Source organism: Hemibagrus wyckioides, linkage group LG05 (assembly GCF_019097595.1).
Source record: "Hemibagrus wyckioides isolate EC202008001 linkage group LG05, SWU_Hwy_1.0, whole genome shotgun sequence".
Lineage (NCBI taxonomy): Eukaryota > Metazoa > Chordata > Actinopteri > Siluriformes > Bagridae > Hemibagrus > Hemibagrus wyckioides.
Genome location: NC_080714.1, coordinates 17,653,988 through 17,726,076, shown reverse-complemented (window position 1 = coordinate 17,726,076; position 72,089 = coordinate 17,653,988). Strand labels below are relative to the sequence as shown.

General features: G+C 37.2%; 4 protein-coding genes across 8 annotated transcripts in view; 1 reads left to right on the top strand and 3 right to left on the bottom strand.

Annotated features, from left to right (window-relative positions):
- Positions 1–2,543: 2,543 nt before the first annotated feature.
- ampd2b (adenosine monophosphate deaminase 2b) lies at positions 2,544–26,190 on the bottom strand. Of its 5 annotated transcripts, XM_058390484.1 has the most exons (19): positions 25,944–26,181; positions 24,220–24,258; positions 12,929–13,050; positions 11,590–11,720; positions 11,252–11,320; positions 11,060–11,168; positions 10,397–10,583; positions 10,130–10,262; positions 9,885–9,974; positions 9,512–9,641; positions 9,152–9,346; positions 8,900–9,031; positions 8,341–8,504; positions 8,055–8,181; positions 7,797–7,960; positions 6,358–6,478; positions 5,338–5,511; positions 5,098–5,208; positions 2,544–3,517 (listed from the first exon to the last, which is right to left on the bottom strand). In XM_058390484.1, exons 3-19 carry the CDS (start codon positions 12,956–12,958, stop codon positions 3,305–3,307), a joined length of 2,280 nt encoding a protein of 759 aa, XP_058246467.1. In that variant the 5' UTR covers positions 12,959–13,050; positions 24,220–24,258; positions 25,944–26,181; the 3' UTR covers positions 2,544–3,304. The 5 variants fall into 5 exon arrangements, with proteins under 5 accessions (XP_058246467.1, XP_058246463.1, XP_058246465.1 ...); XM_058390480.1 differs by lacking the exon at positions 24,220–24,258 and having other exon boundaries at positions 25,944–26,190; XM_058390482.1 differs by lacking the exons at positions 24,220–24,258; positions 25,944–26,181 and adding an exon at positions 24,041–24,157.
- A 7,768-nt stretch (positions 26,191–33,958) lies between these two features.
- On the top strand, positions 33,959–39,511 carry gnat2 (guanine nucleotide binding protein (G protein), alpha transducing activity polypeptide 2). The gene is made up of 8 exons (XM_058389981.1): positions 33,959–34,224; positions 36,224–36,266; positions 36,427–36,568; positions 36,773–36,930; positions 37,489–37,617; positions 37,739–37,868; positions 38,987–39,140; positions 39,321–39,511. Exons 1-8 carry the CDS (start codon positions 34,107–34,109, stop codon positions 39,509–39,511), a joined length of 1,065 nt encoding a protein of 354 aa, XP_058245964.1. The 5' UTR covers positions 33,959–34,106.
- Positions 39,512–40,830: 1,319 nt separating this feature from the next.
- On the bottom strand, positions 40,831–64,426 carry gnai3 (guanine nucleotide binding protein (G protein), alpha inhibiting activity polypeptide 3). The gene is made up of 9 exons (XM_058389809.1): positions 63,745–64,426; positions 52,879–52,921; positions 51,498–51,639; positions 51,256–51,413; positions 46,228–46,356; positions 45,966–46,095; positions 45,150–45,303; positions 43,396–43,605; positions 40,831–42,440 (listed from the first exon to the last, which is right to left on the bottom strand). Exons 1-8 carry the CDS (start codon positions 63,860–63,862, stop codon positions 43,415–43,417), a joined length of 1,065 nt encoding a protein of 354 aa, XP_058245792.1. The 5' UTR covers positions 63,863–64,426; the 3' UTR covers positions 40,831–42,440; positions 43,396–43,414.
- Positions 64,427–71,093: 6,667 nt separating this feature from the next.
- gpr61 (G protein-coupled receptor 61) overlaps positions 71,094–72,089 on the bottom strand; it is a 7,907-nt gene continuing 6,911 nt past the window's right edge. Inside the window, exon 3 of the mRNA XM_058388979.1 lies at positions 71,094–72,089. This exon is cut by the window's right edge and continues 1,888 nt beyond it. The gene's annotated coding sequence lies outside the window, so the exon portion shown is untranslated.

The window sequence follows — 72,089 nt, the reverse complement described above, 5'->3', positions numbered from 1 at the left end:
GAAATGTAGAGAATAGACTATTGGGAATAATTTAATACACACAAAATATATTAAATACATTAAAATGCAAGTCAGTGATTCAGATTACTGATGTTTAGGCCAGCAGAGAAGGCCTTGCTGGCCTTGCTGGCCCTGACGGCCCACCACTGCTTTTACCCTGATATTCACCAGATGTGAACCTCACTTTGCCTCAGGCACACACACACACACACTTCAAACTGATCCAATGCATGCATTTTGGTCACAAATGCACAGTATGTTGAATTGGCAGTAAATAACTGAACACTGCACAATGTTTAGCAAAACACTGAAAATATCTATTTCGGCTCAACAGAAATGCGAGTACTACCAAGTCACTTTGCTAGACAGATTGCTAGATATTTCTTAGCGGGCGTCTATTTGCTCCTATACGGAGGTGGGTAGTAACTAATTACATTTACTTGAGTAAATTTTTGGGGGGTAACTTTTACTTTTAGAGTATATTTAAAGATGTGTACTTTTACTCTTACTCAAGTACATTTTTAGTGAAAAAAAAGGTTACTTTTACTTTTACTTTTACATTTGGTGGCGTTCCTCCGTTACTGGCAAATGGTATTAAACATGAGATTTTTAAAATAATTAGTTTATATGTCTTGTTCACAAGTATCGCAAGACGTTGGAGAGGCTGCTTCATGAGAGGCTGCCTCATATCTCTTGCTCGATGATGGTCGGAGGCAGGTCACCCATGACCTCAAGTTCAGTCTATGTTTTCACTCCATGATGTCAAAAAGAATAGTTTCATAATGCGATGCATGCTGTGTTCACCAAAACGAACTGATATTGCTCCAACCTGAAAAAACACGGAGCAGTAAGTGTCAAAGTTATGCCTATTTGAACCCTATTAATGGCCATTTGGTAACTATGGGCACATTGACCTTATTTTAATACCACATTTCACACACTGTCCGAATGTTTTCCTCATATACGCTCTCCTGCAAGCAATGACAAATATTCTAAATTCTACAGCTGTTGATAGCATTCTAAATTCTACAGCTTGTTAGAAGTATTCCAAATTCTAAATTCTACAGCTGTTAGAAGCATTCTAAAGTCTACAGCTGTTCATAGCATTTTGATTTCTAAATTCTATAGCTGTTAATAGCATTCTAAATTCTGCAGCTGTTAATGGCATTCTGAATTCTTAATTCTTTCTTAATATCACCTTATTTATTCAATCATCAACCACCTCTTCTCTGTTCTTCATTTTAATTCAATTTTAATTTTTATGTATTATTATTATTGTTGTTGTTATTATTATTATTATTATTATTATTATTATTATTATTATTATTATTATTATTATTATTATTCTCCTTTATGCTTCCTCATATACAGGCAACCTGATAACAAATGGTTTCTATGTAGCCCCACTGTGCTGCACAGTATTTGATCATTCATTTTAACAAATATTGTATATTTTGATGAAAGTTGTCATTATTTATTGCAAAAATACTATATATACTCAGTAGAAGTAGTTCTATTTGCTAAATAGTGTTGTTTTTTGTAATAGTTTCAACAACTGTTATATTATTTAATTAATTTGTCAAATTAAATTGATTTAAGATTTGCATGATAAGGGGAGTTATAATTCTCATTTAACAGATTACATAATGTATAGAATACTAATAGTTGAATCATAAATAATCTACATTGATGGACAATAATACCTATCCACAGTTTATTTAACTATTTTACTTAATATCTTACAAAGGTAGTGTCATAGCATAGTATTAATCATTCATTATTAATAACTTATATCTTTCCTGCTTATAATACAGTGTCATTATTAGTAGGTGAATTTTGCAGGTATATGGTTACTGATTGTAGAATATCTGTCAGCCCTTTTTAACTTTCTGTAGTAGAAAGGGATCACCGTGTTGACTCATTGCAGTGAGACTCTAGTGTGTGTGGTGCTGAGTGCCAGCAAAACTGTGTGTATTAGTTAGCGCATTTTAGTAGACACGCCTACTCTTTGGTTCACCTTGGAGGTGATATCATATCTTATTCTACATACAATCTGTGTCCTCTTCATGCAAGCTTTGACATTCTGCAAAATGATAAATTGACAATTTTTTAACTACAAAAATGTACCTAGATGGTAGATCTAGATGATAAAAGGCAGATGAATGGACTACAGAGTAGAAATACATAGATATACGTAGATATTTAAATTTAAGTCAGTGGAGCATATGTATAACCATTGTAAGACATAAATATATGAACTGTGTGTGTTCGTGTGTCTTTCAGCTGACTGCACCATCCACAATGACATTCCTGACATGCGGTCTTTCTACAGCAAAAATCTAAATTCTGTTTGTTTTAGAATCATGAACAGGAAGCATGATCATATTTTCAAGTTTCTTTGCATACAGCATAATAATTAATAATGAGATATATTATTGATGTATTATTATTCAGGTGTACAAAACTTTTTTATTGTTTTATACTTTATAATGAATGATGAAATATCAGAATTGACAACAACTAATTATTACATAGGGAACACAGAAGAGGAAAATAAAGTTTACTTCATTTTTCAATTGCAATAAATAATTCAATACAATTATTCAGGTACACACATGTATAAAAGAAAATGTGTTTCCAATGGGCACTAATAAACCACAATATAACATAGGTACCAGGTACAAGTCAACATGATCCAAATATGTGTGACAAAAAAGAAAATAGTATGAGATGTTCATTCAAAATCAAACACTGTGTGGAATAGCAGCTCTGACACAAATCCATTGTTCATGGCATTGATTTCTAATGAAAACTATCCTTAATACACCAGTTTCGGTGTCCACCAACAAATTAAGCCCAGTCAGATGTCATAGGAAATGCCAGGCCAGATTTTGATAATGCTATAAATAAGGCCTTGAACAATAACACCACCACCACAAAAGTACACCAACACATAGTAGCACACTGGTTTGTCATGCTTGCTGGGGCCATGGCATATTTTTGTTTTTTGGTAATATCTGATGGGCGCTGTGACCATTGGTGCAAACTACTGGCTGTTGACAATGTGAGGTGCATAACGTTCAGGAATGATGTTTCTGCAGGCAATACTGAAGACAGATTCAGTAATCTAGTTTACATTCAAAAGGGCATGCACGACTTTGAAATGTTCACTTTCTTTTATTGTGTTATGCAGTATGTCTAACATCAGTTTAACACACTATGCATCACCTCATATATGACTGACTACCAGTTTCCTCAAACAGCCTCATTCAGATTCTCTGCTCGGTGCTACTGTTCCCTGTTCTTACTGTGCACTGTGCACTGCGCTCATGCATGGAGCCTCCTCTTCAATGGTCTCTAGCTCCTCACTCCTCACTGCCTGGGTGATCAGATTCAGCTCTTCACACAGCGTCTCAAATCGGTATGCCACACGAATGTCAGGGACATTGGTCCGGCGGATGTCGTTGGTTTCTGGACCTTCTCTGATGTAGTTGGGGCCGAGCCAGTAACTCTTCGCCTAAACAATCATAATGCATAAAACATGCACTCACCATCCATTTTTATTAGGAACACCTGTAAATTCATGCAGTTATTTAACCAACCAATCATTTGGGAGCAGCACAGTGTGAAAAAACATGCAGATGCTGGTCATGGCATTGCGGCATGTTTGTCGGTGCCAGATGGCTGTTTATGATCTCCAGGGATTTTCACATACAACAGTTTTTATTGTTTATAAGAGAATGGTGTAAAAAAAAAAAAAAAATCCCCTGAGTGGAGGGTCTGCAGGCTAAAACACCTTGTTGAGGAGAGAATTAGAAGTCTACAGTAACTTAAATACAACACTGATGAGCATCTCAGAACACACAACACATCAGATCTTGAGATGGATGGGATAGGTTCCACTCCTGTTAGGAATCTAAGGCTAGCATAAGAACATACTCACTCAAACTGGACAGTTTAAGATTAGGGAAAAGAAATCACCTTTTTCCGGTCTTCATCAATTCAATTTCTTTGACTCTGTGCCCTTGATAACTGCACATTCTTGGTCTTGGCTGATAGGAGTGAAATTTGATGTGGTCTTCTGCTAATGTAGCCTATATACCTCAAGGTTTGATGTGTTCTGAGATGCTTTTCTGCTCGCCCCTATTATAAAGAGTACTTATTTGAATTACTGTAGACTTTCTATTCTCTCTCATCAACAAAGTTTTCAAAGCCTGCAGACCTTATACTCACAAGGATGTTTTTTGTGTCCTGCATCATTCAGTAATATACATCAATCTGTATCTGAAAATCCAAGCAGCATATCGAATACACAGGCCATCCCATCAGTTACCAACAACAACCATGCCACTATTAATGCTGCAGAGGTCACACATTCTGGTGTTTAATGTGAACATTAACTGAAGCTCTTGAACAGTATCTGCATGATATAATCCATTATGCTGTGGCCAGGTGTACATGCTCCTAATAAAGTAACTGGAGATTAAACTCATATATTCAAATCTATAACTACTGGAAAAATATATCTATATATGTGTATGTATATATATCAGTGATTACAACAAGAGAAGTTCAAGTTTAAGATCAATAAAACCTATCCACAGTTTATAGTGTAGTATTAATCATTCATTAGTAGTATATCTTTCCTGCTAATAATACGATGTCTGTGAACTTTGTAGCTACATAGTTACTAATTGTAGAATATCTGACAGCCTTATTTAACTTCCTATCAGTAAAAAGGGATCACCATGTTGACTTACTTACAGTGAGACTGTAATGTAGTAGACACGCCTACTCTTTGGTCCACCTTGGAGGTGATATCATATCTTATTTTCCATACAGCCTGTGACCTCTAGCCTTTTGTGCAAGTTGTGGCATTGTGCATAGTCATAATCTGGCTACAGTTAGTCATTTTAGAACTTCAAAATTTAACCTAGATGGTAGATCTAGATGATACAACGAGCAGATGAATAGACTACAAAACAGATATACAAGGTAGATTTAAGTCAACATATGTATAGTCAGTGCATGACATAAATGTATGCTGTGAGTGTGAGTGTGGGTGTGTGTCTTTGCTGTTGCAGAATGATTTAGCACCTTGTGGGAGAAGCCGCTCATAAGTACACTGTTTCTTGCCAGCTCACACATATCACACGAGCTCAACTTCCACACCTGAGCAGCTATACTGTACTCCTCCATTAATGGCTCCTGAAACACACATACAGCTTTGTGTACTTCTCAGTTAAACATATAGCCCATGACTAACTCTCCACAAATATTTTAGCCTGTATTTTCAGATGAACATCTCTCTAAGTAAATTTTACTTGTTGAACAGACCTTTGTGAAGTGAAATTGCAGAGGGTCATCAGTAGATAAGGAGACCATTAGGCCTCTGGACAGATATTCAGGCAGCGGGTTGCGATGGTAGCTAAGGAACAAGCTGTTGTTGCTGAGAGGAGACATGGCGATGCCGATCTGAGCCAGATAATACAGATACTGCAGCACAGGAGCCTGGAGGTAACATCACACATACACAAACACACCTGTGTCTCTTCCCAGCCGCTATGAATGCAATCCTGTCTACTAATCATTAATCATAGCTGCTTTGAGATATCTGCTTTGTAGAGGCAAGAAAATCTTTTTCCAAGCAGAAAAAATAAACAATGACATTGATATTCTAAATGCAGTGACTGCATTAAATGTAACTTTGTGTTATTATCTATGTACAATAACATTACACAATGATAGCTGTTAAAGGAAAATAATTGACCCTGAAGTTAACAGTAATGTTCTCAATTCTGTATATTCTTATATCATAGCTATTTGCCATTTTAATTTATTAATAGACAAAATATTACTTTATATATTCATATAATATTAATAATTTATTAATGTCACACATTTTGTCCACTCATACTATTCGTTTATTCCTCTGAAACATCCATAAAACAAGTTAGTTACTGTTATAACAGCCAAATTCTTAACATCTGCTATTTTTCCATCTCCTGTAATTAATAAGTAATTAAGAAATGTGGAAAGAAGTCCTAAAACTATTCCTAAGACCCTCCTCTCATAGAATCTAAAAAGGTTGTTGCTTTAACTCAGACTGCTACAAAGTGCAGCAAATTTATTAACCAGTTTAACAAGTCCCTGACAACATATTAGATCAAGCAAATTATTATAAATCCATGTATCGCCTTGAAATATAAAAACATTATGACCCGTTAATATCCAGAATTTAACAGTGTTATGCTAGAAAAAAAATAAGAGGCAATCATTATTAGTTCTTAACCTTAATAATGAAAGGAGTCACAGAAAAAAAAAATCTTGAATCCTACTGGTAAAGTCGTATTTTACCTTCCTGAGCAGCAGGCCATGGGAAATGTTCTCTGAGAGCATGAAGCCAGACACCAGGTGGTGAATTGGCCCTGCTTCACCACAGTGTGGCCTCAGCACAAAGGTATTGAAGTTCCTGCTCCTGTAGGAAACAGTACTGGGTGTTATGTATACTCGTTAAGAAGTCATAGCCTTACTAACATTATACATACAATATATCCAATATACTAATGTACAGTACAATACTATGCATTCAGAGAAACAGCAAAGATCCCTCAGGTCTCGGGTACAGTTTGTGCAGTTTTATAAGAACATTAGCCAGTAAGTTTGCTTGAGCATCTTGGAGATTGGAGACACTAACTTGAGCATCTTGGAGATTGGAGACACTAACTTGAGCATCTTGGAGGTTCCTCTGGAGACACTAACTTTCACACATGCTTCTTTTTTTGCATGCAAATCTCAAGAGCGTCCATTATGTTTTTGTCTGAAAAAATGGCCTGTTATGTAATATGTTGCTTTCTTTACTGACATGACAGATATTTTTCTGTAAGATTTCATTTTTGTTGGAAAATATAAAATGGAAATATCCAAAATTTATGTACTGACTGAATACAGAAGTCATAAAATAAACACATAATACAAAATGTCCTTCTGATGACTCTTCTATGCAGATCATGATTGTATGAGCAATCGTTTTACTTTGGCTTTCTGCACAGCATACAGGCAGTTCTATCTAGAAGTTTTCTTGCGCTTGCCTTGACCTCCACAGCTATTTCTTTATTGCATTTCACATAGTGGAAAAGGCGAGATAGAAGGGTTTTAATACCTATAGTAAGCTTTCCCCTGCTTTGTAAGCAGCGTTTGAATTTATTATAAGATCATCAGTCAGCTGCATAAACTAGCCCATGACTGTTGAGTGTTAAGTTTGTAGAGTTATTCCTAATCCCAGCTGGAAGGATGTCCAACTTTTGAATCAAACATAAATAGACTGTTTATTAACAGCTGCAGAAAATATATTTCACTCCAAAGCTTGTGTTTACTCCGTGTCATGTCAAAAATCAAGAAAAAGATTTGCTTTTACATACAACTTTTGCATACAATGTTACCGTACATATATATTACAATACTACCTGAACTCATATATAAATGACATGTAAAACACATACTTTTTTTTTATCATTACCTTAGAATGTGACTAGTATTATCTTAATTTGTTCCCAGTTTATAGTAAACCTTGTAATTCCTTTGATTGCTGCTCATCAAAGGATGTGAATAAGTTCTCTACAGAGTAAGACCTTAACAGTTATTCCTTAACTGTGCACTGTATTTAATGTAGGAACCAGTGTTTCTAAAAGATAAAATTCAAAAATACAGTGTCTCATGTATTGGGACAGTGATGTATGAAGAGAAACTCAAACATCTGTCAATAATTCTATTATCAGACATTGTATGAGAAATACCTGCGCAGGTGGTTTAGCACAGTCATATTGGCAAACGTGTAATAGAGATAGTAAGAATAAGGTGGATTGTCCTCCTCAATCCAGTTGGCAGGTAGAGGACTGTCCAGGTTAAAGATGTGGTGCTCTGGTTTAGACTCGTCATCCACACTGTCGAACCCAACCACCTGATGGACACAGCAGCATTTTGTTACCCAACATTTCAAAAGAAACCAAACCACAGACCTCTAAATACTTTGATATTGTCAGCTAAATGCTCACATGTTGCAGGAAGACATGCAGCTCTGGGTGGCTGCTTGGTTGGATGGTGACTTCAAACAGAGGCATGAAGATGTTCTCCAACATCTCCTGGAAATTACTCAGCTGTTTCTTAGTGTGATAGACATCGCTGTAGAGAAGAACCTCCTTTATTAACAGGTTACTTTCACATTCTTACTAAACAGATAGCACCAAAGTCTAAAAATATTTTGCTGTATAACTTGACTTACTAATATGCAATAAAATAGTAATTAATGTGATGGAAACATGAAGGCAGACATTCACTCACAACAGACGAGGCACTTGGACGAGCCAGCGCACGTTATCAGAGTAGACTCTGTGTTTGACGGCCCACCGTGCCAGTTTATCCCACTCATCCCTGGAACGGCCATAGATGGACAAACGCAGCTCGACATTCTGATATTTACTTTCCTCAAGATCCTCCATCACCTCCTGAAATGCAAAGTAGGGAATGAGGAAATAGTTTATACAGTTTACAAGGTAACAATCTCTAACTCTATCCCTATTCCCAAATTCTGCCTGGTTGTAAAAAAATATCTATAACTTATATATAACTATATAAGCAAGTGATAATATCTTGAATTAACTCAATTTCATCGTCTATTTCATATTATAAAATTTCAATAAAACATTTTTTCAGTGCTCACCCAACAGCGATATAAATCAACACATAGATCATGGATGTACATAAATCACCTAACATAGATGCAAACTATATCTCATATTGGGAGGATTATATTGAAATTCATGAGCTGAAACACTAAGTCAAAATAACAAAAATACTTATGTGATACTTATAGGCTACACCGTAAATCAGCAAGTGATACCTTGATAATGTGTCCAAAATATTTCCCTTCAATATGGTTGTCTGTTTTAATAAATATCTCCCGGAGAATGGACTCTCCAATTGGGTTGTACTTAGAGTTGAACTTGTCAAAGCGATGGAAAGTATTTCGGTCCTAAGCCAACAGGAAGAAGGAAATGAAACAACAGCAGTAGTAGAATGGTGTATTCCTTACTTATGATGAGTTACGTATTATGTCCTGCTTTTCAGCATGCCTCAAAACAGACTTTCTTACCGCATGCATGTCCAGAGTGTCCACGCTCAGGTCAAAAGCTGTCAGATTCATACTCTCAAAGACCTCCATAAGTGTCTGTTCCCGGCCTTTCTCCACATGGACAATCTCCTTAGGGTACTTCTTCATGGCTCTCTTAATGAAGCGTAGTAGGTGCTTCTGATTCATGCAGGATGAAGCGTGGATATGTGTGTCCACCTGAGACAAGAGAGAAAACACAGGAGGCATCATAGTACTAGTATTAATAAAGTGTCTAAAAAGTGTTTCTATAAACATACAGGTGCTGTTTTATTTTAAAGTCCTATAAACTCGTTTATGGGCAAGCAGTAATGGTTTTCAGACTGAAAAGATCCAGAAATTGACCTTGCGTATGTTGTAGAAATCCCGATGAGGAACTTTCTTCTGAGCTGCCAGCTCCTTCATTTCATTCAAAAGTATGTGCATCTGAAACTTGGAGCTCAGATACTGCAGCCGCCGATAGCAAAACGATTTTCTGTTGATAAGCCCAACAGCTGAGAATGAAATAATCCTCAAAACTACACAGGACAAATGTTACAGAGCAACAAATGGTCCATGTCCTAATATTATGCTGTAACCTATTAGGAAAAAACTTAAGGCACTAAACAACTTATATATTTAGCTGTTTGTATGACAATTAGTCACTATTACACCTTCAGTACAACATAGACAACACACATTGATCGCAGATTATACTTAAGGGCTGTGCGTCACTTACACTGGTCCGTTAATGATGAGGGCCATCATGACATTCATGTCAGCTATATACTCTTGCAGATCAGGGTAGGGAAGATCCAGCTCTGTGGCTCTGTTGGAAAATGAAAAAAAGTTTCAAACAGTAAATACAGTATAAAAGCTATAGAGCGCTCTTTTGAAGACCACTACTCAAGGACATTTTAACAGTTCAGGCTGACTGACACTTCAATAAAGAAATTGTAAATAACAGTAAAAAGAAATTCTCACTTTTCCATATTGCTCTTATGAGTAAACACATGAACGACACCATTGATCATCTTGCAGCTGTAGCCCATGTCCAGTGGAAAGCTAGTTGGATCTAAGCCTTCATAAGGGTGTGTTTCCGAGACCGGTGGGTGGACTGGGGCATATGGGGAAAATATTCAATAAGACATACATATGCAAGATAACAATGTGGTCCCTTATTATCAAATATCTCCAAACGATACAGCATGTCACTTTCTCACATTATACAGTTTTATGCACAAAACCTGCCTGAAGTTATGGAGGTCTCAAGCATCTCCTGGTATGCACTGAGGTCCAGAGGTTTGTCCCCAAGCTCTGTCAAGTATCGAGCAGTGGTCCTGCAAAAGCTCTGCATGGACAGAGCCATGTACTTCTCTCTGATAAACAGAGCCTTCACCACACACTTAGCAGCATCCAACAGGTCTGTGAAGGGAACCTGGGGGAAAGGGTTAGACATAACATTCTCATTTAACAATTTAACAGTTTTTTTTACCTAAAACTCCAACTTCACAATGCAGCAGGAAGAAAATAAACACATGCTAGAAAAACTTCCAACACCACAAATTATTTCTAGTTTTGAGATCTCTTTATACTAGAACAGATTCATACGTCTCTGAATACTTTATAAACTATGCTTTACAAACTATGTTCCAAGATCATATATTGCTAGAGGTCACCATATTTCACATATGCAACACACAATCTGTGTGAGGCAGAGGGTGTTTTTATAAGCCAAAGATCTATATAGATTATCAATAAACATTTGTTACTGATTAAAAACATACATTGACTAATCTGAACTTTAACTGGCATGTAATGGTACTGTAAAGCTCCTGGAACAGCATTTAAAATGTAAATTGTAATGCTATATTCTTTTTTAGTTCTCAAATGAAAACGTATTTTCTTTCTTACACCACATTTTTCTTCTCCAGAGATGGAGACTCTTTGGTACTCCCTCTCTGGTATGAGCTCATGCTCTGGGTATAGATCCAGCTGTGCTTCACTCTGCTCCTTCAGATACCTGCATAAAAGCAAGAAGATAGTAGATTTTAAGACATCATGGGCTCTCCAGAGTCGATTGTCAAGAAGAGATTTCGAACTCACTCAAGGTCAGTGGCACTGTCTGTCTTCAAAAAGTCCTGCTTGGCTCGGAGAAGAATGTCAGGCTCATATCTGTGCATCAGTGGCAGAGAAAATACTTATTAATGCACACTAAAGAGCATAAATGATAAAGGGACCAAGCCACTTTGGCAGGTTAGAAGATTAAATGATGTTTAACTTTGCCACACTGAAGTCAGAAGGTGTAAAACATCTCAACACTGATCGTAACATTTGCTTTCAGATGGCCTACAGTAATAAAATTCATATTAGTGTAAGCAGCACTCTGTTATCTGCCATGATTAAAAGTACTTGTCTGAAAGCAAGGAGACGGATCGTCTTACTTAACATCCTGGCTGATCTGTCTCTCGAGTCTTTGCCTCCTCTCCTCCAGCTGCTCGATGGGACTATCCTCCGGAAACTCGTACGGAGCACTGCGCATCTCGCTCTCAGCCAGACTGCGTGACAATAGCTCCTAACACAAGATACACACAAAAACACAGATATACATATATGCATACTATACAATCAATCAAATGTTTGAAAGGACTATGTGAGTCGCACCTCAATAAGATATTTCAATTTTTCTACGAGAATAAAATTTCATAAGTGACACATTTGACATAACCAAACATTTAACATTTAATAGGATGGGTTTCCTAGTGGACTTTAGGTAGGTTATTTGTTGTTTGGAGCATGTCATCTAAAAACAGCATCAGCCCACACTTAATTTGCATCTGTTCCATCATCAGTTCTTTTAGACTTATCGCCAATAACAGAACACTCTAGGTTTGGATGGTCTAACTGTAACACAGGACACTGATTTTGGAAATCAGATGTAAGGATCTATTATAACTGAGGCAGCAGTACAGCTTAATAAAATGGTCTGCCAGACACATTCTTTATTTTTCCAGCATTAAGGGCTGATGTGGTTTTATCAGTGTTTTCTGGGTGCCTTTCCTACACAGAAAAGTAGGTAATTTTGAAGAAAAAACAACAGCATTTAAATTAATCACATCAATAGTTGTGTATTATTTTGTAACTGTTAAGCCTGTTAAAGTACATGGGAGTTACGGTATTATTAGGTCTGGTCAAACAGTCACATGTCCTGGACATTGAGTACACTTACAATACAATTTCATTAGGGAAATCCTCAAGGGGGAGATTCTAATCTGCAACAGCAAAAGATATAGTTGCACCACAGCACTGTGCTGTACATTATTTTGAAAATCTGTTTAACAGTAAGTTCTGGTTTCCAGATGCAATCTAATGGCTGAGTTAATCAAATAAAAATGATTAGTCATTAGTCTTCTCTTTGTTCCTGTTGCTTTAAACACTAAACCGATTTTTAAGACTGGTTTGTTGAGGTGCTGTTAGCTTGGTTTCCAGTGTTTATGTTATGGCCAAAAGATAAATACACACTGCGGTCAAAAGTCAACAGATATTAGCATGTCAGGGCTATTTTTGCCAAAATTTTCCACTTGTAATGTAATATTGCACACCGCAGCTCAGTCCCACCACCACGTTGACAAATCACACATTTGCAAAACAAACAAACACAAAAACACTAAATAAAACATGTCATCATTACATTACAATATTTCAAACAGCATCTGATATTAAGTGTTTCATAAATGATTCAGTCTCAACTATGCAAAACAAGTGAATGTTTGTAGTAATCACCTCAGCAATTTCTTTGTATTTGCCATCCATGGAGGTCCGCAGGTCTATCGGTCCGTGCTTTGCTACTGGGATGCCTGGCAAGGAATACTGGAAAGTCAAGAGATGACGTGCACCACGCAGGTCTACCAGAGAGAGAGAGAGAGAGAGAGAGAGAGAGAGAGGGAGGAAGGGAGGGAGCTTGAGATCTATTATGAAAACTTAACTAAGTCTTATTCATTAGCAGCATCCACATACGTTTCCCTGTTTTTGTGACTGTTCCTGTTGTTCAACAGCAGGACGAAGAATAGGAGAATGTGTTGAACACTGCAGGCTAGAGATCAACAGATGGCTGTGTCTCCAACACAATGGAGCTTTTCGGGGACAGAACATAATTGTGAGTGTTTGTGTATGTGAGTATGTGTGTGTGTGTGTACAGGTTTGGTAAGTATTATGTTAACAGATTGAATTGCATTCCTGGGTCATTTCATTTTTCAAGTCAACGTTAAGAAACTACTAAATATCTTGCTTAGACTTTGTTGAAAATTACTGTAGGACACCAAGCTGCATTTGAGAACTAGAGTCTGCTATCTCACTCACAATGGTTTTTTCCATTGACCTCCTAAAATATTTTCATCAGACTCCTTCCACTAAACTGGGTTTGAACTTTTTGCCACCCTTTCTGAACTCTTCAGTGTGTGATGTAACCAGTAATCAAAAATTCATAAAGTTCATGCATATTTAAAGAGTGCAGGCTTGCCCCTGTTCTGCAGAGACACTGGAGCTCTTGCCCACAGACACACACACACTTCTCTTACTACACTCTTACTAGTATAATTCTATTGGTAATTCATGTTATGTGACACCTAAATTTAACCCAAACCTTAAGCTCATTAACCAAAAGGAAACCTTTTGTCTTTTAATTTTTTTTTTAGATAAAAGCTCAAATTTTGTGAAAAGCTGCAGCCTCTTATGAGGACATTGCTCTGGTTTCTAAAAGGAAAACTGCTTTGGTTTCAACACATACACACACACACACACACACACACCAAAAATTCCTATTTCAGCCTAGACCATAATTACTAACTCTCACTGCATCATTAAACAGCTACACTGCACAGGTCCAGAGGCAGCTTGAGCTAGGCTACTGAATATTTTAGTTCAGTAATTTCAGTCATTTCGTAATTTCACATGCACTCATATTTGATACTAAGTATTGTTATGCATCAATACCAGTTTAAGTAGATTTTTAAAAAGCTTGATTCTTCATTTAATAATTTCTTTACACAGATTTACTAAATATTCACAAAATATTTTGTTAAATAAGAAAGCAAAAAAATATGTATATACCTAAAAGAATACGAACTGAGCCAGTATTTGGTTGAGATGGTATTTAGAATGACACAATTTAGAATGACATTTTCAATGCTAATGCTAATTTTATTTCAGTATTTTAATTGCATGACTAATAACAGGCTCACATTGAGATCGGTTTGTAAGTTGTACATGTGGGTTGATGCTATGGAGCAGATGGAGAGGATAATTACGCTAGTCGCTGCTCGTTACCAAAGACCATTATCAAAGAGATAGGGGCAGCAAGTAAACACACAGATTAGTTCTCTTACTCTGTGCATTTCTCTTGTTTCTCTCATCTTGCTTTTTCCGTCACTTCCCTACTCCCTTCTACAGGCTATCCATGTAATTATAACAAAAGCCTATTATTACATCCCATGCATACTCTCACATACGGTTATGAAACACTCATCAGGTTTATAACAAGACGAAGTGTTGTGGGAGAACAGCATATGTGTGTTAGTATGGCTGTAAGTGGAGGTCCAGGACCACAGACACACAGGCGAGCATGCTGCCTATTGTCTAATCTCTTAATGAAGGTTATATTTGGTGCTGCAGGCATGGTTATGTAATGCCAATCCTCTTCACTCCACAATAGTCAAAAACCAATTTCACTCATTTCATTCTCACAAGATGACTGTAGACTACAAGAAATGGATTTCCAATTCAGCACCATAGCACAAGCCACATTAATGTTTAGGGTTTTTCCACCATTCAGATTGAAAAATACAAATAACTTTTAACCAGCATACAATTGGACACTTTAAGTCCATCCATCCATTCTCTACATCGCATATCCTAATGGGTCAGAAGAAACCTTGAGCCTACACCAAGAGACTCATGGCACAAGGTAGGTACAACCTGCATAGGATGCCTGCCTATTGCTGGGCACATTCTCACACACACAAACTTCAGACAATTTTCAGACGCCATTCAGCCTATATCTCTTTGTACTGGGAGAGGAAAATGGAGTACACAGAGGCACAGGCTCTCTCCATATGCAAACCCCACACATATTGTAGTGGTGGGAATCAAACCCCCAACCCTGAGGAAAACTTGCTAACCACCAAGCCACTCTGCCCCAACACTTTTAGCATGGCATAATTTCAATGTTCCAAGTCAAAACACAAAGAGCTTCTAGTAATACTTTTAACCTTATTGTTCAATAAACGAGCTTCAACTACCATGGTCTGACTTGCCAGTAAACCTGAAGGATAGAGTCTTACACCAGTATGTAGTTTCAAAATAACTCCCTGCCTCCAGCCCCAGATTACTAAACAATGTTGTTAGTGTTGGAGCAGTTCATACTCATTCAGTCACTCACATTCAATAACCGCTTTATCCTGGTCAGGATCATGGTAGATCTTGAGCTTACCATAGTATACTGTCTGCATCACAAGGAAATATCCTGAATGGGAAGCCAGTTTATTGAAAGTATCAAGCATTCCCACATTCACACAATTTATCCTCCCTAATCCATTTGCCAGCATGTTTCCTGAGGGCGGAGGAAACCTGAGATCCCAATGGAAACCCACATGCACATGAGGAGAATATGGAGAGAGAACCAGGACAGACTGTTAGCCAAGCTCAGGCTAAGACTAGGGCTTCTGGAGCTGTCAGGTGGCAACACTACCCACTGAGCCACCGTGCCGCCCACAGTTCAAACAGAAATGACACAACTGTGTGGGCACAAATGTTTGTTTACAACTGTGCAAGCAACCCAACTGTTAAAACAGAGTGAGGTCATATGTCAGACTCATTGCATCTTAATAACAATATTCTTTTTCAAACAGCACAGTAAAGATAGGTCTATTCCAAACTAAAGGATTTGTGAAACAGTCTGAATGAGAACTACACAGTTCCTGTACAAGCAAGGTCAATGCCAGGAAACATTTATGTAAAATAATACCTTGAACATGAAGAAGGTTGGCCCTGTGGTGATTTACTGCATTTCCTTTCTTACTCAAATATGATATTAACAAACTTTTTCAGTGTGACACTGAAAGCAATGTGACACTAGAGGCAAGCCCAAAATAGCCTTTACACACTATACTTTTACATCATTGCTTGTTAGCTAAAGACAGGTTTTTAAATAGCAGATGACAGTCAGACATTTCATGAAGCTTGCATAAGAAATGTTTAGTAAAGCGAGTTACGCTTTAAGAGTTTCTGGCCCAACACTCTACCTACTGTGAAGCTGGACATGAAAAAGCAGTCCAGGAATTAAAATCAGCCCTGGTCCTTCCAGGATTGTAAGTTACTGAGTTTCTAAAAAAGTTCCAGAAATACTGGAAAGGTTCCCTCAGTGGAAATACACTTAAAATTCCAAAGTTCCTTAAAGGAATTCCAGTTTTGGAAATATGATTTCTGTTTCTGTTTCTGAAAAGGGTCCTGTAATGAAAAGACACCCAAGGTTTTCTGAATTCCTGAAAATAATTTTAACTACAGGAATTACTGACAAAGTTTATGAAGAGGTTATGCACTCAGTTCCTTAAAATAATTCCTGCTATAATTCCTACTTAAAACTATGACTCACACTCAGGAGTCTTCTTTCAGTTTGAAGTAGCAATAAAGGAAATAAGAAGAATGAAAATCTCAAGCAGGATTATCCCTCTGTAAATTTATTTGAGCCACAAAACCCTAGCCTGGGATAGTTAACACACTATAAATCCATTAGGCAAAAAAACCCTATTAACTTAACCATCCAGAAGGTAAGAGATAGGAGTAGATTATTATCACTTTGAATAAATGTAATCACTCTTAATAGCATTGGTTGTATAATCATTTCAGAGTATGAGTGAATTCTCCAACAGTGGAAAAAGTTACAGTACTGGCCCTTGAGCTTATTTTATGCATGGATGGAGAAAGCACTAATATTATTATATTATGTCCATGATTACCCAAATAATAGAACAATGTAAACAATTATAGCTGTGTTTACTTTCAGCAACAATAAGCCATTAAGTTTTGTTAGGTTTACAAAAAACGTAGGTTGTCTGACCTCAGGATTGCAGCTGACTTTGGCTGCAAAAAGCAGTGTATTGATTCACTCTGTATCAGTTTAACAAGGATAAATAGATGACATTTGGCTCTTGTGTCTGTCCATGAAGTGCAAATCTCTCAACGCAGAGAGCAGAGAAATCTGGGTCAAATATGGTTAGGTGTAGGCTTATGCACTTATGGGCTGAAAGTGGCCTAGCTGTAAACTTGCAATGCCTTCAAGATTGAATTATGGCTGGATTCTGGCAGGCAGAATCAGTTTATTCACAACATTATATAGGCCAGATGAATTGTTGATATTATCATGGGGGAAAAGTGGTATTGCTGCCTCAGCAATCTTCACCTGCTGCATATGTTAGCTTTGGCACGAATGCATGCATCATGAAAGGAATGTGTAGACCGATTTGCATATAAAGAGACTAAAACAAAACCATTTATTCCTAAGAATAGTAAATAGGAATAATGAGGTGTATTAGCATCATACCAGAAAGACTAATTAAAAAAGCATCAAATCTACAGCACAGGCTATGTTTACATATGATTTGGATGATCCACAGACTCTAAATGAATTATCTGTCAGTAAACAATCTCCTTTTAAACACATTATTTGTAAGTTATGCAAATGCAAGAGGTGGGGTTTAGTGTCAAGGTTGCCATAACAACAAGGAGAGTGTGAGTGTAGTCAGTGCTTTCAGCCCCTTGTATTTAAGAAGCATTTTAAATGATTTGTGTCTCAGTAAAACATGGTCCAAATGTTATTATTACAGGGAAAAGCAAGACTTTATGACCTGCAGTCAAACTGCTCAGCATAGCATTTGATATTTATGCCACACTCAGCAGCAAGGAGGTTGCTGGGGGAAAAATGCACACATTAGCTGTATTGCCTTCCTTGTTTTGCAGTGTTTCCAACATTAAAAGACACTGTCTGGACACTACACTATCAGTGTTAACAGTGCAACCTTAATAACTGCATAGTATAGCAATAGTATAAAACATAACAAGATGCAATAAAGAATAACACTGTAATGAAGTGTAACAGGAACAGTGTTTACGCACTTTTTCCAGTCAAAAGCTAATTGTGATCCATGGTGTAAGTGAACAAAACGTAAGGCCTATTTTAACTGAGGCGTACACATGAATGCTTTTATTCTGACTGAGCTATCAATTAATGGATTATTTGGATGCAGCTATGTGAGAGCAGCTAGCTACTGTCAGTCCAGAAAATCCAGGTTATTTTTAGGTCAGGCATTGTTGGCTGATTGTCTTGTTATTTAGTAGTACCAGCATTATACAGTGAAATTAACAGAAAACGTGTGTAGGGATTGACCCACCGGCTGCTGGAGTTTAAAGAGTTAAGCCGCTAGACATCTGGCACCGTCTTTCCTTATCTCTCTCACACACACACACACACACACACACACGAATGCAATGTTTTAGAAGTGCAATGAGAGTATTAGAGCTGATTTAGTTTTCACAAATAACTGTTTCTAAGTGACATCTGACGTTGCATTACATGAAAAAAGCATTGAAAATAATACTGTTAATTTGTACGGCAATATACTGGGAATGTTTGGTTGTTTGTTTTTTACAATGCATTCAATTAAATGTGATTGATTTGGCGTTTCATACGTCAAATGATTGCAGATGACATGAATATGAAAGATGCAAACAGCGATCAAAATATTTACTTTCTGCACAGCTTTGTTATCAAGCTCCAGGTTAAAACTTCCGACTGCTTATCTAGTGCTACACTGCAGACTCAGGACTGTTTCTCTTCGCGGTGTTGAACTGAATGATGCACGATTTGAAGGGAAAACAACTAACATACCAGCTATTAAATAATTATTGTTAATTTGCGCTATTAGCAAACAACGACAAGGTAAATAGCGTTTTTCATAACAGGCCATAATTACTTGCTGGATATTTCAGTGCACCTCATCGGGCTGCTTCACTCCTGCGTTAAATCCGGCGTGAAGAAAACTGCCGAAACAATTTTATATTTTACTTGAATTGTGTTTTTATGATCCTGTTTTTAAGTTATTGAGTGCATCGTCATTAAAATGCATGGTTGTTTTTACTCTGTTATTAGCTCGTGCGTATTTGCTCTGTTTATTCCAGCACACTGATACTTTTCAGAATGATGCACTGAATGAACTGTGGCACGGTTCCTTTACATTTACACAGCCCATGCTGATGTGGCATTAGGGCTATATGTTAGCCTGTAATTAACGTTATCTCTCTCTCTTGTTTTGCCGCTGTTTGGAAAATGCATGAAAATTGGGGAAAAAAATAAACTAAACAAACTCTGCACGCACGCGCACACAGCACTCTCTCTGTTTTAGGCCCTTTCCTTTCAATGTGGGCACTCTATACTGAAGAGCAGAGCTAGAGACACTCAATAAACATCCCTGAAATAGCTGCTTTTTGCGCGCTCTCTCTCTCTCTCCCTCTCTCTCTCTCGTTCATACGCACGCGAGCACGCAAACAAACACCCACACATAAGCACAGACACATACACACTGATGTAGTGTTTCCCAGGGGGAAAGCGTGAACTGACAGCAAAACAGCTGAGGGATTAAGATGGAAGAAAAGAGAAATAGGGGAGAGATATAAAAAACAATAAATAAAAATAAACAGGGGTTAAGAGAGACTATTAGAGAACCGGCGTCTCCTTAAGAACTGGATGATCCAGCTGAGGAGAGATATGGAGATGGTCTACCGGTTTAGGGATGAGTGTTGTTTCTCTATAACTACACACAGGGAGAGGGAGAGACAGAGAGACAGTAGGAGAGAGAGAGAGTGGAGGGGGTTGGGGGGGTAGCCAGACCACACAGGCACTCTGCAGCAACACAAATCTACAGCATTAGATCCTATTCACTCACTCAACCGCATGCTTGTTGCTGTTTCTCTAACTCAACCATACATACAGTAAACTCAGCCGATGGGACGGATGGATCCACTCCCCCCTCTCTCTCCTCTTCCTGGTTTGGGCCAGCTGTCTGAGGCAGCCTCTGTCGTTCCCCTGCTCATTTAAATATCTCTGACACGCAACCGGACTGTACCACCTGCGTGCAGGGCCGGGGGTAGGGAAGACTTAGCAGCATCCCTGCTGCCTCTGTGGATAACAGGGCCTCTGCTTCATCCCCCCTTTAGTACACCTCGGTGACGCAGTGTGAGCACCGCATTGCATGTAAAGATTCTGCGGGGTGGGTGTTTCACGCACGCAAAAGCAGAGGGGGCGACATCTGTGTGTGTGTGTGTATGTGTTCGCCCTACTGTCTAGTGTGCAGAAAAAACGATGTTCGGTTGTCAACAAACAGATTTTGCATAGGAACATTACTGTACAGTTAATAATGTAAAAAAGTGATGTAAGAAAAATTGTAAAATTTATATTGTACAATTGATCTGCAATATATAGTGATCTTATATATATATATATATATATATATATATATATATATATATATATATATATATATATATATATATATATATATATACAGAAAATGAAATATAAAATGAAGAAGACACATTGAGTGTGTGTGTTCACAGGATGAAAATTACAGAAAACGGTGGGATACAATTTTTATACACTTAATATAAAATAATAATTAATAAAATCTAAAATTAAATTAAATGGCATCAATTGAGATGCACTATATTAAGCTTACATTAAATACATTTTATTTTATAAATATAATGTATAAAGAATAAAGTATCTTTATAAATATAATGTATAAAGAATATGCTATTTATTATTATCAACCTTCTTGATGATCTTGATTCTTGTGTTCTTTTGCTTTTATTATTCATATTATATTCACCCTTTTCCCCCAGTCAAATACAACTGTTTTGAAGCCTATAGGACCCATTTCTCTTCACATTTATGCCATTTGGCAGATGCCCTTCTCCAAAGCGTTCTGCGGACGACACCTTGAACTGAACTATTTTTGAGAGCTACATACTATTCCACAAGCTTCTAACTGTTTGGATTGTCATTTGCTCTGTCCAAGGACAAGGCTATGAGGCTAGAAATGAAGGACCCGTTGGGAAAATTTACTCGGGGCCCCTGATCACTATTTTGTCAGTCTCTTCCATAAGCTTTGTCATGCTCTGGGTCCCCTGAATGCTTCAGACTGATTCCTGCCACCCATTAACCCAACTCTCATTTGCACATCCCTACACCACTCTGATCACTGAAAGACCTGCAGGATAAAGATTATAAATTATACCTAATTTTTGTATATGCTATAAAACAGAATATGGAGAGTTTCAGACATTATGCTGTACTAAGATGTGTGACTTATTACTTGTTTAAAAAAATGATGCCATTGAAAATATGAAACCAGGTGAGGCATGTCTCTGTATTTGCATGGCTTTACTGAAGTGCACAGGGTCCAGGAAAGGTGACATGGTAACCTGCCTCAATGTAGTAGTTCTACTTTAGTGATATTACCTCCACACAAATATATAATACAAGGCATACAGATAACTGAAACATGATAGACTTGTGTGTATGTCTCATTAGAACAGCTGTTCCATAACTGATTCATTCACATCCACTGAGAATGTTTTCAAGAAAGATATCGCCCTTTTTAAAAAGAGAATGAATGAATGATACATTTTTGTTGACAGAGATTAAGGTTATTGACAAAATGATTTCATGCCATGTGTTTGTATCATCTAAAAATGGTGTTAAAACTTTTTTTTAAATTATTTTACACCTGCACAAAGGAAAATCATTTAATCAGAGGGAACAATACGCATTGTATCTTACATATCTTAAAAGGAAACAGGCAGAGATACAAATGGACTGTGGAATCATTTTGATGAAGTTGCCAGTGTATCCTTAAAGAGCCAACAATTTAATCTGCACTAGCTAACCTGTAACTAATACATGAAATCTTCAAAATGTTAAAGACAAAACAGGGACAAAATGGCATGTTATAAAAATGTCAAAAACATTTTTTAAAGAAAATTAGGAAAAATAAAAATACATTATATTAACCAGGTTGCATAAGTGGACACGTCCTTTTAAAATTGTGGATGTTGCTGTTTTCAGAATGAACTAATCTCATTCAATCTGATGTTGAAATGTAATTATCATACAGCTGTCGTCATTGAAATGAGTCTAACTAACCTCAAATAAAGATCGACTGTTTCTGTAGGATTTTCTTCACATCATCTTGGTTTCATTCTGCTGTTGAAGCCATGCTCCACAAAGAGTTAACAAACATGCATGGTGTCTCACTTTGTCTAACTCTGCAAGTTATTCATCAGGAGAGGGGTATAAATGTCCAAAACATTAGCTGTACCATGGAACACTACAAAGACCATCAGCAACAAATAATGAAAATGGTGCACTATGGTGTTATCATTAAGAAAAAACAAGACTTCCCTCAATAATTTATTAAATGACAAGACAAAAACTTACCAGGGAGGCTTCCAAAAGGCCTACAGCAACATTAAAGGAGCTGCAGGAATACCTGACAAGTACTGATTACTCTCTGCATGTGATCTCTCATATTCTGGGCTGAGGGGTAGGGTGATTAGACAAAAGCTTTTTCTCACTAAAAGATCCAAGCTCACCCTAAATCATGGCGAAAAATGTGTCATGGTCTAGATTAGACTGTATTTCCAAAAGGTTTGGGATTTTTGGTGCAAAAAAGAGCACATCCCCAAAAGAACGGGATGGCCATAGTGCAGCATAGTGGTGGCACCATGCTTTAGTGCTGCTTTTATTCAGATAGAGCTGAGGCTTTTATTTAGGTTGCGGAAATCACGAACAGCTGCAAATATCTGTTCATTTTAATACTAAACTTTCAGGTGTCTGATAGTAAGCAGAAGATAAAAAGGAATTTTACTTTTCAGCACAACAATGACCCACAGCATACATCCAAATCCACAAAGGAATAGCCTAACCAAAAGAAGATCAATGTTTTTAAATGATCTAGCCAAAGCCCAGACCTGAATCCAACTAAAAATCTGTAGGATGACCTGTCCATTCAAGATGTGCCATGCTGATAGACTCTTACCCAAAAGGCAAAAAGAGCTATATAAGAAAACTAAAAGGCCATTCTAACAAAGTATAAGTTAAGGGGTGTGCACACTTATGCAACTAGGTTATTTATTTTTATTTTTTCCTTTTTCCCCTGAAAACTTTTAATTTATTATTTTTTTATTTCATTTTTATGCAGTGAAATGATTTATCTTGGTTTCATTTATTTGCATCACCAAAACAAAAAAAAACTGGCATTTTAAAAATTCATGTGTAGACTTTTAACATCTGTTGTATGTATTTGTAAATATAGGCTTTATCCTGTCTATTGATTAAAACAACTCACCTTAGGGCACTTCAAATCAAAATTAGAGATCATTGTTTCCCTGCACTATGTGTGTTAATTGTTTTCTAGCCCTTCATTAGTATTAGTGTATGACCGCAGGGCTGCTGTTGGCTGGATATTTTTGGTCTTGACTGCTGTGCTAAATTTTCCCCCACCCAAATAATGTCAAATAAGGTCAATAGTGAGTCTGTGTTGATCTATCCACCCACTGATTTTTCACAAAAGCTGAGAAATGATAAAATGGCAACTCAGTGCTGTGCTTTCAGCTCCACCATGTGGATATTACTAAGTATAGAGATAACACAACCACTATGATCAATTTATTCACACATAATAGGTTTGATTATAATAATAAATGCACCTAAGATTTTTAAGGCTTTCATGATATATGAAGAAATGTAACATGAAAATAATTAACATCCATTTTGTCCCTTCCTACCTTGTCTGGACACTCCAGAGGTTTCTTTAGATGTGATAGACATGGAGTATGTAGATTAGATGAGAGATGAGAGAATTTCAATGCAGAAGTGATCTGTAAGCTGGTGGAAGGTTGTGAAAGACAGTAAAGTAATTCCAGTCATACAGTAACACAGACGAGCCAATGGTGATAAGACCTACCCAGTCACTCCCTCAGGGGTCCAAGTCCAAAGGTCATCACTGAATATAAAGGCAGGAAGATATAGCTTAATAGACAAATTTACCCTCGTTGGTGGTGTTATGATTAACTAATGATCGTGGTTTAGCAAATGAAAGGCTAATAGTCATAGTCATAATGACTGTAAATAATTAAGAATCCATAACAGAGAATCAAGACAGAAACCATATAATGTGGTTTGAATTCACATTAAACATTCACTGTAAACATTTCACTCACTGTCATTAATACTACCCTTGAGATCTTTACAAATTTGCTAAAATGATATTAACAACAGTAACCAAGGTGCTTTACTGTTCTGCATTTATAGAGCAACCTGAAAGATCCATTTGTGCAACCAGTCAGTGTCTAATTAAAACCTCCATTTTGTGCAGTTTCTTCCTTGTGGTGGTGTGTGTTCTACTTAGCTTTCTTTTGTATTTATAAGGTAATGGGGCCATTAAACCATCAGGTTCGCCATGCTGTGATCAGACAATGGTGAGGATCCACCCACACACTAAACACTGCCTCATTATTGTGGAGTGGGAGCTGTGGGCCTGAGTGCATTTCAAAACAATTACTAGAGAAATATATTTGGGGGGAAACGTTTATGCAATCTTTTAGCTTGTTTCTCTTGTTCTCTGTAAGAATCACACCGACACAAGCACAGACTGCATTGTGAGATTTAAAGTCACATTCATCTGCTCAGTATTTTTTTTTTTCCATTCTCAATTCTCAAATCAGTATAAATAATATGTAAGTGTCATTATTAATTAAGATGTTTCAGCTCTTAGATCAGATGTAATCTCCTGTGGAGTGAAAAACACAAGCCACCTGTTATGTTTTATTACTTAGATAATTATTCCACCTCTTTAGCAGCTCTGCAGCATGGTCACAAAATTCACACCTGGAGCTGATCAAATTCCACTCACGTATATGAACATGTCGGAGAAATCTGATGCTGAGTTTTATGCTTATTTAAAGCTCTTTTCTGACACTGCCTGTGGATACAACCATATGTTGCAGGTTTATTATTTATTTATTTTTTTTAAAGAAAGTCATCAGTAACTAGAAGAGGTGGTTGTTATGAAACTCAAGTCTTGGGTAAATGTTATGTAATGTTTATTGGCTATGGTAGAAAAATCTCTTATAAATGTGTTAGGAAGAATCATAGCCCCCTGCTGTGGCAGCTCACACATGACAGACTTTGTTTTTTGGCACTCATATTAAGCACGACAGTGCAGTAAGTTTAGCACAACTCCTCGTTTTGTGATGAGAGCCACGTCTTTTCACCACCACACGTTGCATGGATAAAAACAGGAACTACTGGATCAAATTATTGCACTTCTTCCTCCCTGGTGCACTTTATAAGCTCTCTTAGATCATTTATGACACACTACCACATTTGATTGATTGTTTATTCATGATGTGATTTTTCTCAGCAGGTTTAGTTTAAAATGCATGCATAATAAGCCAGATCACTTCCACTCTCGTCTTTCGCTCTATTCAAGAGATCTTGATAAACCTACACAGGGTCTGGTGCATTTGTAGTTGTCCAAAAAGAAGAAAAGAAGCAAAAATACAAAAGATGGAAGTGCAATAATGATCTGCAGATTTATAGTAAGTGCATTTATGTACTGTATATCCTGTGATCTACTCCTGGGAAAACATGACATTTTGTAGGTGGATCAAAAACAGCGGCTCTTACCTGTGCTGGCAGCGTACTGCAGGCTTCCCCTCTTTCTGAAGGGGGATGTGGGTTTCTGTTTACCTGCTGGCAGCTTGGAAGACATTTTGCCCTGTGTAGGTATGGAGGAAGATGAAGAGTTGGCCAACAGGCACAGCGGACTCCTCGGTGTGAGATGGATAAATGCAGAGAGAAACAGAGATAGAGACAGGAGTCTGCAGGGGATTTTAGTGCAACAAAGGGGGCTGTGATGGTGGTGGGGGCGTATAGGAGTGAGAATTCCCCTATTCCAGTATTGCGGAGAAGGCAAAGGCTCCACCCCTGCCTACCATCAGCCAGTCAGATGATAGTACATACTGTCACTCCTCTGTTTCCCAGGCAACCACTGAACTAGTCGTACTAATGGCCCTGAATTGGTGTGTTGTTGATGGTAAGGATGGGACTGCTGGCTTTTGAAGAACACTGCTATAAGGGTGTTATATGAAGGCAGTATTCTCAGTGATGGCACAAAGAGAGTACCAGAGCAACAAAAAGACACAACAGTGATGCAAGGAGACATGATAGTGAACATTCCCCACACTGCAGGCACAAGAGGGGAGCCTGGCACAAAGCTGAATGCAGAAATTAGTCATCGAGCACAGACAGCCTGACTCACTGGGTCTGTGCTGTTACTGGCATGGGTGGTCATGATTAAATCTTCAAGCTGACAAAAACAGATGCACTCTGCCAAACTGGATCTGGTTTCATGTACATGCCTCTAGGGTGTCTGATCCTTAATTTCTAGCCTATGCAAAAAAAAGAAATGACTGAGATGACAAATATTAACACTGTTTGGGGTTTTTGTGGTGTGGCTTAAAAGGGAAAAGATCAAACATATACAAGAATCAGGACATGTAGGCAAGGAAACTATCAATGATGTGAAGCATTTGTCTGTTTAGGATGAAACAATCACAAAAAGGAAATCCAACCCTATATATGTGATCAACTCTAAATCCTACAATCTTGCTTCCTTGAAACATGAAGAATATAAGGGATATGCAAATAAATGCATGAATCCTTGGAGTGAGTCTGGACAACCAGCTATCATTATCCACTCATATTGCTTCCCTGAATCATTTATACAGGTTTCTCCTTCTTGACATCAAGAGGACCTCTACAAAGGCCTCTCAGATGCCCATGCTGTCATCTCAAGGTTGGCCTACTGCAAATTGGTCCTGGTTGATCTTCCCATGCATACTCTCAGACCCCTGCAGTTGATCCAGAATGCAGCTGCACTATTTGTGTTTTAAGCTCCACAAGTCTTCACACTTAACAAAGTTGATGCATTTCTTCTACTGACTTCCTATAACTGCTCATATCAGGGTTTAAAGACTTATGGTTGTTTAAAGCCTAAATTGGATCAGCCACCACCAACTGCAGTCACTCATCAAACCCCACTTTGTTCCATGTTCTTTCTGAGCCACGAGCATGCCTCTTACCAACCAACCATCCATCAATAAATATAGCAATGACATTGCACTAAGACTCTTCTCTGTCCTGTCATCAACGTGGTGAAATTAATTATGTGTTTGTTGCAAGACAACATAATGAATACTGGAGGGAAGACCTTCAGAGAGACCTGCTTATGGTAAATCAATCAATCAATCAATCAGTCAAATAAATAAATAAAAGTTTGGAAATGTGCAAGCTCTATAGGAGGAAATGCAGACATAGAATAGTAAATTGTGGGCTGTTCTCAAATAGACAGGCCTAATTTTTACTTCTAAGCAGATTTTATCAGTATAACACTCTTATTCACACTATCCATCTATACATATATCTGAATAGAGTCTGGTGTTTTGTTAACTATTGGTCCTTTTGATAACCACCCACTTAAACAAGAACAATAGCTCTGGAAGGTCTTAGCTGTTTTACTTATGTTGTACTGTTATAATATTGAATACAAAATGTCTCAGCCCCCCTACTGAGACACCCATAGTCTTTATCACTGAGGAGAAAAAGGTGCTGGTGTTATGAACAGCTACTGATTTTGAAGATGTGGCTCCCTCTTGTGGGTGGTGATGTGTTGTGGAACGCAATGGAAAAAGACATTTTTTTATTTTATTTTAGTTTGCAGTCAATGCAACAACAAAAAAAAATCTTCTGGTCTCTCATTTACACCATAGACTGTACACTTTTAGACAAAAAAGGATCATTCTGTAACCTTTATGGGTTCTTCAGTTGTTCTCCTGAGAGAATCCTCAAACATTGTATAAAGAATTGTAGAACTAAGTGTTTCTCTAGATTTTATTTTGAATGCTTGGTCAGGTGCTATAACAAAAGATTTTCAGGGTAAGTTAAGTAACAATATGCATTTTGTAAAGTATCAGGTAACTTGTCAGTACTATTATTATGATTCCTGATTCACTGTCAGTCAGTAGCTGAAGACATTATGAAATATATCTTGAATTGTTGAAATGTCTTCAGATAGTGTATATAGTTTATTTTACATATACTGTATTTATCCCTTTATAGCCTATATATATATATATATATATATATATATATATATATAGTTGTTTACTGGATAAGATGAATTAACATGCATTGCAAATGTTTCGCAATATTAAATGTAACTATAAACTAATTTTATTAAAGTTTCTTAAACTTTCTTAAATATAAAGAAATGTATGTTTTGGTAGATTGTGATAAAAGAGATATAACACTGTCCAATGCATGCAGTCATTAGAAAATATTCAACTTTGGGATGGTTACAGCTGTCCACATTTTGCATCAAGCCACATCCCACTTAAAGTCTTGCTGTGAAGTCTTATGTAGAGGCATGCTCACCTATTCAAAACTTTAAGACCTAGTATATTGAAGCAAGTGGATCTATTTCCGGACTTTAAACATTACTGGTTTAGTTATTGCAAGATTATGCAATAAACTCTCCAGAGAGGTAAAGTAATAAAAATATAATGCACAGTTTATAGGGGAGGCTACAGGCTGCAGGCTCCCCACAACCCTGTGCAGAATAAGTGGTACAGGTACAGGTAAATGGATGGATGGATGGATGGATGGATGGATGGATGGACGGATGGATGTACAGTATATGCATCTATAAGGAGTGACACAGTGATGCAGCAGAGAGCGCTGGTGCCTCATAGATCTGGCATCCAGGACTTCTATCCTGAGCTCTGGTTACTGTCTGTGTGAGGTATCTCATATTCTCTTGGTGTTGGGTTTCCTTCCCATTGCACAAAACAGAGTGACTACTATAATTTGCCCTAGCTGAGAATTAATCTGTGTTTTGTGTGTCTGTCTGTCTTGCCTTGTGCTACACTGGTGTCCTGTCTGGATTGTACTCATGCCTTGTGACTAGTGTTTCCAGATGAAGATAAATCTGAATTTATACTGAAGATAAATTAAGTAATAAATTAAGTATCCCAGTGTTAAAATCCTCCATATGAAAAGTTTTGAGTTTTATCCAGTCCAAACACACTATACTGTAATTGTGAAATGAAACACAATTCATTCTTAATGACCAATTCTATATATTTCTCCTGAAAGATGCATTGAAATTTAAAATTCTAAATTAAGTGTAAAACCTGGCACTGTTTTTACACAGCACTACTATGAATAGAAGAAGACTTGACTCATGGAAGGTGACCTTATCGCAGCTGGGAGCAGACTGGCTTATACAAGTGCCTACCTCTGTGTTATCTATTGCCCTGCTTTGGCCTCCTACATCTGCAGTGATCACACATTAACAGTCAGTTAAAAACACACTAGAACTGAGACACAAAGTAAAAGAGCTATTTTTTGTGGACACTGGATATTGAGCACTTGGAGATGTTCCCTAAGGCTTTATGCAGTGGCATTGTGAGCAATAATATCCTAATGTTCCATGATCTGATGCGGTCAAAATCTGTTTCCCTTAGAATTATGATTAGAAAAACAACTTAGGTTTGTCTGTAACTATAGCAGTGAGTAAAAAACAAACAAAAGACCTAGAAAGTCTTGAATCTTGGTTAGCCAACAATGGGACATGCTCACTGGACTGAATAATAACATGTAATTTTTCCTCAATATACAGAAACGCCTACACTGAACTTTCTGTACACTGAACACACTCCATCTGTACTGCCATTTTATATCTTTTGTTATTCTTCAGCTCGGGTTGCACAAGTACAGTGTCTAAGACTGTCCAAAAAGCAGTTGCTGAATTTACTTCAATTACAGAAGCAGATTTTGCCCAATTTACATATATTGTCTGCAGGAAAAACCCTCTCTGCTTTATAACATGCAGTTCTATAGATGAGGAAGGTTTGCAAATAACCATCTGCCACCATAATTAGCCCCTCTGTCTCTCCCTTCTCTTGCATGGAATCTGGCAGATAATCTTGTCAACAGCTCAGCAGGCGTGATGTGGTGCATGAGGCTGGTGCTGGGACGAACAAACCTTAACAAGATTAGGAGTGAAAAGAGAAGGATACCCTGGCTAGTTTGCTATATTTCTCTTAAAAGCATTTGAGGATTTGAGTCCCAAGCAGACTATCTGCTAACAGTAAGCAATGCTGCTTTAAATAACGCTCTCAAAGCCAAAGACTTCAAGGTGCTGCTCAGAGGAAGAAGATGGATGACTTCAAGGGGGCATCAAGGGAAAAGCTGTAACCAGATTTAATTTGCTCTTTTACTTTTAGAGCTTCTGAAATTAAAGCTTTACTATCGGGAGACAATTTTATTTTTTCATCAAATACTCCATGCACTGCAGTTCATTGCAGTGGAGATTGCATAGTGTAAATAAGGACAATTTTTGATTAACAGAAGTTTTGGTGAAAATTATTTCTAAATATATGACTATAGACATACCTAATATATATTATAATTACACATAAAACTTTTATATAGCTCACTTCTGGCTACGAATCTGTGACTGATTATTACCCCTGGATCGTGTCTTAGTGCAGCTTCATTATACTGCATACTTGCATAAGATCAAAACATTTGATCTCAGCACTCATGGGAGACTCCTGATGCAGCAGTTTTGTGCTTATGTGATGAAAAAAGCACATTTAATTACTTACCTTACTTTAATTACAGACAACAAAACATGGCCTAAAACTACAAAAATAAGACTGGGAAAGGATACAGTTACAGAAGAATTGCATGATCTGATAAAATAACAGCGTAATAATGCATAGTTATGGAAAATTACAGACGGTCTACAGTTACAGCCACCTAAAAACCTCAAAACAAGATTTCAGTTACTGTTACTGAGCCTAGAATCACGTGTATCAAAATGCAATATTACTGATCCAGGAAGCCACAGCTAAAAATTACATGAATGTTTCAGGATGGTAACTAGGTATGATCTATATTAATATTGCAAATAAAACCTTTAACCTGGATCAGATTTCTCATGCTGGCAATTTTAATCAAAATTAAAAGTGTAAGTACAATGTCAAATCATTTGGACATTTGAAAATGGAAGTCGTAGGATCTGGGTATCAGTGTTTCAGCTGGATAAATATTTACATTTACATTATTTACTGTCACCCAAATGAGGATGGGTTCCCTTCTGAGCCTGGTTCCTCTCAAGGATTCTTCCTCATCTCATGGGATTTTTTCCTTGCCCCTGTCGCTTCAGATTTGCTCATTAGGGATGCATATGGATTAATAGTAACTTTAAACTTTTAACATTTTTAACAGCTTCTATACTTCTGCAATAATGCTTTGTCCATTGTTAAAAGCTCCATGCAAATAAATTGAATTGAAATTGAACTGATCGCAATGCAATGCAATCACTAATTCAGTACGGTCTGAAGAAAGATGATCAGTGTCATGTTTTTGGTACAGTGGCTAGCATTACTGCCTTACAGCTCCAGCATACCTGGTTCAACCAAGAGCTCGGGTTACTATCTTTTTGCAAGTTCCCCAGAGGTCTGCAAGGGTTTCCCCACCTCATAAAACATTCTAGTAGATGAGTGTGTGTGTGTGTGTGTGTATATATGCATGGGTGAAATGCCATGTAATAGATGCGCATGCCTGTCTCAAGCCCAGTGTTCCAGAGACATACTCCGGATCCAATGCAACCATAAAGTGGTTAATGAAGATGAACAAATGATAATAAAATGATGAATGAAATGATAAATAATAATAAACATTATTATAATCATACAATATAATATATAATATAATTATATGTAACGTGAATAAAAATCATTCATATTCGTCATATGGCATTTGTCCATATTAAAAAAAAAATTGAGATTACTTTTTTTTTTCTTCAAGACATTTTACTGTCCTTCAATCAGTTTATTATATTAAATGTAGGTTTTGCAAAGAATGAACTTTCCTGGCAAGAAAATATAGGAGATATACTTTACACTTTCTGTGGTTTGGTTTAGTATCACACCATGGTGTGAGGTGAAAGCAAACCTGTAAATTCAGTTGTCTGTGCAGCCAGTGTTTCCAGGTATGTATTTTTAATTAGAATAATTTCTAATAGGTGAGGGATCAGAAGTTAGTGAATTTTATATTATTAGACGATGTCCAAGATGATGGCCAACGTTGCCAAACCTTGGGTTTTGATTAATTGATGCACCACTCATGATTGGAGTTTGTGTTTTGATATACAGAGGAATGAGCTGCACATCAGCTACCTCTCATCCCTTCACCTTGACCCATTTTTGAATCAGAGCTAAGCCAAGATGGATTAGGCTTTAATCAGAGCAATCAAGTTTTTAAGGGCTACAGATGACACAAATTATGGTACCAGAATAAAACTAAGGCTAATGGGATGGTTTGCTTGTCTTGAGAAGGAGAGCATTCCACTTATTTATCATTGCCTTTCTTATATAACAAAGTACTTTAAGGTTTAATCTGCTTTAGCTCACATGAGAAGGTTGGGCTGAGGATATCCAGGACATGACTTCTTTACCACTGTATTAGTCAGTTCAGTCACCAGGACAATGGTTACATCTTCTCAATAATTTACATGTAAAAAGCCTTACCTTCTCATCCTCAGATCAGAGGATGTTTTGATACTTTCACCTGAACCACCACCTGACCTTAAAATGACAACTTCCAGCCACTTTAAAAGGAACTAATAGGAATTGCGAATTCATGCAGTTATCAGTCACTCATGTGGCATCAGTGCAACGCATAACATCATGCAGATCAGGTCCAAAACTCAAGTTAATGTTCATATCAAACAGCAAAATTAGGAAAAGTGTGATCTTTGTGATTTTTACTGTCTCATGGTTGTTGGTGCCAGATGGGTTGGTCTGAATATTTCAGGAACTGCCGATTTCCTTGTAATGGAACATAACAAAATTATCTAGACTTTACACAGAAAGGTGTGAAAACCGACAACAGGAAAGCATCCAGTGAGCAGCAGTTCTGTGGGAGGAAATGCCTTGTTTAGAATACAGGTCACTGAGAATGGCCAGAGAGGACTGACCTGATAAGAAGTCTCAAATAACTATTCTTAACAAAGATGGTGAGCAGAAAGCATCTTACGTCTCACAATGCACACTGAGTCTTGATGTGGATGGATTACTACAGCAGAAGACTTAGGTTCCACTTGGGTCAGCCTAGAAGAAGAATCTGAAGCTACACTGCATAAAGGGTCACTGGGTACTGGGCCTTTAATAATGAAAAATGCACCAGATGATGGTTTTCAAATCTTAATCATTTTAATCAGCATGGGTACAGATGTTTTTATTTTGTTCTTATGATGACTGTATGTTTACTAAAAGAATACCATAACCATAAGCCTTTAAAAACACCAACACAAGATGGGCACAAGGTATCACACAGAATAATAGTTTTCCTTAGTTTTAAAGCCTTGTCCTATTTGCTAAGCTAATTGGATTGGCTGGTTCAGATGGAAAGGTCAGTAAAACCCTCCCCAATCCTGAACTAAAGCATTAGGCCTGACAGAGAAGAATTAGAGCGTATAGACCTTCAGCTCTCTCTCTGGGCTTTGAGCACTTTCCATCTGATCATCTTCCCTAAGGACAGACAGGGACAGTCAACATCCCCCTTCAGCAGGTTACGAAGACTTGGCTGGATCTCCTCTTTGACAGGTGATCGAGAGGACTTTTTTTTTTTTATCCATTTTGCTGTCCACAAAACACAGACGAATTTGGAAACAATTGTCCTTCAAGAGCTTGACAGGGAAGGGAAAGAGGAAGAGACATGGGCAGTGGAGCGAGTGCTGAGGACAAGGAAATGGCCAAAAGGTCCAAAGAGCTGGAAAAGCAGCTACAGGAAGATGCAGATAAGGAAGCAAGGACGGTCAAGCTGCTGCTGCTGGGTAAGGGCTTTACGCCTGGGTAGTAAAGAGCAAGACTGTGTCACCTTAAATGTCCATTAAATCTGTGATTAGAAAATCTCTCAGGAAGCCTGTGCTGTAAGAGATCAGAAACGTTAGTTGGCAGTAGCTAACATATTTTCTAAAATAATAATCATAAATAATTCATACACTAACAGGAAGTCATTTTGTGTTTGTGCAAAAACTGAGCTTGATATCCCCTCAGTGAAACATGACATTATTTAGACAGGCAATTATCTAACATCAAGTAACATTTCAAGATAAGAGCAAGAAAGATGAAAGGAAGGCTGAGCTCTGAAGCAAGTGTTGCATTGAACCTAATCATTGATGCACTGAAAACTAAGAAGAATATGGAAAAAATATAATTCGAATAATTGTTCGAAGTTCAGAGAAGAGTCTAATTCAACACTAAAAAAAAACCAAGCAAAATGTCTTTTTTGCCATCTGGAAACTGGAAACTAAGTGATGCTCCAGTGACACAGATTGGGGCTTAAATGATTTGTAAGCAGTCCAATCTGCTTTCAGTGAGGACTACATAACAACCATATGCCAGTTAGTCTTTTTTATGGACATTTTTAATTACAGTTAATATTTATACTATGATTAGTTTGTAATTGACATTATGAGTATGATCACAATATTGTTGCTTATTATGGTTTTATGTTTTTGCAATATCATCTTTTACCTATTACTCTGAGGGAAAGTGACAACAATTACAATCAGAGCAGACTGAAGCATTTAAATAAATCACAAATATTTACACTAAACAAGGCTTCTGTCTTTATATGTTGTCCTCCTAAAAAACCTAAAACAATTAAGAGTATTTTGAACCATTTATGTATTAGTCTTGTGATTTTAAGGTTAGTGATGACTTGACTATGGTAAGAAAATGTGGAGCTGTAGTTTCTTCTTGGTCTTTATAAGAGCAGCACATGGATGTCTGCTTAAGAGATCACATCCTGAAGGCCCTCGGCATGCTAGCAGTAAGAACAGAATCCAATTACTCTGATGATTTAAGCCAAGATCATCTTAAGCTTTTGTGTAGCCCTTCTCTTAAGAATCTTGTGTCAAGCAAGAGACAAATGTTAATTATTTTTTTGCATTAAGACCCAGACTCGGTCTTTCTGAAAAACATTAACACAATGTCCAGTAGATATATTGATTGTCCTAAAATGACTTTATTGTTCCTCTCTGTATGCGCTGTTACTCCTGCTAACCTAACTATATGGTTGCACCTAAAGCCTGTACACGTCAAACCACTAATGCACAAAGAGGAAAGAAATCAGTATCAATGGACTGTCCCTGTACAAGTGACATTTATTTAAAATAAATATTTCTTTAGTATGTTTGCGCAAGTCAGTGTTTTCTTTCTGTCAAACTGGACCAATAGACTGACTATATTCAACTAGACATTTTCAGTAAGGTGTAATAACTAATAACTGCCCACATTAAGTAAATAATTGCTTGGCCATTTTTTTGCTGTAAAGATAAACTATTCTTTTTTGTGCTAGGAAGTTACTCTCTTGCTAAACTGTACAGTAAACAAAGCCAGTGTAGCAGAAATGGTTTTCCTGTCATGACTTTTGTTTCCTATAGAAGTCCTTGACCGTAAATGCTGTCGCTAACCTGACTTGACAGAGGCAAGCAAAAGAATCAGAATGTCAGTGGTCTCTCCTGAGCAGATTTGCAGAGCACAAATCCAATTAGGTCAATTATTAAAGCAGGTTAGCAAGCCTTTTTCCTGACCGAAACACTATTAGCAAGCTAAAGGCACTTCATTTACAGGCTTAATGCTTAAGTTAATGGTGACCTTCAAATGGCATTGTCCAAGATGAGGACAAAATTTCAAGTGAAAAATAAGCACTATCACTGACACGAAAGTCAAATCAGAATATACTGTTAACGAGCTTGAGAAGATCACGACTTCGTTACAAGACATAATATATGATTACATTTACTTATTGTTTTACTCTGCTTGTAGGTGCTGGTGAATCAGGGAAGAGCACCATTGTTAAGCAAATGAAGTGAGTACAAACACCAAGGCACTGTATTTAAATGCAGAGCCTGAATAATATAGTCGTGACAAGCTGACAGCAGAAAGACCAGGTTTATATCAGATACATAACAATGTGATACCGTAGTCCACTTCATATCAAGGTTATGCTCATATTTGCTCTTCCACAGAATTCTCCATCAAGGTGGTTACACTAAGGAAGAACAAATTGCATTTAAAGCCATCATCTATGGTAACATCCTGCAGTCTGCACTGGCCCTCATCAGAGGCATGGAAATGCTTGGCATCAATTACGGATCGCCAGCATCACAGGTTTGCATTTAAATCCAAACATAAATAACACACTGCACAGAAAGCAGTGTTAAGCAAGACTCTTAATGTTCACGCTGCTGTATACAGTTAAAATAACAACCTGCACAAAAAGTTTAAAAGGCCAATCAATGCATCACTTTATGGTACTGATTCTGCATAGAGTGACTTCCTGAACCTGTACCAATGCTTCCTCTTGCCTTACAGGAAGATGGTCAAAAACTGCAGAACCTAGCAGACTCGACTGAGGATGGCACAATGCCCAAGGAGCTGGCAGATGTCATCAAACGTCTGTGGAAGGACTCAGGCGTACAGGCTGCCTATGAGAGAGCAGCCGAGTATCAGCTCAACGACTCTGCTGGCTAGTAAGTGCAATACATGGTGGGATTTTCAGCCAAATATAATGGTTAAGATTCTATTGCACATCCTGTTCAAACTATCAGTGTATTTATCATTCATATACATTTTTTTTTCATTAATGAAACACAAATATCATCTTCACAAAGGGTGTAATCATGTGAAGCATGTGATAACAGACAACGTAAGGATGGTTAACCTGAGGACACAGACCAATATAATATCTAAGAAAAGTCAGAAAATCGAAGAGCATGTTGCCATGAAATGTTAGAAATGTTCCCATGTATAAGATCACTTTAGTTTGGTGAGAACTGAGCGCTGTGGCATGCATGCTCCACTTGCTTACCAGGGTCTACAGTGCCCGGTTAAGTGGATTTTTGAGACTTTATGGTAGGGACAATAGGGATGTGGCATCAATCACCCCAACCCACCCTTTTGGCAACACAAAACGTAATCTAACTTAATAATAATTCGCAAAATTTCAGCAAAGAATAAAGCAGAATATCTGATTTGCAACTTCTACTTCAGTCAAGCTTTTTCATTTAACCCAGATGTACATTTCACAGTTACCTGAGTGACATGGACAGAATCTGTGGTGCTGATTACATCCCAACAGAGCAGGATGTGCTAAGGTCTCGAGTCAAAACCACTGGTATCATCGAAGAACAGTTTTCCTGCAAAGAGCTACACTTTAGGTGAGCTACTCAACTCCCAACCAGTGATTCCTACTTCATACAATTTTTTAATACGCATGCATTGACAAGTAGCAAAACTCTTTCTGCTACGAAATCAACATCCATCATCTTTCCACTTCAGGATGTTCGATGTGGGAGGCCAGAGATCAGAGAGGAAGAAATGGATCCACTGTTTTGAGGGTGTGACCTGCATTATCTTTTGTGGAGCTCTGAGTGCTTACGATATGGTCTTGGTAGAGGACGATGAAGTGGTGAGTGGATTTTTGCTCCAGATCTCAGGTCAGGGAGTCAGCGAATGCGTCAATTATTCTACACTATAAGTAAAGTAAAATTAGCTCAGAAGCAGCACAAAGCAACCTATTTCAGGGAGTTGATTAAGCTGGGGCTGTTCAGTCCCTCATCACACTTTAGGCAGCCGTCACTGTCGCACGGGGCGTGTGCTCACACAGTGGACAACTGTGCAACTGAAAAGTTTCCACCTCAAGAAGGTTTACAAGTGAAATATCACTTACACTCACATTACTAGAACCATGTTCACTTGCACATTCATAAGGCAGCATCACAATGCAGAAAATTTGCAGATGCAGGCCAGTTAATGTTCACATCAAATATCAGAATGGGGAAACAATGTGATCTCTGTGGCATGGTTGTTGGTGTCATGTGAGCTGGTTTGCGTATTTTAGAAACTGCTGATTTCCTGGGATTTTCACACATATCTCTAGAGTTCACACAGAATGGTGCAAAAAAAAAAAGCAGAGTGTATTAGTAGTGTCTGCACGTTTTTGATGAGAGAGAGAGATCAGAGGACAATGACCAGACTATTTTGAGCTAACAGGAAGTAGACAGTAACTCAAATATGCACTCTTTAAAACCATAGTGACCAGAAAAGCATCTCAGAACACACAACACACCAAAACCTGAGGTGGATGGGCTTCAAACAAAACTGGACAGAGGGGCTTCAAACAAAACTGGAAGCTTAGAGAAAAAAAATAATCACCTGACCATTTTCCATTTTCAACTGGACGTTCGCTGGTGTAGCACATCCTCTTCAAGGTTTGATGTTTTGTGCATGCTGAGATGCTTTTCTGTTGACCTCCCACAAAACTCACTCACTCGGTGTTCTTTGTTTTTAGCATCATTCTGTGTGAACTCTTGAGCCTTTCATGTGTGAGAGCATCAGTCTATAATACCAACATCAATGCCAGGATCATAGTCACATAGACTACCTTTTTTCTTCATTCTGCTGTTTGACATGAACATTACCTGAAGCTCTTGATCTGTAACTGCATACTTCACGACTGCTCAGGTGTTCCTAAAAAAGTGGACAGTAAGCGTATGTCACTAACTTCTTTCTTTATTTCAATTCCAGAACCGTATGCATGAGAGTCTTCATCTATTCAACAGCATCTGCAACCACAGGTTCTTTGCAAAAACTTCTATTGTGCTTTTCCTCAACAAGAAAGATCTCTTTGAGGTGAAGATCCTGAAAGTTCACCTCAGCATATGCTTCCCTGAATATAATGGTAAGTTTATAATCAGTAGTATATATATATATAGTCATTAAGATAATATTTTTGAACAAAGCTCCATGCATCAGCCTTGTCTGGCCAAGTGCTTCTTGAGTGGAACCTGCAGTCCAACATTTTGCTTAAAAACACAACAGCAAGGTCACTGAACAATTAAACTTTTCCTCCCCACTGTAGGTCCAAACACATATGACGATGCCAGCCTTTACATCAAAAAGCAATTTGAGGAGCTAAACATGAAGAAAGGTGAAAAAGAAATCTACACACACATGACTTGTGCCACCGACACAAAAAACGTGGAAATCGTGTTCAATGCGGTAACAGACATCATCATAAAAGAAAACCTCAAGGATTGCGGTCTGTTCTAAAAAATTTGCCATGTTTTTCAGGTACGTGGATAGGATAAGTATGGAATAAAACATGAAAGGATTTGCAGTTACAGGAAAATAATCAACAATTGAATGTTGATTATTTTTTAATTGAATAAGATGACGTAAGAAAAGTGGGGGGGAGCGGGGTAGCTTTACCTCATACGTCATGTGGCCTACAGAATTAAATCAACACTTTAATTAATTAGAATGAAGAATTCTACAATACTGTGGTATAAAGAAATAAAATGGTCTTCTCATTGAAAATATACAATAATAACAATATTGTGAACTATTGCTCCGTCTAGAACATTGGCTCTATCCCCCATAACTGATCTGAAGACTCGCAGATGGCATGATGGCAGTCGCTGCTGCAGGATGCAAAGAGTGGTCAGATGCCCTACTTAAATAAATTAACATACCGGACACTGAAGGCTCCATCCAAAGAGTCAAGACACTCAACAACTTTTGCAGTATAGAGCTAAACATTATTCAATAGAGCTCAAACTATTTCTAACCAGCATTCGAAAACATGTGGTTTTACGGTAAAGCTGCTGGAACAGACTGGAAATAGATGTTTTTTTTTTCTGTTTGCTATGAAAGGCTACTATCGTAGACACCCATGACACTTTGATTAGGAATGTAATTCGTTCATTGTTGAGGACTCTCATTAAAAACTGTTGTCAGTGGGATCAGAATGCTGTACAACACACGAACCTCCTTTTTTTCCTCTCTAGTTTAAAACAATAGTAGGGGGTTATGTAATTTGTAAATAAAGAGTAGGCAAGTACATTTCTATTTCGGAGAAGCTTCCATATTAACATGTTTAAAGAAATGAAAATGAATACCAAGACAATTTAGAGGTCTGTGGGTTTGGAATCTGATTATACTGTGAAGATGTTCTGGACCAAAAATGTAGGAACATGAAATAAAGATGTGCATCAATTCCACTGGCTTTTGGCCTCATCTTAATAAACACAGAATAATGTTACTGAATGTCAGTCTTTAATTATCCACTAATATTTTGAACCATAAAACACTTGCAATATTGTATATTTATCATCAACAAGGACTATGTATTACAATGTAATCTATAGAAGTACTATATTATTTTATATCACTCGCTACTTTTGCCATCTGTCAGGATTAGAAAATGTTCCACAATTAAGGCTCCAGACATTTCTCGTACTTCTGGAGTTTAGAATAGTGGCATAGACCGGGGACATTACTGCATATTTTAATATCTACAAGGTAGGTCTATTACATATATATTTCTGGTTTGGTGTAGCAAGTATACAAATCTTGAAACAGATTTATGATTCAGTTTGTGTGTGCTTTAATAGATATTAGTGACCCAGTACAGAAAACAGAAGACAAAAAGGATAAAAAACAAAAACAAAATTCTTTTCAAGCAGAAAACAAGAATGTTATACAAAGAGGAGAGGCATAAACTGACTGTAAAAATGAGACATTGCTGGATATGGATAATAATACTTTTATACACTGCATAACACTGTGTTGGAGAAATGCAAAAGTCTAGCTCAACTGGGTAAAAATGAAGAAACATGTTCGACAATTAAACCAAAATACAAATTACAAAACAGTTCATGTTGATGTCGGTTTGTATTATAAGACAAAAATCCACAGGATTAACATAGTAACATCCAACAGCCCTTAAGATCTTAGAAAGAATTATACACTTTACAGTCTGGGTTAAAAATTCAAATGATAGAATTTAGCTGTAGGTTAACAGTTAAAATTACTTCAACATTTCCAAATGTTTAAAATTAAGAGAAGAAATGTTTGACCAGATCAACCCGACAAACAAGTTATGTTTGTCTGTCACTGTTAAAAGCACAGGTCACCATTGCAGTTTTTAGACACTCTAGGTTATTTTTGAAAATGAGCATTTAATTAAAAAAAAAAAAAGAAAAAAAGTTAAAGATTCATGTAAAAATAAACATGTATATTTACACACTAAGTACACCTGCCATAAAGATTAAAACCCATCTACATTTTTTCTTTAAAATCCCAGCAACAAAAACCTTCAAAATATCAAGCAGTGAATGTAAATTCAGCCTCCATGCAGGAAAGCCACAATTTCTACAACATTTATTACAAAAAGGCGTTCTCCCAGTCATTAGTTCCATTTGCATGCAGTCATGAATTTATTAATCAATAATAATTCATACACAAGTGTAATGAACAAAAAAAAAAAAAGGGTTATGTAGTGGTCCACATTAAAAAAAAGAGAGCGAGAAGGATAAAAGAAATAAGCCGAAGTATTTAGCTACTATTCACCTTTTTTTGGTTATGAAGCAACTACAATCTATGTCGCACCTCTGATCTGGATACTAAACAGCTACAGGTATGTTGACTGAAAATGCTCTAACTTATGCACCTTCATATGTCTTGTTTCATTGAACTGTGATCCTGAAAAAAAGATGAACTCAAAAGAATCCAAATATCAATAATTTACCTATAAATCTTATGAGAAAGTTGAAAAATTCAGCTTGCCAAAGAAATCACAGTTATGTAGCGGATGGTGGTCAGAAAGTCCTCTTGGCAAGATGCATCTCAACCGTTTAGGATTCTGGTGTGTGCATAGAACTACTTTATTTACTGTAAGAGCCAAAAGAATTACCAATCAGTCAAACAGCAACTTGAATGAACTGTAATTTCACCATGGACAGGACACATTCATCCCTCTTGACCTCTCTCGGACGTGTCGGAGAAGTAAAGAAAGACAAACGATAATACCGCCAATAAAGAAGGTTAAAGTGTTTCTCCAAAATGCACAGTAAGAACTACGGTGTACGCGCAGTGTGGTAGCAGCACGGTGTGTCTTGTCATTTTCCCCCACTGACTGGAATCCGCTACAGGCAGCGACAAAGAGATCCATCCCATGAGGCATTGCTCGTTAGTCCCACTACATTGAGTGACAGAAATGAGGACAGGACAGACAGTCATTTAAATTCTGTGATGAAGAGCTCTATGCCTCTGTAGAGATGTATAGTCCCTACAGGTCTGCGAGAGCTATACTGAAACTATACACAGTGTAACTGATGATAACTCAGATGATACTTCATGTACTGCAGTGAAGAACACAGAGGAAAATCTTTAACAGAGGAACAGTTCATCATGTAGCACAGCCTCATTTCATGTTGGAAGTACTGAGAGACTGGTGTATACACTCTCATGCAGGTGGGAGAGAGAGAGAGAGAGAGAGAGAGAGGGAGGGAGAGTGTGTGTGTGGTTCAGGTTTGGTCAAGTGTATCAGCATGAGCAGACAGGATTAATAACCAGCCCCATGCACACACACTTGTGTATTTGACTATAAATATATTTACTTATTTAGCAGGCTGTTAAAAACATGCAGAGATGCAAACACACACACACTGTACACCCTTATACACAACGTGCCATTTTAAACTTCTGGTTAGATGCTAACTGCATTATCTTAGCTTTTCTACTTGTACTGTGTTCACTGACAAAGTTGAATCTGATCTAAACTGCTTCCAATCAGTCAGCTCCAAAATTATTGGCACCCTTGAAATATCTGTGCCAGAACTAGACATGATCAATGTGCAATTTTGACCTTAGACCAAGGGATTGTGTAAAAACATTATTAGTATTTTAATAATATATTATTATTATTATTACCAACATTAATATAAGTACAACTGTGTAGTTCCTGAAAGCAGCATTTTGATCAATTTATTTTTTTTTCTTCAGAGATGCCAAGAATACATATTTCATAATTAAAATTTAAATCAAAACAATTGTGGGTGCATTTTTTTTGCTTATAAAACAAATGATTAATAATACAAAATTCCTCACATTGTGGGTACACATACCCTCTTGAAGCTAGCTGTTGAGCCTACCTTGGGAAACTAACATGCTTCAGTAGAGTCCACACTCGATCAGGTTGTTCTTGATGATGACGTCTGTAACGGCATCGAAGACAAACTGTACGTTCTTGGTGTCGGTGGCGCAGGTAAAGTGGGTGTATATCTCCTTGGTGTCCTTTCGCCTGTTCAAATCCTCAAACTGGCACTGGATGTAAGCTGCGGCCTCTTCGTACGTGTTGGAACCTGAATAAAAACGCCCAGGAGTTCTCAGTCAGCGATACGGTGAGAGAGACATTGTCATCATGACGCAAATGAGTACACAATGGGTAATGACCGAATATTTCTATAATGCTTTCATCGAAGCAGAGCAAAGAAACATCATGTTTGTGAATAAATTAGAGTATAGCTGGTTTAGACTTTAGTTTCTTAGCATTTCTCTAATTACTATTCTAACCTCTGATGAGCTAACTGATGAGGGAACATTTGGAACAAATCACAAAATCAAAAATTTTAAAACATGGTTAGTTTACACAGGTAAATGTTTTTCTCAGTCAAGTCTTGTCCTTTGTCTAAATGATGTTACTCTTCACAGACTTGACACTGTTTAATAATACATTGGAGACAGATAAACTCCAATAAATCTTTGATGTTTACAAAGACAAAGCAATAGGTTCAATCGTCTCCCTTACACACTTCCATTCTAGGATGACAGATGATGACTAGCAGATACAGCGATTTTTCCACAGCACAATGAAAAGCCCCGGTACCATTTAATGACACCCACAGTGGAAACATGACCATGGACAGCCATAACCCTCTGTTTCATTAAATATAGCAAGCTATAAATCTTCATTTCTTCAGTCCTGGCAGAACAGCAGTGTTTTTAAAACGGTTCATTAAAGGGAAAACGACAAGAATGAGAATTTTGATAGGATCGTTGGAAACACAGGCGCTGGTGGGCGATTGATTTTAGAAATGATTACATGGAATGCAGCTCACTTTAGGAAACTTTGATCTGCAACACACACTGCTATGCAGTCCCACTAGCAGCGGTTATCTGGCTTATAAATGAGTCCTACTGGAGAAGGTCGACTGAAGGTTACTGTTAACCAAATAATAAATAATTGGGGGGGGACATTATGTATACACTTTAAATTGAGACTCAACACTTCCAAAAAAATGTAATGTATTAAAAACATGGCTATATATTGTATTACAAAGCATACAAGCAGTAGGAAAAAATTCACAGAAAGACCTCAAAATTCAGAAATATTTCCTGTTTAGCACTTTAAGATGTTGTGCATTCAGTAATAATTTTGTAAATAGTAGCAGCTCTGGCTGTACAAAGAAATTTACATTTTTCTAATATGTTATTATTTTTATAGCAAAAGCCCATTCAGAGATTTGTGCAGAAGCAAACCGCATTACGTAAGCCTAATAATCAACAGAATAAAATCCTATAATTACTGATATTTCCTGTAAGCACATATTTATCTATGGTCAGAGACTCTAGATTTTCACCACAGAAGAGACCAGACAGAGGACCTTGTGCTTTGTTGTTACTTTGTGATATGGAAAGCTGTGGTGGTGGTGTTTTTTCCCCCCACTTTTCTTATTATCTTCAAGACAGCATCTAGGAGGCTGAGCCATAGGAGAGGATAACTATCTATAGTTGCTATAGTGATAGTCATGTTTTATTCCTTACTTAAGTCTTGCTGATATTACTGACAGTAGCTTTAAAAATAGCTTCCCACAAGCCTAAAAATGTTTTAAATGTCTGTGCTCACCTGAGTATTCAGGGTAACAGATAGTGAGAGGACTCCTCTTGATCTTCTCCTCAAACAGGTCCTTCTTATTGAGGAAGAGGATGATGGAGGTGTCAGTGAACCACTTATTGTTGCAGATGCTGTCAAACAGCTTCATGCTCTCGTGCATTCGGTTCTGTGGACACAATTGCAAGCTGTTGTGAAACGTGTGAAGAGAAGTCCTGCATGAACATCTTGCACAATTCATAATTGCACTATGTCTCACTTTAAGTGTTGACTGATTTCTTGCAGACCAAATGAATAACAGCGTATTTTTTATAATCTTCAAGAGACCAATTATTTATGGAAGCAACAGAATATAATTATGTAAAACATCCACAAAGGGAGCATTATCAACAGAGTAGTTAATGTGTGCAACACTGAGCAAGATTTAATTCCCACATCACTTTTAAATTGCACATCAGGGATCAATCAAATCCGATTTGGAGCACCCTTTACTGAAGTTAAAAGCAGATGAGAAGTTTAATAATAATTTAAGACTTTAGTATAGTCCACAACAAGGCACCCAATCTTATCTGAAAAGAGTGGGTGTGGGTTAATGCAGGTTTTCATTCCATCCAAACAGAAGCCAAACTTGAATCTACTGAATGTCAAGATCAACTGATAAAACAGCTGGAATCGGGTGTGTCTCCATCTTGCTTGCAAAGAAAACCTGCACCCACACCGGTCCTTTCCGGATAAGATTCAACACCCCTGGTCTACATGTTGCAGACTGCAGAAATGAGCTTAGATCATGAGTGTATTAAGTACAACAAGGTCCGATAGAAGCATGCGCACCATCTCCTCATCCTCAGCTAGCACTAAGTCGTAATCACTCAGAGCTACACAGAAGATAATAGCTGTGACACCCTCGAAGCAGTGAATCCATTTCTTCCTCTCCGAGCGCTGGCCACCTACATCAAACATCCTGTAACACACACAAAAAAAACACACACATATATATTTGGATATCAGTCAACATGCAGTACAACTCTCTATATGGTTACTGTTTGTGTGATAAATGAAAAGCAATGAGAAGTGGGTGGAAGGATTTACTAACTTGAAGTAGAGGTCTTTAAAGGTAAAGTGAGTTTCCACAATGCCTGTGGTCTTCACTCGAGTCCTCAGCACATCTTGCTGTGTGGGCATGTAGCCCTGCTGGGATATCCTCTCCAGATCGTTCAGATAACTAAGACAGACAAAGCAAGCATGTTTATACAAAATACACCTTACATAAAAGGCAGAGTGCAAAAGAATGCATTACAATTAAAGTTTTTAGACTTCCAGCCCCACACTACTGCAATTCTATCATTACCATGACAATCCTCAGGGGCAGATATCTATTAGTTATAAGATACCATACGTGACCAGTCCCATGTTTCGGTTGCCTGGAAAAAAAGGTAGGTTAAAGAAAATAGAACATAAAAGTGAGACAGTAAGCTAGTACACTTTAATGGAAACTAATGAGTTTAGGGTTATAAATCTTTTGTAGCACACTGTGTTTGTGCCACTGAGAAAATGTCAGCAAGTGTTTGGAGAATATCTTGGCCATGGTTTTCTCTCATTGCATCACATGTAAAAGAAATCATTTGCGCCTGGCTAGGGTCTTTAATTTTCTCTATACTTGCTAATCTGCAAGCTACTAAGAATGAGAATTCTATGATGAGTAGATCATGCTATAGTTCCAACAATGTTGTGCATCACATCGCTGAAATGAAAAAAAAAAAAGCATACAATTCAAAGCTTTGGTGAACATCTATGAATAAAAAGCTAAGGCCCATGTATGACATTTGTTTGTTCCTGGTGTCTGGATTACTGATGTAGGAGGTCAGTGGTTAGACATTGAACTATGGATACGAAACTTGTGTTTTCAAATCCCACCACTGCCAACAGCTCAAATTTAGACATTTATGTTGCTCTGGATAAGGACATCTGACAAATGCTGTAAATGTATCGACCAGTGATTATTACTGATCTTTTACAGTGCCTTTCTCGTGCTCAAAGTCATATTACAATTCAGAAAAAGGAAAAACAAACATAGAACAAATAGTGCATCGAGCTGAAATTGCCATAGCGCCAGCATTCCTAAATCTACATAATCAATCCATAAAGACACACACACACACCTGGAGCACAGGCACATCACATCACTGAGGGTCAAGCAGCCTTGAGATCACTTGAATACAGTGCCAAAGTGCATAAAAATTCCTCATAAACAAAACACCTCACAGACAAGTAGAATGTTTTTATCCAAGTTGGCAAATATGTGTCATGTCTAGAAGATGGAGGAATTCCACTGCTCAAGCTGAAGCCTGTTGGAGCTCTTGCACAATCAACTACCAGCAAACAAACTCAAACAACTACCACAATAATACAAGCCACAAAGCATCATACTGACTCCCAGAAGAATTGTACTATCTTGTATTTACCCACACACATTCTCTGAGTCTATGTACTACTGTACATAACACGGAAGATTACTAGAAACATTTATTTTATACACACATGAAAAACTACACTGAGAGGCCGTCTGTTATAACAAACCAAGCTCATCTACAAACCCAAATAATCACTCCATTTCAATTTCCAATGCTGATTAAACCCACCCGCTGCCTCCACTCTCAAAGTTAAACACTCAGACAGATCATGTAATGAAGCCATGCTCACTGAGGATGTGGTTAAATGGGATTGATGAGATGAATGTGTTCACAAGGGCTTTTTCATTTTTAAACAACACATGGAACAGTCCAGGGTTGTGGGGATAGGGAGTTCACAAAGAGTATAAGGAGGTAAAGTACAGCCATAAAATAGTAAAATATTTAACAGTCAAATATTTGTGAAAAACGACAAAATGTATTTTGCTATTTAAAAAAATATATATATAAAAATAATGTAAATAATAACATGAGAAATAGCTTAATTTTTAACACTGTTACTTGCACTGATGAACTGATGATTATTCTACATTTCCAATATCAAAAGCCTATTAAAAATATGAAATCTGATAATGAATTGTTTTCATTTCAAAAAAATAAAGGAGAAGAATCTCACATCTGAATTTTCCTGCACTCTACCATGCTTTTAGTTTTTCCTCAGTGAATCTACCACTCATCCTCAAGCTTTTAATGTTTGCAAATTCACCTTCAAGTTTACATCAACCTGCCAGCAAACAACACTAAATCCATAACCTGCTTTCTGGATCACAATAATCTTAGCAAATCTAATCAGCATGTCTGTGTTCATCAGAAAGAAAAAATTAGTGCAACTCATTTGTGCATCAAATATACAAATCCACGTTGACAATTTCCCATAACTACAATAAACAATGCTTCAATGTTGATTCTTCAAGTATAATTACTGCAGACTTATGATTAAGACAATTCTATTAATCATAACTACATAGACATGTTACCCAAGAATCTGTCAAAAATTAAATATATGATAATAATAAATACAACACATTAAAAGACAGACACAAAAATAATGCAAATAGAAAAAAAAACTGCAGTGACAAATATCAGGGTGCTCAGGATTCATCCACGCAGAAACAGCATTCACTTATTTTCAGGAACAATTTCAGTGTGCTGTAAAGCCCTTCTATGAACATAGACATTTAATTTTCCCCACAACAAAAATTATTTATTCAGTACCCAAGATAAGATGATAATAAAAGTAATAATAATACTAATGTGGGGGGAAAAACAAATACTGACTAAAAGAGGAACATTTATACATACATACATAAATAAATAAATAAATAAATAAATAAATAAATAAATAAATAAATAAATAAATAAATAAATAGGATTAATTGCAAATATTCCCAGATTAATGTGTGAAACAGAAGAGAGAAAGATGGCTGTTTGTCTTTGGCTAATGACATGAGTCCAAAAAAATTTCAGCAGTCACCACAGACCAAAACGTCGCTGATACAATGCCAGAGTAAAGATAATGTGCTGTGCAGAACCGCTCCTGCTTTTACACTACACTTTTAATAATCTTTCTGACATGAACTTGGCTTGGGAATATAAAGAAATACATAAAATGTAGTTGGTGGTTAGACCTGATCTCCTCTAATTATCATCACTGGAAACTACTGGAATTTTTCAAAACCAGAAGAACAAACCAGGGTGAGACAGGGCTGGAATGCAGAACACAAAGGTCAGAGCAGTTAGCTGGAGTCTCCTGAGCGTAAAATTTCATTCAGGAACACGCACTCAGGAATTAGAAGGGCAAGACAAAGCTTGTCACAGATGACCTGAGGAGCTCCTTACTACAGGGTCGTGTCTCAACATGCAAACAAGTCAAACATCCATGTTCTCATTCCTGATCCTAGGCAGTCAAATTTCCCCTTCACTCACAACTGCTTGTCCCCAATTAAAACCATATGTGTCATCAAAGTAATTTGTAAAGAAACATTAAAAAGCCATAATACGGTGGTGATTTCAGATAAAACCACATTGTGACTCTTCCATTTTTACAGAGAGACACTCAGTAACACTCAATAACTAAACCCATAACACAAACAATAATGCTAAATAATGCTGAGATCTTCGAAAGCAATAAAAGCCAAATGTGTGCTGGTTGAGTAAAAGACCAAATAAGGAAAAAAGTAAGAGACAGATGTCCAAAGAAAAAGGGTTAAATTTTTATCTAAGATCGAAAAATGTATAACAAGGACACATTACTATAAAAGGTCATAGCAGTGCAAATTTTTACAATGCTTAAGAATAGAGTCGGAATAAGAAAAGGTAAAATAGTATGGACATGTTAAACTTATATATAATAACTGCACAAAAGTAGACAGGAAAATAAGCTTTTTGAAAAAAGAAAAAAAAAAAGCGCATTTCCCCCCCCAATACTCAGTTAATAGTAATAACAAATCTCTTCATGCCTTAATAACACTGTGACACTCTTAAGGATGGCATCAGTGTATTGAGACTTCCTGTTTTGTCCCCTTTGTAGAAGATTGTGTGCAGTATCCCATCATCCTTTTGAGTCTCCTAACTATCACCGATTGCCAAAATATCACCTGTGGCTCGAAGGGTAGAGCAAAGAAGGGGGCGTGGTCAGGCATGTAGATGCAATAGCTAATATTTATGGGGTTTTTTGCTTAGTTACCCCCAAACAAGGACTGGAAATAAATGGAATGTAACTGTAAAATAGCTGTAACTAAGGAAAATGTTTGTTACTCTGCTGCTCTGAGGTCATATAACAGGCTATTATCGTTTCCATAGAATGCAAAACAGGTGAAAAGGAATGTCGTAACAAGTCGTAACATACTTGGCCATTGTAAAGGTGCAGACAGTGTTTTCAGACAGATGTCTAAAGCGTATTTAACCATTGCAATATTTCAATCATCCCAAGCCTAGTTTGTAGCCTATTTCGGTGTTTTACCTGCTGTTCTAAATATTTTCACAACAAGTCCTAGTATAGGCTGCTATTTGTGAATTACTGTCTGTGAAGCTGTGTTTGAGAAAAACAAACAGAAGGAAGTACTTGACAATATGACAAACTTAACAGAAAAATACTATAGCAGAACTGACCACTGTCTGCAAACTTGCAGCAGTTTAGCGCCTCTAGTTTTCTAAAGTGAACACCAGCTGGTGTTGTGGCCGATCACATGCATGTATGTATGTAAAATCATCTCATTGAGGTTACACAGAAGTTTACAGATTTGCTATTCTCTTTACCCTCTCTGGTCTAACTAGTAAAGTGATGACATTGGGTTTTTTTTTTTTCTTTAAAAAAAGGCGACAACAAAAATATGTTTAAAAATGACTGGACAGAAGAATGCTTTTATTCGCCGCTTCAGGTGCAAAACAGATGTTCGGCGCTTGTGGCGTTAGTCAAAAGTGGTAACATGAACTCCGCTGTGAAACACAACATAACCACTTCAAAGTGACGTGTCCTATTAATAGACACGAATGTTTCACTCATGGTTAAGCCTTAAAAGTTAACTCTCACCATTCAGTCATGATAGCAAGTTTATGAAGCTGAACCATCACATACTTTACTCTGTAGGATAAACACTTTCATATAACTGATCATCACAGCAACATTTCTGTGTTTAAGTGCGTTCTCTTACTAGGAGGCCGAGTCGTTTAGCTGATACTCTCGGGACCTGGCGAAGCAGCTCTGGACTCCGTTGTCCCTCCATAGCCTGCGGATGACTCCAGCCAACTCAGGGGTCATGACCCCTTCCTCCGCTGTCCCAGCCAGCACAAACAACTGCCGGGCGTCGTCCTGGAGACCAAATACATAGTCAAAAAGCAATACACCCTGCATAAACAACAATTTCTATTCCTAGTGAATAGAGGAGAGACTCACAGCTCTTGCTGGGTCGCCAAAGTCAATCTTTAAGCGGCCCATAGCTCTGATGATGGCAATGATTGACTGGATGGTGTTGCTGTACACCACCACCTTGTACTGCTTGCACTCCTCTTCTGAGTAGCCATCTTCGTGGATGATTCTGATAGGAAGCAATTTTACAGAATGCTTGAGGATTTAATTCCTATTATATTGTCCTTACTTAATTGTAGATCTACAGCTAAGAGTTACAGCAATACATCTATAAGAAATTGTCAACTAACAATTCTAATGCAATGATTAGCAATACAAACAATATTTCTACACACAGACAAAAGACTGAGTGTATAAGACAAAGGAAATGTTGGGGGATAACAGAAGCTAAACTAACCTTTTCGGTATCAGATTTACAGTAAATTATAAATGTTATTGTATTATAACATACAGACTAAAAAAAAATTTTAAATCACATATCACCAATATTATAACAATTCAAATATCTTTTTGAAAACCATATTACTAGTATTGATAAGGCTCTAATCAAAACTGCAGAATTTAGCAAAACAGACCAGACTGAATTTTCACAATTTTAACCTGCCACATTTGTAATTTTTTTTAGTGGGTATGAATAATATTGATTTTTTCCTGCTTGCTATTCGATTGAGTGCTAAATATATAGACTGCAAGAAAACATGAACTATCATCAAACATTTACTATTTACTTGAAGGTATAGGTGAATTTTAGCATTTAGTTCCCAGTATCCAGGTAGTGGACAGATTAAACACGGATATCGCTAGCATTAACAAAACAATTCACGTTTCGTTTTGAAAAACAAATTCTAAGTATTGAAATTAATTAAAACTGCAATTATGACTATAACCGAACAGAATTTATCAGACCAGAATAAGTTTTCACAATTGAACCTGTCACATTTGAAATTATTCCATAGCAGGCATGTGCCCTATTGATTCTGCTTGCAATTTAATCATCCAGCAACAATTGCCCTGAATATAAAATACAGCAAAATGAGCTTTTCAAGCATTTCAGGTTTAAAAGATAGTAGAGCAGGATGTAATAATATTGTGAGGGAGTCAGGAGCTGCTTGATGGCAGTGTCAAATATGAAAACTCAGCTTGACTGCGGTTTTTAGATTAATCCTCAGCATTGCGCAGTAACCAGTAAAACATTTTCTATATATATTTCCTTTAACCAATCTTGTTGAGTACTTCAACATTAAATTGCAGCACTCCTGTGATAAATGTGTAAAGGTTGGCATATCTGGTAATATAATGTAATTGGAGTAAATGGCACAGGATTTTGTGGCGGTGTAATTATTGTGAAGAGATGATGAAATCCATACATCACACAAGCCTAATACATAGATCTTCAGGCAAGACTTACTTCATCTGCTTAACTATCGTGCTTTTCCCTGATTCACCAGCACCTGGAAAGTAAAAAAAAAAAAAAAAAAGGGAGGAAAAAAGAGTCACACAATGGTTTTTGAAATCTAGCTCAATAAACAAAATACAACCCCAGAGGTTTGGATCACATGCGCAGTTTAAGGTCTGCCACGAATGAATATGATCTTTGAGCTCGACTCGCAACATCACAAGCCCAGCATGAGCAGGAGATCTATTTTAGGTGGTGATTGCCATTCACCAAGATTAAATGCCAGGCACATGAAAGGTTCATTTGATGCTTGGATCCTTAACCCTGCTGTTCCTGAGGATATGACAGAGATAGAGCGATGCTTTTTAGAAACCAGGTCTAATGACTCACTCTGAATGCCAATTTCACATTTTCTCTGGAGGAGGAAAGGATATATTTGACAAACAAGCTTTTAGCAAATTGGTGAAGCGTGGGGGCTTTTGAGTGGGGTCCTGGCATTCTGTAAGCCTCTGAGGCATGTGCAACTTCACGCTGTGGTTATTTGTGGAACTACCATTATCGAGGTATAAACTGAGCATCCACTGGCAAATAAGGGGGCCATTTAGGGTACAGTTTAATGGTGCATTTATTTTATCAGCATCAACATTTTAATTCAACTTAACAAAACAAAACATTTACATAACACTTTGTGGACTGCTGAAAGCAGAGTATACAAAACCCCTGATCTAATAAACACCATGCAGCTGCTCGCAATGCACAATACACTGCACAGAGGACTAAAGCTTGTTAACGTAATGTGATATACAAAAGTGTATTGTAACAATCACAATATCACTGTTCTTTTACAGGCATTGCAATATATTTTCGTTCTTTTTTTAATGCAACTTTAGATTGGAAAATGATCTAATGTTAAAATTTAAATTTTAATAACTTTTTCATTCATTCGCATGTTGAATTAATAGGTTAAAAGCAAATTTGAAATCTATTATTATTAATTTATTACATACTTAAAGGTATTCAGGTTGTTTATTGTTGATCACATACTTAAAAGTATTCATGACCAGTAATTTCACCAGTCCACTTTTCTGAGCCATCACAAATATCATTGTTATTATTATAAAAATCTCTGGAAAAATGCGCCTAGGTCTTGTATAGCCTCTCATTTAAATGTAATAAATTGCTTAGATTTTTTTTTATGTAATCTTTCATTTTGCATCCAGTTTTCATATGGACACTAACAGCATTATTAATGTCTGTTTTAATTTTTTTTTTTTTTTTTTTTTTTAAAAAGCCAAAACCATGGTTTTGCTGGTTGCCTATACAGTGTGATGCATACTGTGCATAATTTACATTTCTTCAAATGTCATGATATATTTGCCATATCACCCTCCCCTCATCAAATGCTCACAGTGATTTCAAAAGTATTTAAAATATATGTATAATGTAGTTAAAAAATGGTCAGCTACATGACCAGATACTGACAAAGACAAGCACCAGTGACAATGAGAGGAAAGGAAAAAAAAAAAAGGGTGAAGATGAGCAGCCTTTTATTGCTGCATTTTATTATTATTTATTATTAATTTAGTAACACATCCAATGGCTCATACTTTGAGCTAAAACCTATGGGCTGCTGCATAGTTTGCAATGTAATAAAGACAAAATACAGACAAATAATATTAATTAAAGGATGTCTTGCTAGACTACAGCTGCATGATTCTTGATGAAACAGAAATCATTATTTTTGCTAAGAACTGAGATTCAGACTCTCAATTTTGTATGAACAAAATTCTTTCCTCTACATTACTCTAAGTAAACCACATTTTTCTAGATGTTTACAAATGACAGCTTGTCGGTATTGTGAATTACTGATATACTGGCACTTACACTGTACTGCAATAGACTATATCCTGAACAACGCCAAATGCATATATAATCTTAATCTTATTAGGATGCTATAAGTGCAGGGTGTTAAAAGGAAACCGGACTAACTGCTAATTGTAAAATTTTCTGTTCTTCCCCTGATAAAAAAAATATTGTCTTGATAACCACTTTAGCTTCTGCCTCATTTTTGAATCTTTGTGGAAAGCTGTTTGCATAAGCCAAACCAAAAAAATAAATAAATAAAAAAAGTTCCACTAGCTTTCCAAATGTTTTGGAAATGCTGATTTTCTTTTACTCGTTGCATACAAGACAGATGATTTGCATTTGTTAACACCCACAAAGCTCCAAAAAGGCAACATTCACTGAGCAGAAATGACAAGCATATGGGGAAAAAGAGGTACAGCAGAAGTGAAAGTTATTTTGACATCTTGGCAATAAACCAATACATTATTTTTAGCGGTTTAATGCTATGACTCAATTCGATTCACAACAGTGGCTTCATGATTCACTTGAGTTCTCCAAATATTTTTAACAAATTTTGAACGAAGAGAAAATCTGGACTAAACTATGCAAAACAATGGCACATCAGCAGCATAGCAATCACAGTGAAACAATAAACCAAGCAGAGGCTCAGAACATATTCATCTAAACGTATTCACACAGGACAGTAAATCAGTTTTACATTATTGTTTACACTCTCTGCAGTGCGAGAATGTGTGTGCTCATTCTCTGTGAGGAATACATTTCAGCAAGGGGAAAAAAAATATAACCGTCCACGTCTACAAAACCACTGTGCAACTGCAGTACGTTTACTGGTTTTTCAATAGTAAATCCAGAAAAAAATCAAATACACAAATACCAAAAAAAGGATATGGAAATGCGTTAAAAATAATCTTCATATTAAGGTTAACTTGACAGAATTACCTGTAGCATTGTCTGTAGCATTAGTCTGTGTATTGAACATATTGTGAAGTGAGTGTTACATTTTAACCATTAGACCTATGACCTACTACTTATCACCATTTTTTGCAGCGCACAATCATATTTAGGATACATTTACGGCATTTGGCAGACGCCCTTTTCCAGAGAGGCTTACGTTTATCTCATTTATACAACTGAGCAACTGAAGGTTAAGGGTCTTGCTCAGGGGCCCAGCAGTGGAGGTTTGGTGGTCTTGGGATTCAATCTCACAACCTTCTAGTCAGCAGTCCACCATCTTAACCACAGAGCTAGTTATAGGGTAGCTATAACTTTTCTTAAAATGTGTTAAAGCAAAAGGTAGCAATGCTTGGAGGACACTGTTTTGTAACCTCTTTGCAATTTTTAATTCTTAAATTGAGTAAAAGTCTGTCAATGTGTACGTTTATGACATAAATCAGAGAAATAAACAGAATGAAGGCATGAGCGGCAGCTGACCTTCCCATATTTGCACGTCATGTGCCATGATTTGTCTTGCCTTGAATTGTCTTAACCATCCATCCCTCCCTCCATAGCCTTGAGCCTATCCCCGGAGACTTGGGACACAATCACGCACACACCCAATTGCACACTATGGATAATTTAGAGATGCCTATCAGTTGAAAACATATATCTTGGGACTGGGAAGGAAATCAGAGTACTTGGAAGAAACCCCCGAAGCCTGGGGAAAACATGCAAACTCCACACACGCAGGAATAATTGCTAAATGTACAACAAATGTACAAAAAAAAAAAAAACCCCACACAGGATGGAGACAGCTGAAATTACATCACAGCTCCATAAAAGGTGATTGGAAATAAACTGCCTTCACCTAGCATAAAGCAAAAAAATTACCTAAATATTAATGATTATACATGTAGGTAAGATTATGATTTAAAATAAACTTTAAACACTTGCTATCCTGCATTATTTTACAACACATATGAGCCATAAAATATTTTGGATTGGTATTTTATGATTAATGATAATAATAATAATAATAATAATAATAATAGAACAAAATTGATTAAGTATATCTGCAGGTTATATAATCAAGATGCATTCAAGAATTGATTTCTTTCCGCTCAGCCCTAAAGGCAATGTATTTTGTGAAATTCAAACCAACTGGAAATGAAGGGAAATACCCTGGTCAATGTGTTTTATACACTAAGGAAAATTTGAATTCTACTGAGCTGAAACCACAATGACTAGTTTATTACACTGCAGAAGTTTTCCATCACTACTTCATTGTGAAATTAGATGAAGCCCTAACCCAAAACATAAGGCATTTTGCCTACATTCTTGCCCTAAGTCATGGAAAAGTACCACATCAGGGCATTGCCTGCCAGAAATAGGAGCTATGTGTTTTATATAGACACTTCCCAGGATTGAGGTGTACAGCACTGTATACATGCATACACCTAGAGAGCAGAAACACCATTCCGGATGTGTGGAGAAACAAATCTCCTGCCAATACAGTTGTATCATGACAGAAGATTTGAGACATTCTATCCGTGTCTAAAGCAGCGATCGGCAGACGTCAAGTAGGAATGTGTCAATAATTGCTTTAAACAGTGGTTCTTAACTGCAGACATCAAAACCACTGTCATTCAGAGCATAGAGCTTTCCTTCCTGCATCTATGCCAGTTAATTGCTAAGCGTAGCTGTGGTGTAGGGAAAAGAGAACTGTAAATCCAGAGCTAGACCACTGATCTAACTGACGATATATTGCATAATATAATTCTATATATTCTGTGCACAATAATATGAGCGCTACTTTTCTGATCCTTGTACAGCAAGTCAGGATTTAGAATTAAGATAAAAAGGTGATTAAAGGAAAAAACCTCATTATCTTATTATCATGTGTTTTAGTACATGACGTTTCAGGGAAAATGTTGAATTGAAACCAACATAAGAACTCATGTTGATACTGCTGACCACAGCTCAGAGTACTGCCCAAGATTTACTCTATAAGCTGCTTTTGCCATGTGATGGCAGTGCAAGTTTAATCCACAGCGCTGGTGAATTTTTAAATCTTATTTTTCCGAACAGTAGCAGCTGAGACAATAATACCAATTCACAGTATATTAATTAGCATTAACGGAAGGAGTCTCAAGTGTCAGCAATGCAACAGCTAGTAAGTTTTCTGACACAGTCTTCAGGACAGAGTACTTTCTTAAAAAATAGGCAACAAAACTTATTTAACTTTTAACAGCAAGAGAGTGAAAAAATAGAGGCAGTGAAGGAACTGCAGTTTATAGCTGCCATAAGGTACATGATAACAGGAACTATCTTGTCTTGCAGATGGTCTTGATGTGTAAAGCAGGTAAGAATACATCAGTCGATTAGATTTTGGAAAAAATATATTTTTCATCAAAAGGTGATTTCATTGCTTATACCAAATTTCAAACAGGTTTCTAATTGCTAGATTGAATTATGAGCGAGAGTGATCAATGCACATTGTGTGAACGTAAACCAATAACACTGCGAAATCTCACGAGGATGTTGGCACTATAACTAGCATTACATTTAAGCATTTTTAAATTCTAATCTACATTTTATTTATGTATTTATGGATAATCACATATCCAACCATACACAGTATGACATGTAGTGAAATGTTCTCGACTGTCAGTCACAAGAAATAGAATAAACAATAAAGAAGAATGAGAATAGAAATATACACAAAATAGAGATATACTTAGATTAGTATAAACCATGTATAATAACGCAGGTAGAATTACACAGCTCGAAGGTGTGCTGCAAACCACCAAGGCTTTAAAAAATACGTGAAGAAATCATGTTGGACATGAACGCAGCTAGTTTCTGTTCATCCATGTCAATTCAATCACGTGAAACCGATGCAACCATTTAAACAAAGCAAATTCAATGAGCTTTACTGTCACTGTACGTAAAGGATGAGATGAATATATCCATATTCAAAATCCAACACAGATTTTACTGTCCAACAAACCCAAAAGGAAGTGGCTCAGTTCAGATCTTCATCTATCTATAAATGATGGCTAATGACTGAGAGATCGTTCCAGCTCACAGCACAGCTGGAAGGCATCACAGCTGGCTTACTGTAAATGAGCACAGTGGTCACTGCACATCAATTTCTATAAACATCTGAAACCGGTTTGCATGGGCGTGTGAATAGCTGCATAGCTCCTGTAATTACATGCTGAGCTGTGGTGGCATTTGTATTGTGGTTCTGGCCCCTGCTATAATAAAGATCAGCTGAGGATTTCAGCTCTGTTTGATTTACTGTGGCTTATTACAGTGCAGTGGTACTCGATGCAGTCTAGCACAGCCTTAAGCCCACTTCCCTGAAAGTGTAATAACGTCCCATCAGCCACAGTAGAAGACAAAAATCACATTACTGCTGTTAAATCTAAACACTCTTCTGTGGGAAAGCAGTATTATGAGACTGTTACTGTATGCCTTTTTTTTTTGTTTCATGCAGGTGTTAAACAGACCCTGTTTAATAGCAGACGTATCACATGACGGACAAAACAGGCTGATAATGAGAAAACTTTACTGAAACAAGAGAATCTAAACCTTAATGATAAAGAATGAGGTTAGAGTAAAGCAGACTCTGGCCCTGGCTTCTTAGAGAAATTCACATATCACACTATATTATTTGTCAGTGTGACAATCTGTACTTTGGGTTATATTTTTATGCATTTATTTATTACCAAAAACACATCCAGATGCAAATTCATTTTGCTAAACTTTAAGCTGCAGTATTTTACTAATAACGGTCCTGTGGATAAGCAGAAATCATGCACAGCTGCACAATGTAGAAGAAAGAAACCACAACAGAGCAAGCTTTTATATTTATACATTTTATAAATGATCAGCAGAAGAGCGATGTGATGCAAGTACCACCAGAAATTGATTATTTTTTCAATAGCAGCAGATTCCAAACAGTTTTATTTCATTAAAACAAGAATAATTTGCAATAACATTTGAATGACCTGAACATTTTATCCATTTATAGTTACATTTAGCAGCCTCTCTTTCACCAGTATAGCCTCTCTTTCTCTCTTACACCAGCACATCCTCTTTCACCAGAGCAGCCTCTCTTTCACCAGCACAACCTCTCCAAGTTAATATGTCTAGTTTCTGACTAACAGCTTGTCATGTTACTAAGAAACCACAAAGCCCTTCAACGTGATGTCTATCCCATGCCAGAAAAAAAGGAACAGCTTTACCTCTGTTACAAAAGGCTAAGACTGAGACTCCTTTCATAAATGCTTAAATATGCTCAAATCTGTGTGTGTGTGTGTGTGCGCGCGTGAAAGTAGCTTTAGTGTGGGAGAATTGGCATTGTTCAACAATACATGTGCAAACATGCAAGTTATCACAGAAGACTACACTTTCTAGTCTGTGCTCACACATTGTTGCTGAGACATTGTTCAAGCATGCACATATAGGAATAAAAGCTATGTGGGAAGAGTGAGCTGTATCTGCTTTGTGATTGCTGACGGTGATGATGATGATGATGACGACGACACAAGCTTTTAAACTGCCTTGGTACTAGTGTGGGCAAAACCTCCAAAGACTTTAGTCAAGATAAGAACACAGTTTTACCCATAAGATGAAGAAATAGTTACAAGTACATGCAGATATAAGCTCTTAAAAAATGCAGATTTAGGCTCCTGGTATGTTTTTAAAAAGCTGGATGTAGCTGCACAAAGTAACACAAACTTAGAAAAGTGGATTAATTCCAGTCCGGTGATGATAGCGGAGCAGCAGCAACGCTGAAACTGCTGATGTCAGGAGGGCTGTGCAGTGCACAATAGAAAGAAACATTCCCCTAAAAGTTGTATGTATGGATACAGTCCAAAAAAAGAAAAAAAAACCTAGCATGCTTCGATCCATTTAGTTTGCACAAACATCAGTGCTGCTTTGATTTGGAGCTCGGTGCTGTTGTCAGTAGAGATTAGCAAGTGTTAACAGTGTTCAAACAACACACCAGAGCTAAATAAAGAATTACTGTGCTATTGGGATGCCTCCCAAATCCAAAGCCTTCACTTCAACCACAACAGAACAGATCCTCGTCCAGCTAAAACTCCATTTCCCAGGATAAATGTTTGTGCTTTTGGGGGGGAGGCTTTTATTTTACGCACTGCATACTGGGCTAAACAGCCTGTGCAAAATTGGGCTCGCTGAATAGCTCACCCCACTTCATGCATTCAGAGTATAAACCAAGCGCTTTTCCATGCTCCAGTAAGCTGCACAGTTTAGACAAGAGCACAAGGATCTGGAAAGAAAAGCCCACAGTGTCCTGTTTTCAGACCAGGTGGAAATTTAGAGCTGTGGAATTTTAAGAACAGTTAAAGGCTGGTGAAGATATCTGAACTCTGTGGAAGTCTTGTAATGATAAAAAAAAATGCATTTTGCATGAAAAGAAAAGCAACACAGAAGAAAAAGAAGCCTTCTTACTATGTGTCACACATTACAACACACTGAAATTCTTTTCTTTGCATATCCCAGCTTGTTAGAAAGCTCGTGTCAGAGCACAATGTCAACGATGATACAGCACCCTGGAGCAGGGAGGATAAAGGGCCAACAGTGACAGTATGGCAGTGCTAGGGCTTTAACCCCTGACCTACTGATTAGTGCCCCAGAGCCTTAACAGTTTAGCTACCACACATGAAAATCTGTTAATTAGAACAGAAAACTGTCAGAAATACAAAAAGTACACAACAAGCACACAAATGATGGCAAGATGGGGCATGTGTCTAACTCTTCACGCATCACCCAAGAAGCTGGTCAATGGAAGAATGGTTTTTAATGGATTTATTAGCTTCCATGGATGATGAGCAATCATTTCAGGATTCAGATAAAAACATGTATGTGGAAACTGAAAAGAAAATTGAGCAAAATAAACAACACTAATGCTGCTTACAAGATGCAGTCACCCCACATGTAATTGTGACAAGAAAATAACCACTGCATTCACCCAAATAATATTTTGCATCTAATGCACAGAGATCTAATACACATCAATTATTTGTTGTGGTCATGAACATGAAATTTTATCAAGAGAGAATAGCTGGACATAGTTCTCCACAGGAATTTGTATACAAATTAATTTACCTTAAATTATACTCATGCAATCTACTAGTTGGCCCTATGCTATAATGTTATATTACCACATTTTGGCCCTGGAAACACTAGACCTTGGAGATCGCACTTGCCTGGTGGATTAGTTAATCAATGTTTCATTTGTCCACCACTTGGATTTGGTCTAAATGATCAATTTGGATTTGGTCATAATGATCTAAATGTGAGTCATTAAGTGTAAATGAATTCCATAGGAGTGAATAAACATCAGTGACTTCCTGTAGTGTTAAAAAAGCACTTCTGCAGATCCCCAGACAAAACTGTCAAGAAACACCACACGAAACCCATCACACTCTTTGTGCTTCTCATATCCATGCATCTCATATGAACTCTAAATGTTTTCACAGCCTTTTGGCCCTGTTTTAAGAGAGGCTTCATCTTCCTTCTTTTAAGCTTTACACTTAGCCAAGCTAACCCAAAAAGCACTTTTGTGGTTTTTCAAATGATGGCCTGTGATGGAGGGTGACCTACAAAATAGCCCTGTATTATAATTTGGGGCTTAGCAGGCTACTTCTATCCATGTGTTATTCGTTTGTGGACATTACATATGGCTGAAATAAAAAGGGGGGGGGGGGGGGGGGGCAACAAGATTCATTCACTCGCACACTTTTTTTGGTCAAAGCAAGCAGCTGTCCAGTTGGCATTTTTAATTCTTCTAAACACTCTGTTGAAACAAACATTAAGGAATAAATGTTGCAATGTTGTCCTAAAGGGGTCAGTCTTCAAGTGGGATCAATACTGTTTTAAAGTGGATTAAAAATATTAAACATTAAATCATTATTGATTTAGTTGCAGATAAATGAAATATTTGGTGTTGTAATATTCACTCGCATCTTAGTAGGATAGTTGAGGCTCACTAAACAACTATGAATATCATTTTAGCAGAGCTTTCTCTCTTACTTACAGACAGCCCAAGAATGCAAAATCATTAGAGTTGTAAAGTCCATTAAATCACCATTAAGATTTGTGTTCTGTTCACTACATGGCAATTGAAGTACTGTTTGTGAGTTATATTGACTTTGGGCACCTGAGAGAGATAATAATATAGATTTTTTTTTTTGGGGGGGGGGGCACAAAGACAGGGGGAGACATGTAAGACATGAAGGAAGCATAATGCAGTAAATTCACCTATTTGATTCATTTTTTGTTATAAGGTTATTGGTGTCCATTGATATTTCATCACTTTTGTAATGTGTTTCATTACCAGGTGAAAATGGCATGAGCATCACCTGTACTGGGTTTCTGTTGCAGATGTACCACAAGTAAATGAATCCTTTTTCATGTTCAGTAAAGAAAATGACATAAAATCACAAAAAAGTAGAAATAAAAACGTGTCATTCTGACCCGTAGAGGTAAAAATCACAAGCTGGTACTAAAAAAAATGGCAATCATCACAGCCTTTTAAATCTCATTAAAATAACCATCAAGTGTCTCACAGCCACCAGCTGCATGTTAAACCATGAGCTCCGTTTACATTGTAATCAACACCACGAGAAACAATATACTACTGTTACTATCAACCGGGAACCAAGAGCATCTAATATTTATCTTTCTTGCTGTTTTTTTTAAATATATATATACACACAATAAGGGCCCATTAGATTGTGTTCACGGTTATAGATCGAGAAAATGCATAGCATAATATACTTCTGTAGATTAACTTATTTATTTGCATAAAAGACTGGACGTGTTTTGAAAGCCAAAACCTCGAGATCAGCTTATTGTGCTTAACAGTTCACTCATGCAAATCTTCAACGCACCCGTTTTATTCATAAACTCAGCGGCTTTTCTGACTGATAGCTAGATCCCTCGATATATCATCAGCACACAGCAATGCATCAAGACGCGCGTGTGGAAAAATGAGGAGAAATGGTGCGTTCACTGTGTCCAAACGCACACGCTTACCCAGCAGCAGCAGTTTGACTTCTCTGGACGCTTTCTCTCCGTCTTCCCGCAGGTTCCTATCGATTATTTTGCTCCTCTCTATCGCGGCTTTATCCTCGGCGCTTAAGGTGCAACCCATCTTCACTTATAAACCGTTTGTTGTTTTAAACAACAAACAACCGAAACGACGCTAGACCAAGAAAAAGTGATGGCGCACCGAGCTGTATTTCTGTGCTGGTGTTTGTGCTCACACCATACGGTTCACACAGCAAAGGCGTTGGTTGGCGCTACCGATTCTCACATGGGAAAGAGACGATCTGCCATCCAGCGAAATAAAAACGACTTGTTTTAAACAGCAAACTATTCAAAAAAAAAAAGTCTGTAAAAATATACACAGCTTCGTTACAATTATATACAAGACCAAGCCTTCCGACCAAACAGCATGTGTTCGGCACGGAGAAAGAAAGCTGGATGTTTCTTTGACTAAAAAGTGACCACTAATTACCAAATAAAAGCTTGTCGGTAAAGAGCTGTAGTATGAACAGAAGACGAGAATATCCTTGAAAATGTATTCTTTGCAATCAACTCGCCGAAAAAAACATGCAGTAACTATGAAATTCCTCAAAGTTAGTAGCAAGCTCGTGAAAAGCTGGCGAGCGCGCGCTCGGTCCTCAGCCGTGGTGAATTGGGGAAAAATGCAGCTCTGCATGAGAGAGGGGGCTGTTTTACATGAATTCTGGGAAATGTAGTTACTATGAGAGCGAGCGCCTCTTTTATGAGGATGTGCCATGCGTCATCTATTTGCTTTAACGTATTTCGCATGCACATGAAATGTTGAGATATTTTGATGTTATGAAAGAAAGGAATTTGTATAAGACCACATAATGGCAGCATGGGAGCTGTGACAGTGATGATAATGGTCATAGGATTTAATAGGGGGTGCAATTGGTGCATTTGCACCCTCTGCTGTAGAGATTCAAATTCATTCATTCATTCATTTCTTCTTCTTCTTCTGTCGGCTTTTCCCTTCAGGGGTCGCCACAGCAAATTGTCTCTCTCCACCTATCCCTATCTTCTGCATCCTCAACACTTGCACCCATTAGCTTCATTATTCTTTATTACATCCATATACCTCCTCTTCGGCCTTTCTCTTTGCCTCCTGCCTGGCAGCTCCATGTCCAACATTCTCCCACCAATATACTTACTCTCCCTCCTCTGAAACATGTCCAAACCATCTTAATCTGGCTACTGACGATTCACATGATAAAATTTGGCAATGTTTTACACCGGAAGCCCTTCCTGATGTAACCCTCTCTATTTATCAGGGCTTGGGACTGGCACAGAAGTCACTGGACTATGACCCCCATGGCTAGATCATTATTTATTTATTAATTTCCAGTAACCGTTTTATCTTGTTCAGGGTTATGATGAATCTTACTTTTATTTCAGGACACTGGGTGTAAGGTGGGAAAATTCCCTAGAGGGGACCTTCAGACACACATTCACACACACTCATTCACACTTATACACAATTAGGAGCCACCAATATCTGCATGGTTTTTGTTTGTTTCTTTGTGTATTTTTTTTTAATTAATGGATTAATTAAAATTATTTTTATTTATTTGTATTAGTTTTTTTGTGGGAAGAAACCCATACAGAAGCCTAATAGGAATAAATAGAATTTAAAAAAAATAATAAAATCAAACAAAATCTGGAATAATAAATTTACTTACATTTACAGCATTTGGCAGACACCCATTTCCAGAGCAACATACATTTTTATCTCATTTAATTTATTTTTTATAAAACTGAGCAACTGCTGGGTCTTTCATAAGGACCCAGCAGTGGCAGCTTAGTGGACCTGGGATTCAAACTCACAGCCTTCCAATCAGTAGTCCAACACCTCAAACCAGGGGTGTCCAATCTTATCCAGAAAGAGCCGGTGTGGGTGCAGGTTGTCATTCCAACCAAGCAGAAGTTACACCTGATTCCAACTGGCTAATCAACTGATCTTGGCTTTCAGTGGACTCAGGTGTGGCTTCTGCTCAGTTGGAATGAAAACCTGCACCCACACCGGCCCTTTGCGGATAAGATTGGACACCCCTGCCTTAAACACTAAGCTACCACATACCTACAGTTACAGGTGACGTGAATAGCACTGATTATCTCCTCATCATGGCACCTGTTAGTGGGTGGGATATATTAGGCAGCAAGTGAACATTTTGTCCTCAAAGTTGATGTGTTAGAAGCAGGAAAAATGGGCAAGTGTAAGGATTTGAGCGAGTCTGACAAGGGTCAAATGGTGATGGCTAGACGACTGGATCAGAGCGTCTCCAAAACTGCAGCTCTTGTGGGGTGTTCCCGGTCTGCAGTGGTCAGTATCTATCAAAAGTGGTCCAAGGAAGGAACAGTGGTGAACTGGCGACAGGGTCATAGGAGGCCAAGGCATACATAAAACCGTACAGTTCCTCCCTTTAAGTGTTGGGACATTTTCTTTTTCATGTGCAATTTCATGAGCAATAGTGCTTTAGTAATTATAGGCCTTTTCATTTCTGCACATTACAATTTCACCATTTTTTACTATCATGTACAAACAACTGTACCATTATCACCAAATTACAATCCTTGTGTACAGCTCTACACTAGTATTTGTACAGTATTTGTATTGTATTTATTTATTCTTTTTTACATTTCATAAACAGTGTATATATTTCTTTCTTTTTCTCTTATATTTTTATTTTTCATTAGAGCAACTGTAACATGGCAAAGGAATTTCACCCAGGGATTAATAAAGTTCTTTGAATCTTGAATCTTGAATTGATTCATGTGGGGAGTGAATGAGTGAAGGCTGGCCCATGTGATCCGATCCAACAGATGAGCTACTGCTGTTCAAATTGCTGAAGAAGTTAATACTGGTTTGGACAGAAAGGTCTCAGAATACACAGTGCATGACAGGTCAGGGCTGTTTTGTCAACAAAAGGGAGACCAACACAATATAAGGCAGGTGGTCATAAAGTTATGCCTAGTCAGTGTATCATCATTTAATTATAAACATGTCAACTAAAAATGTCACCACGGTCCAAGTTAAAACTGATTTTTTAGCTCATAATTTGGGTGACAAATATGGGGCAGTCAAAGCAAAATACTCCTGTATGGAGTTTTACATGTTCTCTCCTTGACGGTCTGGGTTTCTACTTGGTAGTCTGGTTTCCTTTTACTTCCCATAAACATATCAATAAGTGGATAGACTAAGTCTCCTATGTGTGACCGGTGGATTCATGCTGCTCTGAGCAGTATAAAGCAGTCACTGGAGAAGAATGAACAAATTGAATGAATGAATGAATGAATGAAATGTTTATATTTTTCTTAAAAAAATAAAATAAAATAAAATAAAAATTGTTAAGATGTTAAGAAAAACTTTCTGCTAAGATATTTAAATATCTGCTATAGATATTTACATCATTTAACCTGTATGTAAATATCTATTCAAAGTACCAGGATATGTCTTCATTCATAAATTTTTATCACAAGTGATTAAAAAAGGCTGCCACTATACTTTTCGGGTATGAAATTTACTTACATGAAAGAGTACACCATACATTGGCACAAGTCACAGAGGTATTGGACATGGGTAAGGAAAGTGTGTAGTGACATTGGCATGAAGTTGGTGTAACAATAGGTTTGCATTTCTTCATCCTGCTACCACTGAGACTTTTTTTTACACCTAAATTATTTTTTGTCCTGTGTCGCTACTTTAGATTTTGCCACTGTATTGTCACACCATGATCCTGAAAAAAACATTTCGTTCCAATTTATGCACATCATATGGGGGAATTTCAATAAAAAACACTTAAAATCACCCAAACTGGCATGTATTCATTTTTCTATTCACCTTTATCTTGATTAGGGTCACAGTGAATACAAAGCGTCCCTTAAGAACATTCGGGGTGAGATGGGAACACACTCTGGATTGTAGTCAAGTGTGTCTCACACACACACACACACAACATACAAATTCTCATTCACACCTGAGGCAATTTAGAGAAACTGAAAACAGACAGTATCCCTAGAATCAAACCAGGACCCTGTAGCTGGGAGGTAGCTACCTGATATTTAATCATTTTCTCTCTCTCTCTCTCTCTCTCTCTCTCTCTCTCGTCACTCTATATATATGTTGTCCATATTATCACGAGTGTCATCTACAGAATGCTCAATATGTGAATGTCAGTTTGTACTAGTGGCCTGACTTGATTTCCACTACCACAAATTAAAGTGGTGAAAAAAAGGATGAGTGTAGTCAGTGTAGTACTTTCACTCTTCCTAAACAAATAAAAACATGATCATAGTCCATATGTGGATTGTTCACTGTTCACTATTGTGTTCCTCCATCATGTGTGATAAATGGATGAAGAAGTGGTCTGCTGCTAATGCTCACTACATTCAGCCTACAGAGCAATGTGGCAGCGGATAAGTTACCATGGAAACACCAAGTTCCTCCGCACTTGCAAATAAATCCTGTGCAGTTCAGTCCAGGCTGCATGTGTCTGGCCTGCTCGTACAGGCTGTAGAATCGAATTAAATTCCTACAAATGATGGTCTTGCACATATTAAAATGGCTTTAACGGAAGGAAAAAGGTTGTATGCAAATGAGAACTTCATTAGAACTTAAACTGTTAAAGGCTAAGGCTCTTTCAATTTGCCATTACACCAGTGAGCTAGAAAAAGAATAATAAGAACAATAAAAGAAAATAAAGTGTATACATAAAAAGATAAGTGCATGGCATTGGTACATAAAAATTTCATGCCTTTATATGTTTTATACTATAATATATATCATTATTTTAGGAAAGGGTTAGTAAAGGAAATTATCATCACAATCATCATCATCATTTACAAACGCCTGTTTGTGTTTCAATTAATCAGAAAGCTTATGTTCATTTTGAATCTTTTGTGAAATTAAATGTGTGAAATCGCCCCAATTCCCAGTAAAGATCATATTCTAAGAGACCTGCCTGACTATTTGCGAGAGAATGAGTGTTCTCTCACGATCTTTCTAGATGTTGTTGAACCAGTTACACGTAACTGCTTTAACCACGCTGAAAATGACTCACAAAGCTCACAGAACACCTTTATCCCTTGTCTCAAGTGAAAGGTCAGAGTGTTTGAACTTCACCACTAGGGGCCTCCCTCTTACCTCCTCACCTCCCAAACATCAAAGCACAAAAATCTGAGCAGTATGGTGGAGGTGGGTGGATAATATGTGAAGGTCTGCAAACATTGTGCTTGTACTTACCCCCTCATCCTGTGCTAACCTTCATCTTCATTCCCATCCTACCCTTAACTTTTTATTTTATTTTTTATTTTTTTTACATTTATTAAACGTATACTTCTGTGTGACTGGATTTAAGCTGCACTTAGCTGCTAATATCATGATATGATCTTTCTTTTCCCATTTTGGTCACTATATGGATAATTATAATCAACAGGTTCGTTGCTTATTTTAAAATAAAGATATCATTTGGCTTCGATAGACATATTGCAGATTAATAAAAAAGCTTTGTAGGATAGTGTACCTATAAAAAAGTACAAGATAAAATGTTTACAGTGTATAAAGCACGGCTATAGTATTAGTTTCTGTTGGAATGAACATTTCAAACATCTAAATTCATTGAATATTAAAGCTGTGGTTGAGCATTTAATCCACTTCATGATTAAACAGATGGTCTTGCGCTCGGATCGCCATCACTTAACATTGATCGCTATGGCAGGAAGGAATTTATGTTCAATCTTTAATGAATTTAAAGATCACACTGATGTTTATATTATTTAGAATCTCCTGGCTACACAACTCCACTTGACTATATACAATTGTAGAAAGGACATTATTTATCATCACACTCTCCAGTGTCACCCAAATGAGGATGGCTTCTGTTTTGAGTCTGGTTCCTCTCAAGCTTTCTTCCTCATGTAGTTTTTAGGAAGTTGTTAAAAGTACACAAATAAAATTGTATGCAGTTGAATTAAATAAAAGGTATGTGGTGTAAATGATCTGACTTCTGCTTGTGATCATTACTGAAGCTCCATAAGCATTGACCATTTAGCAAATGTTACCAAATTTCCTGTAAATCTAATAATAATAATAATAATAATAATAATAATAATAATAATAATAATCATTTCTATAATAACAGCTCATAGACAAGGATTCGTATGGCAGGTGTCCACATGACCTAAATCTAACAATAGGAAGACAAATGTGTTGCTAAATAACAAAGAAAAATGTGTTGATATGTTGCAGTTTTACATTAGCTGTTTAGCACGGAAGGAGTTTCCGGTGTCTATCGCCACCTTTTCTGGTTTCTCTGTAACATTTGCTTTTTTGGCTCATAAGCTTTTAAAGAGAAATAAAAAATGGGTCTGGTGAAGGAATGATGCTTTGATGTAAACAGCAGGAACTAATGTATCTTGCAGATATTTTACAACATTAAATGTAATTAGAAATTGTGAAAAAGCATGATGTCATTGGTAAATAAATTAGTGTTATTAATAAATGATCTTTGGCAAGTCACTGTGGTATATGTGAAATAATACACTTCAGGACATGGTGTTATAGTTATACATACCACTCCATCATGAATTATCCTTCTATAACAGCAGGGTCCATCATTGTTTATTCTTTACTTTTTACAATTGTATTGCTTGACCTTATAACAGGGGCTCTCAAACCTTTGGGCAAACAACTCCAATTGCATTAATGAATTTTCTGTGACAATAAACAAATATATAATTCTGTGATAATATAGGCCTGCTGTGATTTTAAAACATTTTATTATGTCAGTAAAATATATATGTGTAACAAATAAAATGAACTAAACACACAAAGGCTTTCCTGATAGTTTTTCTCATAGTTGCATGTAGATGTGTTAAACAACTTAGAACATGGCAGCTTTGGTGGCAGACCACCCAAACAAAACATTTATTTTTCTATTATTCACTCACAGTGTACAACTGCTGTACAAATTGCTAATTTAAATGAAATTGTAATGTTAACAGTGTAGAATACTTGTTCATTCGGCACTGAAAACCAGCTTAATATGAATCAATATGGGGTCAAGAGCCCTAGTTTGGGAACCCCTGCCCTACATTTATTATGTGTAAAGCACCATGAGATTTTAGACTTTAAAGACCTATATTTCTACTGTATTTGGTAAAGTAAATAAAAGAAAGAAAGAAAGAAAGAAAGAAAGAAAGAAAGAAAGAAAGAAAGAAAGAAAGAAAGAAAGAAAGAAAGAAAGAAAGAAAGAAAGACTCATAGGGACAACATCGTCTCATCAGACTTTGTAGTAATAGAGGGCAAAAAAAACTGATCATCTTGTGTAAGTATTGCCTTTATTGTGTACTGAAGCCACAACAAGTTGATACTCCTAATTCAACAGTTCTGTACTGCAGGGCTCAGAGTTGGATGTACCCTTAAATAACAGGACATTGGCAGTGTCTATTTAAAAATCAAAAGAACCCCTACCCCTCTAGTAAACCCAAGCTACAATACTGCTCACCTTATAAGACCATTGGCATTTTATTCTTCAACAGCAGGATTTTTTTTTCTTGAAAGCTGATGGCTGCACACATCACAAGTCAAATACTCATGTGATCTGTTTTTCTTCAGAGCACAGTACTCCTTAAAGTGAGAAGCTAACCAGTGTGACACATTATACCTGACTGCTGTTTAAACAAAATGGCCATCTTTGATCATTAAGACCTGCAACTTGTTTTCCAATGTGAGAAACTGACTAGAAAAGTGGGCTGAAAGGCCTTTTTTAGACCTGTTTTTATAAAGCTAAATATTATCTTAGAGCACATTTATAGTGACCCGTGTTCCCAGCTAACCCTATTTGACCCAGTTATCTGATGTTTCCACTATTCAGATAATCAGGTGCTTTATAACGCTCAAAGCCCGGCGGTTACTGTGCTTGTCCTGTCACAAGGTGTAGAAAGTGTGTGACTTCTAGGGCAATGCTTGTTTTTTTTATCTAGTTACAAAATGTGTCTCTATTTATGTAGCCAAAGACCTGAACTCTACTTATTTTCCTCCATTGGATCAAGTTGCATTTATGCCATAGTTGCATAAACTTCAGAATCTGGAACTTTCTAGGACACCATAATTTTACACATGTTCGTACATGTAGAAACTGTAAACCTGCATTACAATGTAACAGAGACATCAAGCCACCTTTGATATTCAAGTGGTTCTATTCACACTCCTGATGCCAAGTAGTAGGCCTAATTAAGCAATGGCTTGTTCCTGTAACAGGCAACCTCTCATAATCTCATAATTGTGGAGTGAAAAAATAAAGGATTAGTAACTA

Excerpts from the sequence above, each read along its gene's own strand:
- ampd2b (XM_058390480.1), bottom strand. The coding sequence starts at position 26,028 with ATGTCTTCCAAGCTGCCAGCAGGTAAACAGAAACCCACATCCCCCTTC. Across the intron at positions 9,975-10,129 it reads CATAAGAGCAATATGGAAAA|AGCCACAGAGCTGGATCTTC; the intron begins GTGAGAATTTCT and ends ATTTTCCAACAG. Across the intron at positions 8,182-8,340 it reads GTCCAAGTGCCTCGTCTGTT|CGATGTCTATCACACTAAGA; the intron begins GTGAGTGAATGT and ends TCTTCTCTACAG.
- gnat2 (XM_058389981.1), top strand. The coding sequence starts at position 34,107 with ATGGGCAGTGGAGCGAGTGCTGAGGACAAGGAAATGGCCAAAAGGTCC. Across the intron at positions 36,569-36,772 it reads ACGGATCGCCAGCATCACAG|GAAGATGGTCAAAAACTGCA; the intron begins GTTTGCATTTAA and ends CTTGCCTTACAG. Across the intron at positions 37,869-38,986 it reads TGGTAGAGGACGATGAAGTG|AACCGTATGCATGAGAGTCT; the intron begins GTGAGTGGATTT and ends TTTCAATTCCAG.
- gnai3 (XM_058389809.1), bottom strand. The coding sequence starts at position 63,862 with ATGGGTTGCACCTTAAGCGCCGAGGATAAAGCCGCGATAGAGAGGAGC. Across the intron at positions 46,357-51,255 it reads CTAAACGACTCGGCCTCCTA|TTATCTGAACGATCTGGAGA; the intron begins GTAAGAGAACGC and ends TGTCTGTCTTAG. Across the intron at positions 43,606-45,149 it reads CTGTTACCCTGAATACTCAG|GTTCCAACACGTACGAAGAG; the intron begins GTGAGCACAGAC and ends GTTTTTATTCAG.